This window comes from Hyperolius riggenbachi, chromosome 1 (genome assembly GCF_040937935.1).
Source record: "Hyperolius riggenbachi isolate aHypRig1 chromosome 1, aHypRig1.pri, whole genome shotgun sequence".
In the NCBI taxonomy this organism is placed as follows: domain Eukaryota; kingdom Metazoa; phylum Chordata; class Amphibia; order Anura; family Hyperoliidae; genus Hyperolius; species Hyperolius riggenbachi.
Genome location: NC_090646.1, coordinates 495,157,863 through 495,222,874, shown reverse-complemented (window position 1 = coordinate 495,222,874; position 65,012 = coordinate 495,157,863). Strand labels below are relative to the sequence as shown.

The 65,012-nt window shown below is 44.7% G+C and overlaps 2 protein-coding genes across 2 annotated transcripts; both read right to left on the bottom strand.

Moving 5' to 3' along the window:
• Nucleotides 1–2,587: 2,587 nt before the first annotated feature.
• LOC137555565 (catechol O-methyltransferase-like) lies at nucleotides 2,588–29,971 on the bottom strand. Its single transcript, XM_068271577.1, has 5 exons — nucleotides 29,887–29,971; nucleotides 17,314–17,485; nucleotides 5,584–5,777; nucleotides 4,283–4,414; nucleotides 2,588–2,857 (listed from the first exon to the last, which is right to left on the bottom strand). Exons 2-5 carry the CDS (start codon nucleotides 17,450–17,452, stop codon nucleotides 2,678–2,680), a joined length of 645 nt encoding a protein of 214 aa, XP_068127678.1. The 5' UTR covers nucleotides 17,453–17,485; nucleotides 29,887–29,971; the 3' UTR covers nucleotides 2,588–2,677.
• Nucleotides 29,972–45,687: 15,716 nt separating this feature from the next.
• On the bottom strand, nucleotides 45,688–64,533 carry LOC137523097 (catechol O-methyltransferase-like). Its single transcript, XM_068243316.1, has 5 exons — nucleotides 64,468–64,533; nucleotides 57,287–57,458; nucleotides 54,287–54,480; nucleotides 52,807–52,938; nucleotides 45,688–46,408 (listed from the first exon to the last, which is right to left on the bottom strand). Exons 2-5 carry the CDS (start codon nucleotides 57,423–57,425, stop codon nucleotides 46,229–46,231), a joined length of 645 nt encoding a protein of 214 aa, XP_068099417.1. The 5' UTR covers nucleotides 57,426–57,458; nucleotides 64,468–64,533; the 3' UTR covers nucleotides 45,688–46,228.
• Between the last annotated feature and the right edge of the window lie 479 nt (nucleotides 64,534–65,012).

Here is a 65,012-nt window from a genome sequence, read left to right as displayed (position 1 = left end):
TTGGGGACTATCTACCACATAGGTTTCAGTCTCAGCACGGGTATGTGAGTAGTGGCCCTGTTAATGATAGTGTCCCACTTAAAGTGGATCTGAGATGAAACGCTAACTATAACAAGTAACTTGTCTATATATGTTATCTAAAGTTTAGTTTACACAGCATATCTATCTGCAAACAGCTTCAACAGTTTATGATTATTTATTCCTGTGATACAATGAGGGTAGCCATGTTCTGTTTGTCACAGGCTGAGGGCAGGAGATGCTATCAGCTTGCCAGTGTGTAAATTCAGTCCCCTTCCCTCCTCCCCTCTGCCTCTGAAATCTCTGGCCAGTAAGACCTCCCCCTCCTCCTGCCTGGACTGAGCTCCCATAAGCCCTTGCTACTGTCTGAAAATGCCAAGGCACTGTGAAAAGCTGTGGGCGAGGCTTGTTTAGTTTATAGGGAAGTAGAGTATTAAAACAAAACAAAAAAAGTATTTGGCTTGATGAATGCCCTATAAACTACCGTATATACTCGCATACAAGCCGAATTTTTGACCCCCAAAAAGGGGGTCAAAAGTTGGGGGGTCGGCTTGTATGCGAGTCTTCCCTGGTGGTCTAGTGGTGGGTGGTCGGGTGGTCCGCGCCCCGCTCCCCCCCCTCCCCGCTCCCCCCCGCGGCCGCTGCTGCTATTACCTTGTTAGACAGCGGCCGCTTCCTAATCCGCGTTCCTCTTCTTTCTCAGAGTGTATCACAGCAGCGCGCCCGGCGCTGCTGCTGTGACGATGCAGGGGGCAGGAAAGAGCGGTTCCCTTGGTAACGGCGATACAGATCGCCACTATAGGGAGCCGCGCTCTTTCCTGCCCCCTGCATCGTCACAGCAGCAGCGCCGGGCGCGCTGCTGTGATACACTCTGAGAAAGAAGAGGAACGCGGATTAGGAAGCGGCCGCTGTCTAACAAGGTAATAGCAGCAGCGGGGGGGAGCACTACCCACCTATGCTGGGCACTATACTGGCTAAACTGGGCACTTTACTAGCCATACTTGGGTACCATACTAGCTAAACTGGGCACTATACTGGCTAAACTGGGCACTTTACTAGCCATACTTGGGTACTATACTAGCTAAACTGGGCACTAAACTGGGCACTATACTGGCTAAACTGGGCACTATACTGGCTAAACTGGGCACTTTACTAGCCATACTGGGGCACTATACTAGCTAAACTGGGCACTATACTAGCTAAATTGGGCACTATACTGGCTAAACTGGGCACTATACTGGCTAAACTGGGCACTATACTAGCTAAACTGGGCACTATACTGGCTAAACTGGGCACTATACTAACTAAACTGGGCACTTTACTAGCCATACTGGGACACTATACTAGCTAAACTGGGCACTATACTAGCTAAACTGAGGCACTACCTACCCATACTGGGCACTATACTGGCTATACTGGGCACTTTACTAGCTATACTGGGCACTATACTAGCTATACTGGACACTACCTACCTATACTGGGCACTATACTAGCTATATTGGGACACACTGGGGGGCTGCACCAATCCAGCATTTCCTACCCCCGGCTTATATGGGGGTCAATCATTTTTCCCTTTTTTTTTTTGAGGGAAAAGTTGGGGGGTCGGCTTATATGCGGGTCGGCTTATATGCGAGTATATACGGTATATGAAAGGAACACAATTATACAATGAGTAAAACTTTATCTCAGATACACTTTAACCCTTCACAATCCAATGTCGGACTATATCTGACATTGGCATTTTCCCCCATAGCACCAATGTCGGATATAGTTCTACATAGGAATAAATGGCTGCTACTAGACGGCGCTGTTGCTGATAAAATCTGGCACATCTCTATCTTCTTGTGATCAAAGTGTTAGACTATGTTCTCCAAAGCCGCTTAGCTGCATATCTGCAGATCGTGAAGGCACTATGTGAAAGTGGATTTGGCACGGAATCCCACTTAAATGGATCAAAGTGTTGAGCAAAGCCCGACACTTTGATCCTCTGTAACAGCACTGAGCATTGTGTAGTAACAAAATTATGCAGGTGCACATGCAAGGGGGTGGGGCTAAGGCAAGAGGGCTGGTTTTGGCCTCGCTTCCCACCACTGATGCCACTCCCCACCTTCTACCACTGTTCAACTGCACACAGCCTCCTTTTTCAGGATCACTCATGTCTCCTCCCCAGCAATCTGGAAAAAAAAATAGGTGCTGGGGGATCGTGGGTAATTCGGGAAAAGGGATTGGAAAGGGCTAATGTCGTGTAGTGCTGCTTGTAGAGAGAAGAAGCAGCGGCCATCTTAGTGGTGGCAGCTGTCATATAGTGCTGCTTGTAGAGCGAAGAAGCAGCGGCCATCTTAGTGGTGGCAGCTGTCATATAGTGCTGCTTGTATGTAGCGGATGCAGCAGCCATCATAGTGGTAGCAGCTAGAAATCGTCACTGCTGAACCAACAACATCATTTCAGAAGGCACCCATAAAGAAAAGAACAGGAGGGTTGAGCCTCAAAGAAAGCTTTGTTTGGGGATATATATTCAGTTTTCTCCTCACATGATTTATCCCTATATCTAGAGTCCTACTTGAAAGTATAAAGTGATAAAAGCACCTGGTTTATTTGCACATAAATACTATACCATAGTATGATTGTTACAATGCTTGTAAGAGAGTAGATATATTCATTATCCCTTGAACACAGCCTTTTCCATAGCATCTGGCTTATCCGAGTACTCTAAATGTGATGGATAGTCGGTACAGTCATAGTAACCGCTTGTTCTGACATAATTCAAGAAGTCTTGAGAAGAAGTGAAGGAAGTATTGTCCGCTAATAATACTGTTCCCTTCTTCAGTAGGCAGCATTCCTGTAAAAGATCAATGAGAAGTCTGTTAGTGTGTGCCTGAGACTTATTGCACAACATGTACTTAGCGCATTCCTATAATACTGGCCACACACTGACCCATTAGCCGGCAAATGTTTATTTCATCAACCAAATCTAGCAATCATGCATGTAGCTTACTGTACCTCGGGAGGGGGAAGCCTCTGGGTCCTAATGAGGCTTCCCCCGTCCTCTTCAGTCTCTGGGATCCAGCGCTGGCAGCCCCCGAACAGCGTGTGGCAATATTTACCAATCCTCGCTCCTGCGCAGGGGCAATACAAGCTTCCCCTCAGGCTCCGACAGAAATAGAAGAGCCTGATCTGGTCCGCTCGCAGGCGCAAGAGTGGACTCGATCAAGCTTGGCTATTACCGATATTTGTGTGAACTTTACAGCCACGTCTTGCTAGTGGCAGTATATTTTCAGCCAAAAATAAGTGTTTTGGCTTGTTTAGTGTTCTGGAGAGCAGGGCCAAATCCTACTGCCTTATTTGCATAGATTAAAGCACTATTTTTAAATAATCTTCCAATTTAAAAAAATAAAACTGTAAAAGAAAATTAGACATGCTGCAAAACTGGGATCCACTAGCAGGTCTTTTCAAAGAGTTTGTGATTTGAAAAGCTCTTGGGAATGTAATGGTATGTGTGTGATCTCACTTGAGGGAGGTGATCTTTTAAAAACTCAACCATAACATTACATTAGCAAGAGGTTTATAAATCACAAGGGCTTAGAACAGCACTGCTGGTGGGTCCCAGGCATCATACAGCCTTATGGAGCCTTACACACTGTCCTGTTGCCCAACAGGTAGCAGCCATTGCCCCCGGTATAGGTAGCCTGGAGCGGGTAGCAGCTAGGAGGGGGTAGCAGCTGGCAAAGCGGTGGGGAGGGGGGACCCCCCCCCCCCCCAGCTATTTTCCCAGCAATAAAAGTCAATAGCAAGCGGGCTGGGCAGCAATGACTCATCTTCTTTCTTCCGTTCCAGTGTTGCGTGTCACCGCACACACCACAACCTGCAATGCCACCCACTAGTCAGTGGGCGGCATTGCAGGAAGTGATGCGAGCGGTGAAACGCAATGCTGGGACGGAAGAAGGAAGGTGAGCCATTGCCTGGCCCGCTTGCTATTGACTTTTATTGCTTTGAAAATACACACTTACACACTGTCCTGTTGCCCTTTGTTTCAAAACTGAGCTGCTTAGTACAAGTGCTGATGCTGAAGATGTTTGAGGAGAGGTCCTGTCTGCCATATCCTGAAAAAAACTTGTATAAACGGCCCAGGGCTCACAGATCTGTATTTTAGTGAATAAGAGCAGCAGGACGGTGTATGAGTTGCAATATAATGGATTTTATACACCATTTACATTTTTAGAGCCACTTCACTCATGAACCATAATATTGAGTGATATTTGCTTACCTGAAGCAACTTAGTATCGGCCAGATATCTATCCCCAAAATGATCAATGAATACAAAGTCAAAGTGTTCTGCACCGTAGTCTGTTTTCAGCTTGGGTATTATGTCTTCTGTGGAACCCTGGAGAATCTTCACCTGGGGAGGGAAAAAAAAGTACACCACATGGCTCAGAAAGCCGCTATTGGTAACACTAACAAAAATAGCCTCAGAGTTTCCAGAAATACTGGTCAGCATTTTGACTGGTTTGTTATCATTAAATCTTCAGGTGTGAGTCCTACTAATGCTTTGCCTTCCTAGTTATTGCTGGTTGGTTCAAATGCCCCACTGTTCAAAGCATGCGCTGCAACTGCAAGGCAAATTTGTGAGGCTGCCAAACAGGTAGCAGCCATTGCCCCCGCTATAGGTAGCCTGGAGGGGGTAGCAGCTAGGAGGGGGGAGCAGCTGGCAAAGCGGTGGGGAGGGGGGATTCTCCTCCCCCCCCCCCCAGCTGTTTTCCCAGCATTAAAAGTCAATAGCAAGCGGGCTGGGCAGCAATGACTCACCTTCTTTCTTCCGTTCCAGTGTTGCGTGTCACCGCACACGCAACAACCTGCAATGCCACGCACTAGTCAGTGGGCGGCATTGCAGAAAGTGATGCAAGCGGTGAAACGCAATGCTGGGACGGAAGAAGGAAGGTGAGTCATTGCTGCCTTGCCCGCTTTCTATTGACTTTTAATGCTTGGAAAATAAGAGGAGGGGGAGCGTGGTCGGGGGAGCCCCAGGTGAGGCGGCTACCTGCCTCATGGGCGGCCCGGGCCTGGCTGCAATTGTTTGCATCCCCCTGTAAAAAGCGTTCTATATAATGCTTACCTCACAGACAGGAAACTACAGATCATCATGTCTAAGGCTTAGTTCACAAGGCAAGGCATCAGCCTATGAGAGACAATCGCTCTCTGAGCCTCCTCAGGGGACAACTGAGTGACACGGCTGTCCCCAGTACAGCACTGCAGTAGATCACAGCGCCAGTGGCGTACCTAGAGTATTTGACACCCGGGGCTAATTATTTGAAGAAACACCCCCCCCCCCCCCTTCCCCCACATACACACATGCTTCCTCTCAAAACACAGGCACAGGACTTGACGCCTTTCGGCGTTAGGCAGTCCTGGAGCTGTCACCATCCCGACGCCGATCAGTGTTTGGCAGTCGGGGAAGGAGTTAAACACTAGTTCCAGCATTAGGCTAGTTGAGCGAGTATCTATTCTTTTACATCTATTTGTTATTGTTACATAAACCTTATTAAAGTCCATGTTTTTTTTTTCCTTTACCTTATCCTGGACTCCAGCAAACTCAGTCATTTTCTTGGCCACATCAGCATGCGCTGGATTCATCTCTATGGTGAGCAGCTGAACTCCAGGCTTCAGTAGCCGGGCTATACGGATAGCAGAATAGCCGCAGTAAGTGCCCAGCTCCAGAGCTGTGGATGGGTTGGTCTCTCGTAACACATTATCCAGGATCAGTCCTACAATGGAGAATAATGCAGTAAAAACATGAAGGCTAAATTCCCAGCAGACAGGTAAACGTTCTGCTTTTTCTTGCACGATGCACATGTTCTCAATTTCAACGTACTGTGCTGCAATCCCAAAAATCATGAATGAATGCAGAAAATCACTTGCAGAGAATATAATTGCAGAGCAAAAGTGGAGGGACAAGTGTGCTCCCTGCCAAAATAAGGATAAAAAGGACACAGACAACAGTAACCACTGAAAGGAGATTTTAACTCCTTTTCACACTATCCACAATAAATGCAAATTCCTTCCTTAATAGATACTTTCCCCCCCCCCCCCCTTCCACACACACACACCCTGAAGGGGAAAAAAAACAATGAAACTGCAATGTGTATTGTTTTTTTCTTTTACCACATAATATAATGCAACATGACCACTTAACCACAATCCCCCTTTTCTTTCCCAAACAATTTTTTTAAAACAATTAAAGTTTTTTTTATTGTAACTCAGAGGAAGTCACACATTACAGCAACATACAGTGTAAGTCAAAAGAATGACCTTTTCCCCCCAAAAAAAGAACAGTAGCATATATACAACACAAAACAACAAGGACATCCAGAGCGCAGCTGGCCTATAGTACATGGCTTGAGTGAGCCACAAAGCTAAGGCCAGGACCAGAAAAAATAGAAACACCATAAAAAAATACTATATGATGTCTCAAGTAGGTAATAAAAGAGTAATGGCACAGAGGAAGTAAAATGGCGAAACACCCGCAAGAATCAAAGTTTTAAGGCTTGGTTCACACTGGCATTAATAACTATCCATTTAGCGGAACTAAATAGACCGGATCCTAATATTCTAAATAGAGTGTTGTGGTGCCATTGATTTCAGTGCAATTGCGTGTCAATCCGTACCGCTCATGCTGCTTGGTGAAGCACTGCAGAGTCTGTATCACCTCTGCATCGTCCAAACCACTTCTGTCGCATCGCGTCATACTGCGGGTACTGTGGCCAGTCTCATAGAGACTAATGGCCACTGTGATGTGGGGACGGTGGGGGAGAGTACTGCAAAGTGACGTGACGATAGTGTGCAAGGAGCCTTAAACAATTCCTGAATCACAACCAGAAACAAGTATGTAGATGTCAGATATCCGTCAGAAACCTCTAATCTGCATGGTATGGTACAATTTTTATTGTTTAAAAGGAAATAAATATGGCAGCCTCTATTTTCTTCTTACTTCAGGTTCCCTTTAAACCCCACCTGTCAAATGCCACCTTATCCTGCACCCCTGTCACACAATGCACAAACTGAATCTATGGGCCTGATTCACAAAGCGGTGCTAACAGTTAGCACGCTGGTGATAAGCCCTTTATCACGCCTAAACTCAGTTTAGGCATGATAAGTTTAGGTGTGATAAGTTTAGGCATGATAAGTTTAGGTGTGATAAGTTTAGGCATGATAAGTTTAAGCACCAACTGGGTTAGCACTGCAGTGCACAGCTGACCAAAAGTTTTGCGCTAGCAAAGTCTGGTGCACTTCCCATAGAGTTTAATGGCGCTGCTTTGCATGCGGGACTTTGCGCGCGATATAAACTAATCTAAACTTATCATGCCTAAACTTATCATGCCTAAACTTATCACGCCTAAACTGGCTTTTCACCAGCATGGTGCAATGGTTATCACGCCTAAAGTCTCTAACTAGGTTAGCACCGCTTTGTGAATCGAGCCCTATGTGCTGTTCATAGTCCTGCCAGTGAGGTGCGATCTCACAGAGAGTGTGGCATCCCATGCACTGCATTACCGCATAACACACACAACAGTGACAATTAAGCATATTATCATTGCCTATATGCTTCGCTGTATGCAACGCATGCATAACGTGGGGTGTGACCTTTGCGTTACATTGCCTGGAAGCAGGAAAAATGGGTGCATATGGCTAATGGACAAAAAGGGTGCCGTCATAGGCTGCAATGCAAAATATCGGCTATTGGGCACCCGACAGGAAATTTTGGCGCCCAGGAAAAAGTGGTTGCAGGGATCGTGTTAACAAAAGTTTTCGCTTACAGAATAAAGTTTATTACAAATCTCATTTACAAATTAGTTTTGACTTTTTTTTTTACTTATTTTTTTCATTTTTAAATTTTGCTTTCAGGACTAACAAGTACATATTCGTTTACACTTATTGTATAATTTTAAAATTCGTTTTCATACGTATAATGCCTTGCCTTGTTAAATATCGTTTTCAACCTTATTCTATTAGTAATACATTGATTTTGGTATGAACTTTGTTTTTTAGACTTATAATGCGTCGAATATAGTTTTCAGATTTATTATCTTACTAATATATCGCTTTTCATATTACCGTTATTTTAAGATTTTTAATGCATACGTGATTGTAAGGCTATTTATTCTAATATATATATATATATATATATATATATATATATATATATATATATATATATATATATATATACCCTTTTTCTATTTATAATATTAACGTGTACGTGATTGTAATATATTATATTACAAATATATAAATTATTCTATTCATGTTATTTATAGTGAAGCATTTTAAGGATTAAATATATTAGGGCTGGAACCCACAGGAGCGCTTTTGGCAGCGTTTTGGCAGCGCTGCGATACGCTAGCACTTTGCCAAAACGCTGGGCTAATGTTAATGGATGGGGCAATTTCCACAGGAGCGTTTGCGTTTCCTAGAAACGCAAACGCAGGACGTACAGCATTTTGGGAGCGTTAGCGCTTCAATGTAAAGTATTGAAATGCGGAAACGCTAGCGGAAACGCTCAGCAAAACCTAAACTGAGCGGTTTTGCTAGCGTTTTGCGGTTCAGCACACTGTAACAAAATGAAAAATACTTCACAGGACCAATCAGGATAAAAACGCAAAACGCAACGCAACCGCTGAGCAAAAAAATACAATGTTGCAAAATGCGCCCGAAAACGCACATGAATCCGCTTGCAAACTGCTCAGACAAAACGCTAGCGGTTGTGTTTCGCGTTTGCTGGTTTCAGTGGGTTCCAGGCCTTATTGTTTATTTGTGTGTAAGGGTGTTTGTGAAGTGGGGATGGTTAGGGTTAGGCACCACCAGGAGGATGGTTAGGGTTAGGCACCACCAGGGGGGTGGTCAGGGTTAGGCACTACTAGGGGGTTGTTAGAGTTAGGCACCACCAGGGGGGTCTAGGGGTTAGGGATAGGTACGGGGGGGGGGGGGTTCTGTGTGAGAGTAGGGTTAGGTATAGTTACAGTACAATATTTGTAATATATACAATTTATTAAATTATGTATAGTTACACAAAGGAGGGGGGTCTAGGAGTTAGGGATAGGGAGAAATCTGTGTAAGCCTACAGTTAGGTATAATTGCAGTAAAATACCTGTAAAATCTACCATTGTATTACTATGCTTAATACAAGTGTAAATATCGTTTTTTGTTAGATGCTATTTGACGTTTCATTTCCAATTTTGTTTTTTGTTATAGATGGTATTTTGCTGTTTCATTTCCGTTTATTCAATCTATTTAGCACTAGATGTTAGTTTATAAGCTATAAACGGAAAATATTGTTTTACATTACAACTTATAATTTTGGCTTTATCCCGCTCCCTTTTTTCCACGCACCCTTTTTTGATGCACGCCCATTGCCTAGCATTCCTGTTTTTACATAGGAACGCAAGGCAGCTTACGCTGTGAACCTAACCTAATACTTTTAGCCATAGACCTTGTTTCAGCCCAGAAACCCACTAGGAGGGATTTCTAAGTGCTAGTGATTTGAAAAATCTCTTGCTAATGCAATGCTATGGGGATTTTTATACAATCACATCTCTCAAGTGGGATCGTACAACCATAGCATTACATTAGCAAGAGTTTTCAAATAACTCAGAAAATCGCTCCTAGTGGGTTTCTGGCCTCAGGTGTGTGATATAGAAACTACTGATGGCAGAATGATCAGCAGGATAGCCAGGCAACTAGTATTGTTTATAAACAGGGGCGCAGCTAAGGTTTTGGTGGCACCAAGCAGTCCATAACTTGAGGCCCCCATCCATGAAAGAAGCGGCTCGTGCCGCGGCAGAAAAATGGGTAGCCCCAGCACATTTAGAAAATGGGTGTGGTCAAATAATGTGGGAGGAGCCAAATACTAGCAGTTTCTAGGCTAAATTGCACCATGGGTGCGGGCATGAAATTAACCCTCTCCCACGTGGAGACAGTTATAGGTGCCCCAAGTATTGGTAGCATGTTATAGTTGCCCCCAGTATAAGCTAGATCGGTAGGTGCCCGCAATAAAGGTTAGGTAGGTAGGTGCCGTCAGTATAGGCTAGATAGGTAGGTGCCCCCAGTATAGGTTAGATAAGTAGATGCCCGCAGTATAGGCTAGATAGGAAAGTGCCCACAGTGTAAGTTAGATAGGTAGGTGCCTGCAGTATAGGCTAGATAGGTAGGTGCCCCCAATATAGGTTAGATAGGTAGGTACCCCTCAGTATAGGTTAGATAGGTAGATGCCCCCAGTATAGGTTAGATAGGTATGTGTCTCTAGCAATGGGGGGGGGGGGGGGTAGAGCGGGCAGTTTGGAGTGAAGTTTCAACTCACCTGCCTCGATCCTGCATGCAGCCTTTATCTTCTTCCTGTCCCAGCGTCTGTCGCATCGGTAAGAGCACGTAACCGCATGTCATCACAGGGGGCGCTGTTACCATAATGACAGATGACGCACGCCGGGACAGGATGAAGATATAGGCTGCATGCAGGATCGAGGCAGGTGAGTTGAAGCTTTGCTCTGCCCGCTCCCCCACTGCTGCGCACACCCTCCTGCACCTTTGTGTGAGGCTCCAAGCAGAGGCGTGGCTCGCCTGTATGCTGGCGGCATTATACACATATTTATAAACAAAATAAATAAAGCGGCCTTCATATAACTCTTACTTCAGGTTCCATTCAAGGGGGCAGAGTAGTGTGGTACTTGAAAGATTAATAGCAGTTTTATACATTGTAGCCTCTGCCTGGCTGGCTATAGTTCTTGTTGCTGGACTGGGTCTGACTACCCACACTGGTCCTGGTTACCTAAATTGTTGCTGACCTGGAAAGCTATCCAACACTCCTGGCTCTTGTTGTCTTGTGGTCCCTGTCTCAACTCAAAGGCCTCTGAATGGGAAGCCGCAAAATAAGCCATCCTCATCTTTAAAGAGGAACTTCAGTGAAAATTATGTAATAAAAAAAGTGCTTTATTTTTACAATAATTATGTATAAGTGATTTAGTCAGTATTTGCCCATTGTAAAATCTTTTAAATACCTGATTTACATTCTGACATTTATTACATGGTGACATTTTTACTGTTGGCAAGTGATGTAGCTGCTGCATGCTTTTTTGGCAGTTGGAAACAGCTGTAAACAGCTAATTCCCACAATGCAACAAGGTTCAAAGACCGGAAACTGCCAGGAGCACGTACTCAGAATTTCTTTGTGGGAGGGGTTTCACCACAATATCAGCCATACAGCGCCCCTTGATGGTCTGTTTGTGAAAAGGAATAGATTTCTCATGTAAGCTATCGATTGGGATAAAGTTCATTTCTTGGTCGGAGTTTCTCTTTAAGTTCTCTGAAGCACTACTGTAGATATGTGATGTACATACCGTAATAGCTATTGAGTTGGCATTGGGGAACAACTGCACTCACTGGGATAGGCACCAGGAAGTTGCATGAAAGTACGATGACCTGGCACCAGTACAAACCACATGCATAGTAAAATGCAGCCATTTCCTATCTAGAACTTACTATCCAGATAGTGTGTATCATACTCAGAGCCGGGACAGGTTCCTCCAGAACCCAAGGATGAGACACCAAAGTGAGCCCCTTCATCCCTCCCACCCCAGCCGTCACACACTGACTGCTATTAGACTAAAGGTGCGTACACACGCACTACGTCCGCCAACGACAGGTCCGTCAGACCCTCCCACTGGGCGGACTTTTAGGCGACAGTAGCGCATGTGTACGCACTGTCGGCAGGCTGATAAGGCTGTTTCTGAACGATCCGCCGGGCGGATCGCTCAGAAACAGCCTTATCAGTCCGCCGACAGTATGAGGACGGACCAGTCGTTGGTGGTCTGACGGACCAGTCGTTGGTGGACGTAGTGTGTGTACGCACCTTAAGAGGTGCTCAAGAGCCCCCAAAACCTTAATCTCTAGTTATCTGGCTTGCAGTTACTGCCATGCATCCCCTTTTCTTATTTCTCTCTGCTTTAAACACAAAATAGGGATGATAGCTGAGTGAGTTGTGCGCCCTCTCCTACACTGCGCTCTGAAGCTGAAGCCTCTCTTGCCTCTGCCTCGGCCTGGCTCTGATTATACTCATATCTATTGTGTGTATGTACCATTCACCTAGAAATACAAAGTATTTTTTAGATTGCATTGAGCATGTTCTGCAAGATGCCAGGCAGTTATTTATTAAAGAGGACCCAAACCAAACATTTTTTTTAATTCAAAATATTTAGTCACACCACTCTGAAACATACAAAGATAAAAAAAAACACTCCTTCAAGCCTATGAGCATTTCCGTGCATGTTTTTCACCCTTCTCTTTTCATAACTAGGGTTATACAGGTGGCAGCCATTACTTCTGATCTTAGTAGTTGGTTTTAGATCATGGGTGTGTTTGCCATCAGCTACCCTCCCTCACAGGGGCGTCATCTATGTGTAATCTCACACAAGCTGACATCACCTCCCCTGTGACATCATCAGTAGCAGCCTGTGTTTTGTTTTTGTTTTTTAATCTCCACCAGTCTGCCGGATTTTGTCCTAGCAATATGAAAGGAAGGGAGGGGTTCCTCAATAAATGTAAAATATTTTATATTTGTCGTCATGCAGCTGAAAAAGGCTGCTATTTATTACTATAAGCTAGAAAATAGATTTTATTTCTGAAATCTTGTATTTTTAATGTGGGTCCACTTTAAAAGTTGCTGACCAGACTGTATGCCAAGATGATTGGGTAATATGTAATGCTTGACGATGATCAGCTCTAAGGAAAACACGGGAAACCATGAGGACTGAAAATGACTTCAAGGAAATAGTTCATCACTGCTTGTTGTGCACACAATGGCAGATGATTCATTTGCAAAACTTTACTGTGCTGAAGACAGATGCTGTTTGGATGACAGAAAGCAGTCCATCAGCCTTCTATCCCCACCATCACCAGTGTGAGTTGTGGAGGAGAAGCTGGAGGAGGAAGCCAGTCATTCCTGAGTGCAGAGATCTGATTACCTGAGCCTGCAAACTTCCTCCATCTGCTGCTACAAGATTAACTACTTGAGGCCAATACAGCCGCTACAGTTCAGCAGGATCTTATGAACTGCTTGTTCTTCTCACTCAGAGAGGAATCACACTTATGTTTGCAGGAACCCCAAATGATTCTCCGCAAGTGTTTTTTTCGCACGATTGTGCGTTTTAACACTTTTTTTTTTTTTAGTAGCCAGTGATTTCAATGAGAAAACACATAAGTTTTCCAGAAAAGTAGTGCAGGTTGTATATTTTTTTTGAATGCTGTGCAGAATCGCAGATGCCTCCTGAAAACACATTGGTCCCATAAACTATCATTACATGCATTTTCTCAGTGGGGCAAAGCGCTTAAGATTTATACAAGTGTTATCCTTCCCTTAGGCCTCTTTTCCACAGACAGTTGATAAGCAGTGAAATGCCCCTGCAACTCTAACAACTGCTTGCTACTGCCTGGCAACTGATTGTTGCTGCCTGGTAACTGCTCACTGCTGCCTGGCAACTGCTGAGCACACAGTTCAACTGTCCGTGGAAAAGAGTCCTTAGTGTGTAATAAAGCATTTTAATCCCTTCAACATCCCCCTTGTGACTTTATGAAATGGTTAAATGAAAGAGTATTGAGAAATGGATTCTTTCTCCAGGCAGAGCAGGTGATGAGAAGTCAACATGGCTTTCATAAACGCACTGGGAGCTATTTTTATAGGATACTCTGCACTTTCTATTTGTCACTCTGTAGAATTGTAGTGCTACCACCACTGTAAGTGCTGAAGCCAGGGTCAGATTTATGATAAGGCACAGTAGGCGCATGCCTACAGACGGATTACGTGGGGGGGCTCCCGTCCCTTCTCAAATGTTCCATTCTTCCAGCAGAGCTGGAGGGTGATGTCACTCATCACCCGGCTCAAGTCCGGCAGCTGCAGGCATGTAGTTAGGGGTGGAGATCCAAGGCTTAATCAGTGCCTCCTGTGAAAGTGAGTAGCATGGTGGGCAGTGTGGTTATTGCAACCTCCTTCCTCTGTCCCTGCACCGCACCAGCTGCAGTGCAGATCAGCTGTGCACTCTGGCCACACACACTGCCATTTGCCACCTGCTCTTCTCATCTTAGTGGGGGGTGGGCTCAGGGCCGGCGCTACCATAGAGGCAAAGGGGGCAATTGCCCCAGGGCCCCAGAGCTTGTAGGGGCCCCCAGTGGCTACAAGAGGAAAATAAATTTCAAATCGACCTTATAGTTTTTGAGAAAATTGATTTATTTAATCAATTGAAGTTTCAAAGGGAAAAAAATACACATTTAAAAACCTGCCGAATTTAATGGTCAATAGCAAATCCACCTTAAATGCTAAAAACCCTAAATTTGCAGGATAGGTTAAGGAGATCATTGGGAATAAGAGAAAAAAAAAAAATTTCAAAAAGACCTTATCGTTTTTGAGAAAATCGATTTTAAAGTTTTGAAGGCAAAAAGTATACTTTTAAACACGGTAAATGTCACTTTTAGTAGCAAACCTAACGGTAGTGTTATTTTACATGCATCAAAAGAAAGAGCAATAAATTTCCTGACGGGGTTTCCTGGGGGTCCATACGCAGCCGCATCGCTTTGGCCAGGGATCACTATACAGCCGCAATATGGCTGCATGAAGATCCCTGGCATTTTTTCCTATTTTCCCAATTTTTTTTATGTTTAGAGTGTGGGAATTTTTTTAAAGAAAATTATGTGGTGTCCTCCCTCCTGAAACTTTTTAACCCTTTGTCCCCCATGCAGGCTGGGGTAGCCAGAATGTGGAGCTCCGACCGATTGGGGCTTCACATCCTGACTATACCAGCTGCAAAAAAGGTCCCTTAATGCCGATTTTTGTTCCGGGTATCTGTTGAGGGGGCCCCCCAGGTTTATTTTGCCCTGGGGCCCCATTGTTGCTTAAACGGACCCTGGGTGGGCTTAAGGCAATGTAGCCCCATCCCGATTGTGTATAGCCTATTTTATAAGGTAACTAGGGATATATAGGTATATGTATTTTATTATTAAAGAAGAGGGGGCCTTATCCAATATTTTGCTGGGTATGCCTGCTCTTTGAATTACACCGCTGCTAGATTCATGTACATTTAGCTCTTTACGTGGTATAAGAAAATAAGGGTTGGGGTTGGGGGTGTGGCCTGTGCTGAGGGGCGGGGCTTTTCTGTGCTTAACCCTTCCAGTGCTGGGCATTGATTCTATACAGCAGGTGTATTGATTACCTCAGCAACAGCAATTTCCCTCACACATTGCACTGTCTGAGAAACCTTCTTAACTTATCCTATTTAAAAGCAGTTTACGAAGGAAACTGCACTATTTAGTGATTTCTTAAGATGTCTGAGACAGTTTTTCACAAATGTATAAAAACCTACCAATATTTTATCTCAGATACTCTTGATAAATGTCAATCTCTGTGCCTACAAGCCCCTGAAGTGTAAATCCGACCTTGGCTGAAGCCATGTGCTAGAGTAGATCTGGAGAGGAAGGATGGAGGATTATAAATTCATAGAGGCGAAAGAGCTGGAGAGAATGGGCTCTATTCACAATAACATGTGCGGTAACTCTTTTTTGGGTGAAAATTTACCTCCAGTGATAATTACCAATTTTTTGAGTATTCACTAGAAATTTACAGAGTGTGATAAATGTTTGATAAAAATGTGATAAAGCAGGTGATAAAACAGTCAGTAATATGTACGGAAATAAAGCTTTTTTTGACCACTGTAGGGTAGCCCATATGCTTGCCACCCATTACACAGAGACGACCCAGGAAAGCCTGTCATATTTAAAGTGGGACCTTAACTCTTGCGCAGGACAGAAGGCAAACATATAGAAATGCATCCTGTATGTATATAATTTAGCCTGTCTAATTCCCCCTCATCTGTGAATAATCACAACTGTAATTTGAGCTCTCAGCTGTGCTAGCTGGCTGCCTCAGCCAGGACGTTAATCCTCTGTCTGCTTCCATGAAAGCAGGAAGTGCATACACTGGAGATTTTTTTGTTGGATTTGTATCAGCTGTAACAAAGAACTGTTTTTCTTTAAAGGTTATTATGCTGTTGCTTATCTTTTAGAGGAATTTCCTCCACGGCATCTATAAAATCATCTAAAAGTCTGTACAAGGTCTCAAAGTGTGCCTTGAGGTTAGACACACTTGTCTTCTCTGCCTTCTATGTAAAATTGACATAAATTTGAGCAACAAAGCTCAAAAGGCTCCATCCTAAAGGCCAAAAGCAGAGAAGTGAAAACGATCACCTACCATTTGTACCATTTGTAGAGACGTGTTGGCGCCCACGCTGCACGTCTCTGGCATACAGCACTTTATTTGACCTGAGGAAGCGACTTTCGGTCGCGAAACGCGTTGTCCAGTCCATAGTGCTATTAATAAACTCGATTTATATGATCCGTATATGTACGAGCCTTCACTACAGGTAAGACGCACTACGCTTATCTGTGTTCAATTGATATCTTTATATATATTATGAGACTTAAAGGGCGCCTCCCACAGTGTTAATTACTTTTTAATACCCCACTACGTGGGTTTTTACTTACTGTAAGTTTATTATAGTAGTATCTTTTTCCGGGAGCGGCGACCGACAAGGCCGAGTGGAGACGGTACTTCTCCACACGTTCTGATGGTGGTTGCCTAGATAGCAACCCAGAATTGTGAGTATATTTTTTCTACAATAGATCATTTTACGCAACGATAATACATGATATCGGGCTCCCGGTGTCCCTGTGTTTTTTTATCTCTACTAGTCCTACCTACCATTTGTAGGTGATAAAAAAAACACCAACTATTTAATTGAGAAACTCAAATTGGAGATACATTTTGAGGTAATTACCACACCTTTACCGCACTTTTACCACATTTTTACCGCAAGAGGTAAATTAGGGAGAAAAAAATGTGAATTTCAAAATGGAGATATCTTGGTCGGTATTTATCACTACCTAAATTACCTCATGCGGTAACTCATTGTGAATAGAGCCAAATGTCAGAGCTGAAGGTCAGGTGAAGGAACAGGTGATACAGAAGGCTGTGTGCAGAGGAGGTAAGACTGAGGAGAAGCAGCGGGAAGAGGCTGGAATGGGAACAAAAGAATGGATGGAGATCAGGTAATAGAAGATGAATGAGTTGGAGCATAGCACAGAATAGAGAAGATATGGATAGAGAAACAAGTTGTCAAGGGGGTGCACTATCATGTACACTATCATATAGTGACACTAGAATCAATTCTGTCAATGGAAGAAAGAATGACGAAGATGACCAAGAATTACCTTTCTCGTCTCCTACATTCATGGCCCATTCCTTCTCTCTGCAGTATTTGTCAATGGTGTCCAGTACACTCTGAGGGTCTCCACGTATTGCATTCTGCTGCACGTGCTCCAGGATCCTCTGCTCTCTGCTTCCAGCCATCAGTGATGCAAAGCTTCAATCCAGCTGTAATGCCTAGAGACCGAGCACATGGATAAGACGTAATGCACACATAGAGATCGCTGAGTACATCCGTATTCCTTAGGGCTAGTGCACACCAAGAGCCATATACACTATAATCACCTCTGATATCCTTTTAGCCAAACACCCTTAACAAGCATGCAGATCAGTTGTTTCTAACTGAACTATGACTGGATTAGTTGCATGCTTGTTTCAGATGTGTGATTCAGACACTACAGCAGCTGACAGACTGCCAGGTAATGGGTGTTGTTTTAAATGACATAAATATGGCAGCCTCCATATGCCTCTTACTTCAGGTGTCCTTTTAATCACTTTGCTGTCTACATACAGCATATTCACATCACTTCAATAATGTTTTCAGGATTTCAGTATATCATTGAAATGCTTCATTGTTCTATTCTTTTTGCATTCATAGCCTGTGACCTACAGGACCACTTGGAAAAGTAAACTGTAATATTTGACACATATTCATACAAGGTGTGCGCCTTGATGGAGAATCATACCCTATTGAATTTTAGTGGGGGAAAAAACTGAAGCTGCCAGTTGATTTTGGTATAAAGCATCCAAATCAGTTAGGGCTTGTTCACACCTAGGGCGTTATCGCTATTTTTAAAGTGCTGGTGATTTGCAAAATCACCCTGAAAGCGCTTGTGCAATGATTCCCTATGAGAGAGTTCACATCTGAGCGGTTTGTTTCCAATCCGCTCAGCAAAGCGCTGCGTGGACCATTTTTAGGGCGATTTTGCTACAATGGAAGGCATAGGAAAAGGGCAAAACGCTCACAAAATCACTTTGTAAGGTGATTGTGTTCGCGCTTTGATAAATAAATACATTGTATTTATTCATTTCCGGGTCAAAGAGTTCACTTCCTGACTTGCGTCAGGAAGTGAAAAAACAAATCGCTCTGCAAAAGTGCTTTGAAAAGCGTTTTACACAAAATCGAAGCGCGCAGGTAAGCGCCGGGAGGAGAAAAAAGTGTGCAAAAATAGAAAATTGCTGGCATCAGCAATTTCGATTTTAGATGTAAACAAAGCCTCAGAGGGATTCAGATGTGTAATAACATCAGCATTAGTGTACGGGGCAGTTACCTGGCAGCAAAGGAAAAAAAGAGTATTTAAACAGGGCTTACAAGGTTGAGAAACATACTGTGTAAGCTAGAGTGCAGTAATGTCTAAGGCTCTGTTCACATTGGACAAAAAAACAGCAATGGAATGGACCCTAACGGAGGTGAACGTATACCATGTTGACCACTTCCGGACCGTAGTAATTTATATCTATGCCCTGTTTGTGGCTGCTTATTCCTGCCAGGGCATAGATTTCAATTACCATGCTTGCACAGACCTACTGCTACCGCCAATTGCGATGCCGCAGGCTCCTCGCTCTGCTGTCGCTATGACGGCAGAGCTCTGTGAATCGGACAGGAGCTCATTTCATTGGCTCTTGACCCCATGAGCCAATCTCAGTACCTCACATTGATCACAGCGCCAGGCAACGCATGGCAATTTTATCAGTTTTAATGCCAGTGGAGCACCGCCACTTACTCTATTAGTGCCACGCGTATTACTGGCCTTTTTGTGCTCCAACCCCTTGTTCTTTACCTGGACTACCATACTTTAGTGCAAGAAATTAGATGTTTCAGCAGAACATCCTGCTCTAGTTTTACAAGTTTATGTTAAGTTTAGCTAGACACAGATCGTGTTACTCATTATGTCCTGTGGACAGCTACCTTTATGCAGCCTAGTTGTCTATTCTTCTGTATAGTCAGTACGGTACTGACAGTACCTCTGATCTAACTGCAACAATACAGTATATTGGTTCATTTTTTAATCTAAATACCTTGAGATCCATTGGATGCACAACTTGATAATACTTCATACTTACCTACTTTAAAATGTTTTTAATAAATTGCTGCACTGGCACATACAGTGATGCAGTCAGCACATTAATGTACAGTAACTCGGCCCTTATCGCTTGGTTGGCAGGTAGGCTGGAATGCCTAATTAGACTAACTAAAGATTTGGCAGGTAGGCTGGAATGCCTAATTAGACTAACTAAAGATCAGAGTGAGACTTTTTTTGCACAAAATATAATAAGCACAGTGTAACAAGGGGTGAGAATGATGATTCAGGCCTTGGTCTAAATTAAAAAATTTTAGGGCCCCTGGTGTGCAAGCTCTTTAAAAATAGCTGGATATTGGCCCTTTCCCCAGCCACCTCCAGAGCAGTCTTGCCACTAACGGTCTGATTAGTAAGACAATGCAAACAAAGAAATTGCCCTTAACATCTTTCCTGGGCTGCATCAGGCTATGTGACCACATTTTTTAAACAGGAAGTTTATGCATGGTACCCTCATTTAACCTAAAAAAAAAGTCCCTCTTGCTTACAAAACTGTCAGATAGTGTATTTAGACCTGTCTTGGAACTCCAAAGTGAACAAATGTACATGCTGAAAGCTTATAAAATTCCTGTAATTTTTATTAGACAAAAGCTCATTGTTCTGTAACAAATACAAAACTATAATAATTATACTCTCACACACCTATATACGTTGGCAGCAGATGCCAAGAATGCTTCATAAAATACCATTGCACTACCAGTAATAGAACAAGGTGAACAGCTTCATCAGTTTATTTATTCATGTAGTTCAACCACTTCACATCTAAAGCTTCCCTGCCCCCCCCCCCCCCCCCCCCCCTTCCTTTTGGACCAGAGCAGTCTAGACATTGTAGCCCTATGTAATGTCTGTTCACACAGAGCTGAGATGAGGTGGCTGCGGTGTGACTCTCCTCACCTTCACTTGCACGGAAGCCATGATGTTGGATTTGGTGTAACAGACTAGTAGGGGAGGTGTGTTTGACATGACACAGATAGATGTGATATGCGACCTCCAGAATGAATGACTGGAATAGAAAACAAGGTGTTGCTTTACAGCTGTGTAAAGTAACTTCTGTCTTAGCCATTTAAAGTCACACAGTTGCAGACAATATTATATCACCACAGTGTATGTATCACAAATCTGGGCAATCCAGTCTGCTGATGGTGGTAAAAACTGCAAGTGATCCTGCAGGGGCATAATTACAAATCATGGGCCTCCCAGCAAGACTTTGATGGGCCCCCCAAATATTTCACACCCTTTTCCTTGCCTACCCTTGATGACCCTCGCAGCCTGGGGGCCCATCTTGCAAGCGTGGACAGCATAATCTTCACCTCCATAACAGTATAGCCACAAAAACATCCGATCTGAAGGATGGACTCCTTTATCAAAGAGAGTGCAGCAGTAATTGGGGCCAGGGACGGTTCTCTCACAAAGCAAGGTGAAACATTTGCATCAGGCGCAGAGATTACAGGGGCAGCATTTTTGTATTACAGCATGCAGTCAGACTAGGACAACCTTTCTCAACCAGGGTTCCTTGAGTACTCTGAAATATGATAGAGCACATCAAAATAGGGGATACTGTAAAAGAAGCACTAAATTGGGGGACAAAATAATAATGAGCACATTAATAATAAGCACCAGAATAAGGAGACAGTATAACGAGGGACATGTGCTAGTGAAATAAACAGCCACACCTACTTTTAAAGTCTATGCCTCCTGCAAAATACATGCCGAGGTTCCTTGAGATCTAAAAATTATTTGCAGGGTTCCTCCAAGTTAAAAAGGCCAAGAAAGGCTGGATTAGGAGGAGAAGCGAGACTTACAGCCAGCCAGTGTGCTATTGTGTTGAGCTGCAGCATGTCAATGTGAGAACATTAAATGAAGCAGAGCAAATTGTCAGCTGCTGCGCCATTCCAAATCAGGGGGGGGGGGGGGGGGGGGTCTGTATTCTCACAAGTAGCAAAAAGTCTAGAACCGGCCCTGGTCCACAGTAGTTAAGCCCCTGTGATCCTGCACTGCTTGCAAATGAAAGCATTTGTCCCTTTTTTTTTTACTTTTTATAAACTCCTTAGGGAGGGTGTGGAAAGTGTAACTGCACTACTCTAGGCTTGCAGTGCAGGCTACAAAGAGTCGATATGATCTGTCCACAGCACAGAGAAAGTGGGCGGATTAGATTTTCACAGTTACAATTACTTTGCATTGAGAAGGATATGGAGGCTTTCTCTTTTGAACAGTGCATATCGCTTGGCTGTCCTGCTGATCCTGTGCCTCTTAACTGACCAAAAATAAGTGTGCATGTCAGTGCTCCAACAAAAGTGAAACCACACCAGCTGTATGCAGATTAAAGGCATCCAATTAATTTGGGTGTCTGTTGCAGCAGTATTGTCGATAGTGATGGTACCAATTTTCTACTATCGGCTTCCTTAACCTATACCTCACACTAATCTTCCCCTACCTATTCCTAAAAATAACCTCCCTACCTATGCCTAACTCTAACGTCTCCCCTATCTATGCCTAGCATTATCCAACCCTACCTAGGCCTAACACTATCCCCCTCCCCACCTATGCCTAGCATTACCTCTGTGCCATAGCCGATCTCCAGGGGCCCAATATTTTACTACATCTCACTCTCGCCACTGTCTCCGGTGGTATGCAGAGTTCGTGGCCAAACCCTGACACCCAAAAAAACACTGAGTGCTGCATACTCACCCGGCTGCTATCTCTGCTGTTATGCAAAATTAACCTACATGATAGCAGAACTGTGTGCATTACTTACTGACCCCCCACTGCTTCCATTGCCGCTAGCCACTGTTCAGCTGTATAATAGCTGCACCCGGTGCCCAAATGGCTCAGTCAATGCCGCCTTAGCCACAAAGTACATTGTGGTCTGTGGTGGTGCTCAATATATTGAACAGGACGTGTGCCATAATTACCTGCTTCATCAGCTGCATGCTTGTTTCGGGCACTTGATTCAGACACTGCTTAAGCCAAAATCATCTGCAAGATAGCCAGGCAACTGGTATTGTTAAGAATAAATAAATATTCTGGCCTCCACATCCCTCTTACTACAGTTTCATTTTAAAGGAAACCTGAGATGAAATAAGTCACAGGATTTATACTTACCTGGGACTTCGTCCCTCACGGTCTCCCCAAGAAATCTTTAACTTTTCTTAAACACATCATCAGGGATGTCTGTATGGCTGATATAATGGTGAAATCCTTTCCATAGGACATTTCCTGTCTGTGAACCTTGTTGCATTGTGGGAAATAACGGCTGTTTCCAACTGCCAAGCATACAGTATCTCCCTTGACGAATGTTCATTTAGAGAGCGTTCATTTAGAGAGTTGTATGCACAGACCTCACCTGGCAGGACTAAAGATGTAGCCACCGGTGATAAATTTCAGAATGTAAATTGGGATGAGGAAAGATTTTACAGGGGGCAAGCTCGGAGTAAATCATTTATAAATTAATATTTTAAACAAATAAGCTATTTTATTCATTACTTTATTTTCAGTATAGTTTCTGTTTAAAGCCATTGGGAATCAATTTTTTTTTTAAATGACATGTATGGGTTTTAAATTAAAAATACATTTACCTCTTCTTAATTTCGCCACTCTGCCGCCCCTGGGTCGGTAAATATATCCCAAAATCCGTGACTTATAAATCTAAGATGGCTGCCGACCTTTGCTTCATCTTCCGGGTCGGCAGCCTCTTCCTTTTCAATATCTCACAGTCTCAAGCGCCGATATAATAGCGCGAGACAATGAGAATTTTGGGTGCGCGGCCGTGAGCACGGGTGCGCGCGCCCACGTGTATCCAACAGCGCGCACGCAGTACGTTGTGTATACAGGGAGCCATGCAGGAAGACCTGCCCGCAGCGCTGCACGCTCTTGTAATGAGAGCAAGGGGAGGAGATGGTGGAGGACTGACAGAGCAGGGAAAAGAAGCTCTGCCTCCTCCCTCCTGCTACAATATTCGACCAAACTGGTCAAAAAATAAAAACGGAGATTTTCGGGGCCAGCCTACAGAAAGACCAACGAAATGGGGACAGAATGATAGAGGAGAAATAGGTAAGTTGACCTCTATAGCAAAATACAAAAAAATTAAACGGTTCACATTGACTTTCAGGACTGGCTTGTCCCTTGTCTCAGCTTCTCCCTGACTACCTCATGTGGATGATAATGGCAAAGGGGAGCCATTTGGATGGCTCATAAACTACTGTTCAGTCTAACCAAACTGCATCTGACCTTCACATGGTATCTAGCAGCCCAAATCGTTGTTCAACTCAGATTTTTTTTAAAAAAAAAAACCCACCCCAGAGCCTGAACTAGGGCTTTATAAGTTAATTACAAATTGTAACGATTGGTGTCAGCACACAGAGAGAATCTGATTATTGATGATCTGCAGAATCATCAACAATACAGATGTATACTTGATTATGGATGATCTGCAGAATCACCAATAATACAAGTATGGCTAACCTCTGGACACCTAATGAAGTATAAGTGTTAAGTGTAACTGTAGGCTATCTCCCGTGAAGCGGGAGATACGGGCAGCTCGGCCAGGAACCACCTGAGGAGCAGGTGGCCCTGGGCTGTGCAGGGACTATCTCCTTGAGAGAGGAGATAGAGATAATCTGGCAGCCAGTGATTCCTTGGTAAACTGGAAATCAGACTGTACTGCAGCCAGGGGACTCCAATGGGATAGAGGCCACTGGCTGTGCTGCAGGAAGGACTCTCTGATGAGCAAGAGGTCCTTGCAGCTAACTGACACTTGGTGGAATAGTGTCACAGGTAGTACAGACAGACTGAACACTCGAGGGATGAGTGACAGCGAGAAGGGTCGGGCAGGCCAGGTCGGCAACACCCGAGCAAATGGTCATAACAGATATAAATCACAATCCTAGTCTGGGGTGTGAGGACCTTGGTCTCGACGCCCAGGAACTAGTCTAAAGAATAACACAGTATCCTATGCTTGGGTGTGAGGTCCTTGGTCTCAACACCCTGGAACTGGTCTAGAGTATAACACAGTAATGACACAGTAATCCTAAGCTTGGGTGTGAGGTCCTTGGGCACAACACCCCGGAACTGGTCTAAAGTATAACACAGTAATGACACAGTAATCCTAAGCTTGGGTGTAAGGTCCTTGGTCACAACACCCTGGAACTGGTCTAAAGTATAACACAGTAATGACAATAGCGTAATCTGACTAAGTGTGAATTCCCAGGTCCACCTGGTTCTAACACACTGTAGGATCTGACTGAGGTCTGAGTGCTCACACATAAGTATTCGCAACAGCAGACAACCAGCAACTGACAAGCAAGATCTATATATACTTGCAGTGCTGTGCAGCTCCGCCCGAGCCACTCAGCCAATCCAGAGTCCAGCTTGGATCAGCTGATCGGCCTGATAAGCTGATTTCCCTTCTGCTGGTATAAATGTCCTGTCGCCTGGCGCGCGCACGCGTAGCTCTCCATCTGTGTGCACTAGAAGGTCCAGACAAACCAGACACATGTTGCTGTGCGGAAACTGCCGGTCTGAACGCGGAGACAGCCGCCCCGCCGCCAGACCGCGCGGCGGCATCTCCGCTATGCATTATACAAATCTTGGGCATGATCATAAGACTCTGCTATGGTATAAATCAGGGCCTAGGCAGTTCTATGGGAATCAGTAAATTTGGGTGCCTGGGGCCAATTTAGGTGCTATTTAGGTGCCCCATAGGCGCTAATGCAAAATATCGAGTGCCAAAAAAAGAAATTTGGGCGCACGATAAATAGCGGGCACCGGGCCCGTCCAACCGAAATTTTTTGTTTTGAGAATTATTATTTTGAAAAATATTGTTTTGAAATTCATTTTGACCATTATAATTTTGTAAATTATTGTTTTAACTATTTTTCTTTTTTTTATCATTTTGAAATTCGTTTTGAGAATTATAATTTTGTAAATTATCATTTTGAAATTAATTATCTTAGAAATGTATCGCTTTTTGTATTAACGTTATTTATAGCTGAGAAAGGGGTTTTTGGGTTAGGGACCACCAAGGGGGTCTTTCTTAGGGCTAGGCACCACCAGGGGGGATCTTTGGATTAGGCATCGGCAGAGGGAAGGTTCTGTGTGAGAATAGGGTTAGGTTTATTTGTAGTAAAATATTAGTAATATTTACCAATGTTTTACCATGCTTATTACAACTATAAATATATTTTCATTTTAATTGTTATATTTTGAGATTTTGGCTTCAACTGGCGCCCTTGTTATTACCGTTATTTTAACATATTTATTATTCTATCTCAGATAAAGATGAAGAAATAATAAAAATATTGTTATAGACGATATCTTCAAATGTTGGCTATATCTGTAACGATCGGTGTAGCAACACTGACGTCTGATTATGTGTGATCTGCAGAATCACCAATAATACAGACGCTATACCTGATTATGTGGTGATCTGCAGTATCACCAATAATACACGTATAGCTGGCAAGATACAAGGTATGTGTAGTGCTTGGTGCAACAATAGACTGGGCCTTACCAGAGGAGCTGGTAGGCACTATAAGAACTCCGCAACAATAAGGTTAGCAAGACCTCACCAGATGAGCTGGTGGGTACTTATAGAACACAGTAACAATAAGTTTAGCAAGACCTCACCAGAGGAGCTGGTGGGTCCTTATAGAACATGGTAACTGATTAGTTTAGCCAGGGGTCGAGTGGGGCGTGGATGCGGGGAGGGGGGACGGTGTCCACTTACTACTTCCCTAGGGTGGACGCCCCCCCCCCCCCCTGGCATTTGTGGAGGGGAGCAGCGGAGTGGAAGGAGAGCTGTGAGCAGCGGTGGGGGAGGGCGGACATCTCCCCCCCCCCTCCCTCACCTTGGGGCTCTCCTTCCCTCGCTCTCCCCTCCAGAAGTAAAGTGCGGGTAGCCGGCAGCGGGCGGGACTTACCTCTCCTCGTTCCGGCGCCGGATCTGCGTGCCGCTGCTCTGGTCTGGTCCAGACCAGACTTGCTGCACGCAGATCCGGTGTTCCGACGAGGAGGAGAGGTAAGTCCCGCCCGCTGCCAGCTACCCGCACATTACTTCTGGAGGGGAGAGCGAGGGAAGGAGAGCCCCAAGGTGAGGGAGGGGGGGGGGGAGATGTCCACCCTACCCCACCACTGCTCACAGCTCTCCTTCCATTCCGATGCTCCCCTAATGCTGGGGGGACATGATTACATATTCTGGGGACATATACCCCCTGACTACATATACTGGGCACATATACCCCCTGGCTACATATACTGGGGACATATACCCCTGGCTACATATACTGGGCACATATACCCCCTGACTACATATACTGGGGACATATACCCCTGCCTACATAAACTGGGGACATATACCAACTGGCTACATATACTAGGGCACATATACCCCTAGCAACATATACTGGGGACACATACATCCCTGGCTACATATACTGGGGCACATATACCCCTGGCTACATATACTGGGGCACATATACCCCTGGCTACATGTACTGGGGACACATACATCCCTGGCTACATATACTGGGGCACATATACCCCTGGCTACATATACTGGGGCACATATACCCCTGGCTACATATACTGGGGCACATATACCCCTGGCTACATATACTGGGTACACATACATCCCTGGCTACATATACTGGGGCACATATACCCCTACCTACATATACTGGGGCACATATACCCCTGGCTGGCTGGCTACATATACTGGGGACACATACATCCCTGGCTACATATACTGGGGCACATATACCCCTGGCTACATATACTGGGGCACATATACCCCTGGCTACATATACTGGGGACACATACATCCCTGGCTACATATACTGGGGACACTTACCCCTGGCTACATATACTGGGCACATATACCCCTGGCTACATATACTGGGCACATATACCCCCTGCCTACATATACTGGGCACATATACACCTGCCTACATATACTGGGGCACATATACCCCTGGCTACATATACTGGGGCACATATACCCCTGGCTACATATACTGGGGACACATAAATCCCTGGCTATGTATACTGGGGACACATACCCCTGGCTACATATACTGGGCACATATACCCCTGGCTACATATACTGGGACGTATACCCCTGACTACATATACTGGCACATATACCCCTGGCTACATATACTGGGGACATATACCTCTGGCTACATATACTAGGCACATATACCTCTGGCTACATATACTGGGACTACTATACTCATGGCTACTTATACTGGGGACACCTACAGACCTGGCCACTATGCTGGTGGTACCTATTTCAGGGGAACTGCTGTCAGATTATCTGCATTTTTGTGGAACCGCTGTTATGTATTTTGGGGAACAGCTGCCAGATTATGTGTATGTTAGGGGAACGTCTGCTGCCAGATTACGCGTATTTTGGGGAACAGCTGCCAGATTATGTATGTTTGGGGGACCACTGCTGCCAGATTATATGTATGTTGGGTGTTACGTGTATTTTGGGTGATCCGCTGCCAGGTTTCGCGTATTTTGGGGAACTGCTTCCAAATTATGTGTATGTTGGGGAAACTGCTGCTGCCACATTGTCTATTTTGGGGGAATCACTGCCATATTATCTGTATTTTGAAGGAACTTCTACCAGATTATGTGTCTTTTTGGTGAAATGCTGTCAGATTGCATCTATTTTGAGGGGATACACTACGGCAGAGCTCAAACTTCCCTGGCAGACCTTTTACATCACTGCTAAGGTCATGTATATTTGGCCCCACCCGTGACCACGCCCACATTATGCTTGACCACGCCCATTTTTGTCACGCCGCGCTTCGCACGGCGCAGTATTTTTCGAGGCGAGTCCACTCACTTCTTTTCCCAGGACTAGACCCCTGAGTTTAGCTGAGCCTCACCAGCGGAGCTGGTGGGCACTAATAGAATACAGTAACTGATTAGTTTAGCTGAGCCTCACCAGAGAAGCTGATGGACATTAATAGAATACAGTAACTGATAGTTTAGCTGAGCCTCACCAGAGGAGCTGGTGGGCACTATTGAGAATGCCTCACCAGTGGCGAAGGCCCACTGGTAAATCAGAGCGTCAGACAGGCTAGGTTCGGCAACTAAGAGGCAGATACAGTACAGAGTCAGAAGGCAAAAGAGTAGTAGGTAATCGGGCACAAATTCGGCAACTAGATCAGATGGGCAGAAGTACAAAGACGAGTAGCAATAGCAGAGTCAGAGGTTAGCCAGAATCATACACAGAATATCAATAACATAAAGTAAACAATCTCCTAGTCTTGTGTGAAATCCCTGGTTTCCTCCCAGGTCAAAGCACACCAGATACTAGTCTAAGGTCTGAGTGCTAGCACATAAGTAATCGCAACCGCAGACAAGTTGCGAGTGAGCAGCGATGGCTTAAGAAGCAGAGGACACCTCCCACCACGCCCACTCCAATCAGCCAATCCTGAGCGGCGAACGTCCGCTCTGACGTCAGCCGACCAGCAGGTCAGCTGACGCGCCTCCTCCCAGCATAAAGATCCCGCCTACGCGTGCGGCCGCGCGATACAGAAACCTTATGTGCAAATGACAATTCCGTCCTCGGCGTACTAGACGCCGAGGGAATGGAAAAAGACTCTGAATAAGGAACCGAAGCGGCTGCGGAGACACCTTGCGTGCCCGCAGCCGCATATGTTACAATATCCCTTTTTTCCTGGCGCCCTTATTTGATGTATGGGCTGTGTGGGTGGTAACCACCTGATTTCAGTACAAGTCCCATGGTGCTAATCTGTTCAGTGCGAGGTCTGGGACAAGCTTTAAAAACATCTAACGGTATTAACAACAAAACTTAATTAGTGAGCGAAGCCACCAGAGATGTCCTTCATTGGGCTCCCACAGGACTTTTTCTCGGCCACCCAGGGAGGAAACTACTGTTTGTTGTTCTGTGGAAATCTCTGAGTGTAATGTGCACTAAGTATAACAAACACAAAATACTTACTGCAAAATAATGCATAAATCTCTGGGAACCTTGATACGAGTAAAAACCTAATTTATAATTGTAGCTCAATGATATTATTATTGTATTAATTCACTCAAGTATAAAACTAGCAAGTGTGTGCCTGTTGGGCGTGACACCTTTTCAAGAAAGTAGCATTTTGCAAGCGTGCATGACTGTGCACATTTCCTAGAGACACATGAGGCGGGTTTCTGGTACAGGTGTGTTTGCTGAACAGCCAGAAAAGTCAGTGATATCAAAGCTTAGCTACAGTTACATTATACTGCCCTCATTTACTCCACCTCTTCATCTCGTGGTCATTGTTCTAAATTATATTTCAGTGCATTAATGCATTTCTATATGAGAATTGGAGAAAGGCTGCCTTTAATTAAAAGTCTGTTATTACTTTTACGCTGTTATGTCTCTTGACTTGCTGCTGTTTGTCCTGTCTGAGCTGTTACAGGGCTGCATGATCAAGATGTGTTTCAAATAAAACAGTTATAAAATGATTTATAAAAAGATATACTTACTGTGCAGATGTCTGCAGACTCCGCAGATCTCAGTCAGGAAGTGAAGCTAATACTGTTTCAAATCACGTGTTGTTTCTGTTTCTTTTTCTTTCTTTTTTTTTATTATTTTGTTTGTATTGGCCAATCCTTTGCAAGGGCTGGTTAAGCAATCCGGCTCATTGTTGGTTTAATGTATTTCTGGCAGAGACAACAGGCGTGTGTGCTCTCCGGACCTCTCTGACTTGGCAGAGCAGCATTTAGAAGCAAATAGATGTAGAGCACAATATGTTACAGCCATTCTGTTTTATATTAAATATCAACAGGCCTCAATTTGTATTTTTTTAGACATCTAAATTGAACAAAGGCAACTATGTAAATGTGTTTTAGAGAAATCCAAAAAATGATGCACTTTGATAAAAGGGATGTTGTTGAATTAAGTTTTTAGGAGTTAAAATGGCTTTGGTGGTATGATGGTGAGCCAGCAGAACCCTTCAAAAATATGAAAGCTATAACATAGTGGCTCAGAATAAATGTACCAGCATTTTATATGCATTATGGTAATCTGGACTGTATGTGCAATGAATAGCCTAAATTGGATATCTGTCCTAAGCCTTGTACATGCACCTTATAAAGGATGAATAGTGCTCGCTATATACTAAATGGGAAAAGATTGACATGAAAGTCCTCAATAAAATTGAATGAATGTCCAAGTGCTGCAGACAATCCCTTGGTTATTGCCAATACACTCCCCCCCCCCCCCCAGCAGGGTCCTACTCACCAGATCCAAAGGTCTCAAACACCTATATACGCCTTTGGGGTGTATGTTCAACCCTTCCACCCCCATCACAAGTAAAATGAGTGGTACTTACAGGGGGCTTCCTCCAGCTCCAAGCTCCCAGGATGTCCCTCACCGCAGCTCTCCCCGCAGCCATTCGCCGCAGGTCGACTTGGAGGTCGCTCTGTACTGCGCCTGCGTGAGTGGCGCTGTCAATCGCCGCCACGTGGGCCGGAGCGGACTGTGCAGGTGCAGTAGTTCTGCGCTTGCGCAATCCACTCCGGTCCACGTGGCGGTGATTGACAGCACCGCTCGCGCAGTACAGAGCGACCTCCAGGTCGCTCTGATGTCATCGCCGGGGACCGGGTTGGAGCTGCGGCGAACGGCTGTGGGGAGAGCTGCGGCGAGGGACATCCTGGGAGCTTGGAGCTGGAGGAAGCCCCCGGTAAGTACTACTCATTTTACTTTACGTTGCCTGATGACTCCTTTAAAGAGAACCCAAGGCGGAATTTTTTAATCTTAAGAGGACACAGAGGCATGTACTGTGCACAATGACATGCCTCTGTGTCCTTCTACTGCCACTGCTAGTCCCCCTGGGCTCTGCTGTCCCCCCTGAAAAATACAGACTGGCTAGCTACAATCTGCTTGTCGCTAGCCTGCTATTTACATGTAGCTTGTCAATCATCTTCCTCTGCATTGCTTCCTCCATTACAGGCTGCTTCAGCTGCTCCACACCTCTGCTAGCTTCCTTCAATTGGAAGCTAAGCCCCGACCCAGGAATCCTTGGCGATCTACTACAGCGATGTACTGGTGACAGCCCTGTCACTTGACTGTCCCCTAGATCTCCTCACTATGTGATTCCCTCTCATAGGCTGATGACTATGAGAGGGGATCACCCTGATTGGTTCTCGGGGGGAGGGAGGGAAAAAAACTCACATATTTATTTAAAATTAAATAACACATAAATTAATTACAAAAAAACAGCCTGCAGCAGCGATTAAATACCATCAACATTTTTGTGTGCTAAGTTGTATGGCTCTGCATCGAGCTGTTACAGTTGCAGAGTACTGAATTGTAAAAAATAGCCTGGTCACTAGGGGGGTGTAAGCCTGTGGGCCTTAAGTGGCTAACAAGCTGACACATCATTACATTCCAGTGTATTAGGGACAACAAAGAAATGATTTGCATATTCAGCAGTGATGCATTGTGGGACACCTCAGGCCTCACGCCAAGCTGAATAATTGTGAATACTTTCTGTTATAAGAAGGCTAACTTTTGTTTTACAGTGGTAAGTAATGGCAGAGATGTGTTAAGGGGGAACTGAAGATAGGATTAAAACAAACTGTTTCACTTACCTGGGGCTTCTGCAAGCCCCCAGCAGCCGTCCTGTCCCGCGCCGGTCCTCCTCAAGCCTCCGTTCACCCACTGCCAGCTACTTTTGGTTTTGCCTCTGGGCCACTGCGCCTGCGCTGCTCTGGCCATGCGTATACTTTCTTCACGTTCCAGTCCGCAATAGTGCAATTGCAGATGGGAACGCATAGAAAGGCAGGGCTGCTCTGGCCTCGACTTACAAGTCAACGAAAGGAATGGAGCAGCGGTGGGAGAACGAAGGCTCGTGGAGGATGGGCGCGGGACAGGACGGCTGCTGGGGGCTTGCAGAAGCCCCAGGTAAGTGAAACAGTTTGTTGTAATCCTATCTGCATTAAGTGCTCTCAGCCTGCTTTTGCTTGTGGCAACATCAGCAGTTCAACCCGTGCTCCATGGCAATCAAGAAACTGCCATCCAAAATCTCCTCTTAAGCAGTTCACACCATAAGGAAGACCTGCAGCCCTCATACCAATGATATGCAGACAATACCAGTGACAAGTGGATCATATTAATCACAGGTAAGGAATACTAGTGACAGGTACAAAGTGATGGGGTACGCAGGTGCCAGGTATGCATAGTTGTCACGTATCAGTGTCTGTAACTCTCTGTATTAATTTGCAGTGGGTGCCAAATAACTCTGGATGCTAAGTTGCATATAGTGTCTAGTAGGTGAGGGCACAGAGCTGCAGTGGGTGCCATGTGACAGGGGGAGCTTAGTAATATTGGTTGCCAATTTACAGTGGGTGCTAAATAGCATTGAGTGCCAAACTGCAGTGGGTGCTAACAGTGGGTGCCATGTAGCAGTGTGTTGCAGTGTAAACAAGTGTGTTAGGTATGTGTGAATTGTTCTCTTAGTTCCTAGTTTGCTATTTATGTTTAATATGTTTATGATTTGTATTATTATATATATGAGTATTACTGTAACTACTGGTTTGATGTATCCCCATGGTTTAGCTTCCCTCATGCTTTGTTCATATATACAAATCATAAAAGTGTGTTGTAAAGTTAAGCTGTATCCGTTATGTGTGGTGAAAGGGTTAACCATGACAGCATTTTCTGTTTCCTGGAATTAAGTGCTCTATTCAAATCCAAATTCCTATTTATAGCCTTAAATCCAAATTGAAGAGCTTGTTAGTCTTGTTTAGTCTGTCATTTATGAAAACCTAGCTTTTTCCCCAGTGGCATATTCCACCTGTCAAGTATGTACTGATCTGAGATATATCTACCGTATGTAATTTGAATCCTATGGGGAAAGCTTTTATATGGTGCACTGACCTGACACAGATTGAGCTGCAAAGTACTATCTGGGTCTGGCAGCAGGACATGGTAAGTTGTAGATTAACACTGCCCCTGAATAAGACTCAGCAAAACATTTTTGGTGTAAGTTAGCAATGGATCCTTCTGGTTCTGCATGGATACTGCCCAGTTACTCATAGGTCAGGAACGTTTAATGTATGCAAATGTTTTATCTCATGGAAATTTGCAACCCATAGTTGGAAACGTGTTTGGCTAGATATATCTCCATTTTATGTGCCCACCACATTCAAGGCAACCATTCTGAAATCAGAGTCATCATCACAAATTTGGGGCCCCTCACACATCATCAGGCCTGGGCCCCTCCAAGCCCAACCACCGGCTGCTGTGCCCGCCCACTAGCTACCCCACCCCGTTCTTGCCAGTAAGTGCTTTCATAGCATAGGATTAAGGATACCTTAGTGAAAAATAAAATGAAAAACGGGAAGCAGGCATGTTTAGTGGGCCAAGTTCTCCTCCATCCCCCTCTGTTAGTCAGTAGGGACCCCCCAAACTTATTTCCAGGTTGGGGTGGTCGCGGCTTACTGCACAGGCGCTACTCGGTGAAGTGTATCCTTGTACACGTTCATGTGGTCGGGTGGAAGCGCTCTGCGCAGGCGCAATACATAGTTGTGAGAGGACATGTTGGCTTGATAAAGAGAGGAGGTTCCTCTCGTCTTAGCTTGCCCTGTCTGCTTTAATGACATTGATGCCTTAATTAAAGAACTTGAATACTACTGAAGACAGTGCTGGGTCTCTTCTCTTCGCATTTCCATTGCTGTTCCTGGAAGGAGAGGGACAACGAACAAAGCACTTGGATGGTTGGGTGCTGCCTACTACTGTTTCTTTCCAAGCTGAAAACCCTTGCAATAGAATTGCTCTCTTATATTAGAGATACCTTGCATATATTGGAAAAAATTAAACAATTGTATGGTCCCTGACTATAGTTTACCGGTCTCACTTGATGCACCGTACCTGTTCCCCTAATTTCCACATGGAACACGTCCAAAGTAGGTTAGCACACCAGTTAAATCAAGTAGTTGCTTTATTCCTAGGTCAGTCCACAATGTTAGCTACTTGTTTTGGAGCCCCGAGAAGTCCCCTTTCTCAAAGCACAAGGTTGTCATTTTCACATGGAAGTATTGGCCTTCTATTTGGAGCAATATTACGGAGGTGAGGAAAAAGTACATAATAACTTCACTTTGGACCAGATGAAACTGGTTTTGCAAAGAAACGGTAAAAAAGGTACAGCCATTATGCTGGAGTGTTTCCCGACTTATGCATTCCTACACTATGGGAGTTGGAGGAGATGTATGGCTTGGTAGAGTTTGGAGAATGCATTACCCTCTGGCTGTGCTTCATAAATGATATTCTCATGGTCTGGAGGGAGGGCAAACATAGTCTGGATATCTTTGTCAAGGCATTAAATTATAATAATATATAATATATAAATAATTTTATAATTTCTTTACTTTTTTTTGTTTTGTTTCAGCTGAATTGTATTGAGAAGTAGAAAAAGAGAACCATTCATTCACAACAATACAAAAATTCCTACTTTGGTAGAAGATACAAATTAATAGAGATTCTAGGTCCCCGTGTCAATGATCGCAACATGAATGAAATGCCTGAGGTCATTTGTAAACACTGTAATTTACACTTACATGCATTAGTTCCTGTTCGTGTACTAAAAGCATGCACAGGAAGCTAATGACTGAGGACATCTTGTGGGCAAATAGTAAAATTACAGCTACATCCATTTATTTTAATAAAGAGACCTTCACATAATTTTAAAATTAACCCCTTACCTCCCACACTTCCATAAATACCCAAATAAAACTTTTTCATAAAAAAAAACCCAATAAATAATATAAAAAAACATAACCTTATAACAATACCTTATGGACTGAACTTTTTTTAATATGTATGTCAAGAGGGTATATTACTGTTATTTTTTAAATTATGGGCTTGTAAATAGTAATGGATGCAAAACTGAAAAAATGCACCTTTATTTCCAAATAAAATATTGGTGCCATACATGGTGATAGGGACATAATTTAAACAGTGTAATATCTAGGACAAATCGGCAAATAAAGTGAATGGGTTTTAATTATGGTAGCATGTATTAATTTAAAACTATAATGGCCGAAAAATATATATTTTTTAATATTCTCTTTAAAATGCATTAAGAAAAAAATAATTCTTAGCAAAAGGTACCAACCAAAGAAAGCCTAATTGGTGGCGGATCATTTTGTTGTGATGAATAGTAGTAAAGTTATTGGCGAATCAATGGGAGGAGTGCTGAAATGTGAAAATTGCTCGTATGCATAAGGTGAAAATGCATAAGGCTGAAGTGGTTAAACACGTCCAGAGATGGAGCTGTCCTGATCTACTGAGGTAAGGAGTTCCATAATGTAGTAGGCATAATGTAGGAGCGGCATGACAGAAGGCTCTGTGACCAAAAGTTTTCAGGTGGAGTCTGGGTTTGACTAGATTTTAAGAACCTGTAGATCTGAGATTGCAGGGATTGCTATGCAGCTGCAACATTTCTTTCTTGTATCCAGGGCCCAGATTATGTAGTGATTTAAATGTCAGTAGACCGATCTTGAATAGGATCCTCCAATTTATAGGTAGCCAGTGAAGGGAGTGCAGGACCAGTTTTATGTGGCAGTGACGAGGTTGGTTAGTTAACAGTCTGGAAGCAGTATTCTGTATCAAGAGTACAAGTCCTTGTTTGAAAGGCTTCAGTAGAGAGCATTATGCTGGGAATACACGGTTCGTTTTTGCCTTCGTTTAAACCTTCGATTCGTTCGGTAAACGAATCGAGTGTTGAAAACGTATGTGAAAATAGTCATAATCTCATTATAGTTTCGATTAATAGACCCCAAAAACGAACGACTAGTGATCGAACATGTTTGATATTATCTCTCTTTATCCATCTAATCGAGCCATTGGTAGGCTTGATGGCTGTTCAGATCGATTATATATTCGTTTATGCTAGTCCGTCCCTGTAAAAAGGGATTTTCGTTTCGTTTCTTTGCAGCCTTCGATCATTGGAAAAACGAAACCATCAGAATCGGAAAAAAAAACGAAACCGTGGGTGGTGATATTAACCGTATGACTGATTATTTCGGGATCGAAAAGGACAAAAGGCACAATCGAAACGAAGGTTTAAACGAAGGCAAAAACGAACCGTGTATTCCCAGCATTACTATAGTCCAGTTGAAATACAATGAAGCCATTAACTAATATTGGCAGATCTTCTGGGGGGGATGAGGTACTTGATTTTTGCAATGTTCTTCAGGTGAAAATAGGATGATTTCACCACAGCAAAGATGTCAGTTCTGAAGTTTAAATCCCCATCAATTAGAACTAGGCTACGCACATGATCAGAGCTGAGTAGATCTGTGCCTCCAATCCCCAGTGGTCAAGACTGCAAGTGAAGTTGTTTTGTTGTCATGCGCTGCCCTCCGTTCACAAGGACTTCGGTTTTGTCTGCATTTAGTCTCAGCCAGTTGTCACTCATCCATTGCTGTAGTTCAGCTGTGCAGGTGTTTATAGCTGGAGTTGGGCCTGTCACACCAGGCTTGAAGGAAATACATAGTTGGGTGTCATCAGCATAGCAGTGGTATGTCAGGCTGTGTTTTTGGATTACTTTTCCAAGAGGTAACATGTAAATTGTAAATAGAAGGGGATAAATGATAGAGCCCTGGGGCACCCCATACTTAAGTGGTGCAGAGGTGGATAGGAAGGGCCCCATAGACACTTTTTGGGTTCTGCCACTCATGAAGGATTGGAACCTTTGGATAACTATGCCATCAATACCGCAGTATTCCTGTAGCCTGCTTATCAAGATGTCATGGTCAACCAAATCGAAAGGCTGTAGAAAGGTCTAGCAGTATCAGGATGGAGCACTCTCCTCTGTCTCTTGCCATGAGCAGGTGGTTACAGATTTGAACGAGAGCCATTTCATTGCTGTGATGTTTCCTGAAGCCAGACTGGAATGGGCAATAAATGTTGTTTTGTAAGATTTCGACTTCTAGCTGGTGGTATAGGGCTTTTTCAATTACCTTCCCCAGAAAGGGAAGGTTAGAGACAGGTCTGTAGCTGGTCATTGCATCTGGGTCCAGGAAAGGTTTTTTTGAGGAGAGGCCTGATTGCTTCCTTCAGTAAAGCAGGAAATATCCCAGATTGTAAGGAACAGTTTACTATTTTGAGTAATACCGATATATAAAGAAGTCGGGAATTTCAACATGAACTGTGTTTGGCCAGGATTGAGGTCACAGGTAGTTTGGTGGAGGTGGAGGAGGATGCTTGATGTGACTTCTTGATCAATTTCCTTGAAGTTTGACCAAGGTGTTACATTATCTCTGCTGATGTTTTTTGGTGCTATATGAGGCTCAAATGCTGTAAGTTGGATGACGGACCAGAAAGCAGAGACTTTACCTGAGAAGAAATTGGCAAATTGCTCACAGAGGTTCTTTGAAAACTGAATATTCTTTTTTTTGGCATGCTGGGTTGCAGAGATTTTCCACTGTGTGATACAGTTGGGCTGGTTTGTTAATTGTATTTGCAATCTTATGTGATAGAAAGGATTACTTTTTCTTGGTTATTACCTTTTGATTGTTCTTCAAGTGGATGATTAAGGCATGTTTGTCTTTCAGGGACTGAGATTTGCGCCACAATCTTTCAAGTTTTTGTTTTTTTGGGCTCTTTTATAGAGTTGTGAAACCACTGTGCATGATGGTGTGGAGTAAGATGTCTGGTGTATAGAGAAGCAATGGTCTCAAAGGTGGATGACACACATTTGTGTATTTATGGCCACTTTTAATTGGGGGCACTTTGAGACAATAAAAAAGGACTTCTGCTTTCAGTTTCTATATTTTCTGCTAGTAGAGAGAGATCAAAGCATTCCAAGAATTTACAGCACAATCTTAAAGGAGTTAACTCTATTGAAGCTGCTAATGCGTTAAGAGCCCGTGTTCATTGCATTACGCCTGCCTTATAATGCACACATTATGCATGCACATGGTGCAAATGTACCTTCGCTCACTTTTTAAAATGGCCAACTGTCGAGTTGTCCTGCTGATCTTTAGGCTCCAGCAGTTTGAGTCACACACCTGGCAGCAGGTACAATTAGCTGCACAGAGCAAGAGTTTTGTTACTCAATTTCAAACCTTTAACTAATGGAGTGTCCAGCATCATGCTCAGACACTCCTATCTAGTAGTTTCTGTTGCACACATAACAAGGTAATCAAGATAAAATCCTGTTTGCCATTACAGTAATCTTTGCAATGTACAGAGTTGAATGGAAAGCAATGAGTTTTCTCAACAAATGAGTGATTTCCCTTCCAATAAAGAAGATTAACACAACAATATATTTTTAATTTACAGTAAAAACAAGTCCATAGTTTTCAACTTTTGTTGAACAAAATGATGTATATTGAAGTTAGCATTCGTTTATTGAGATTTCTAAGTTGCTGCGAGCCAAAGCCAACTGTCGGCTGTACCTATCCTGCTTTCCTGCAGATTCGATCATCTGCTTGGCTACAGCAGCATGAATGAATGGATTTATTTTGTACAGTAAACAGTAAAAACTTTAGGCTCCAACCGACAAGCTACTCATATGACACAATAACCACTGTACATACCCAGCTCCAAGAAAAAGGATGAAATGCAAATTTTAATAGTAATCAAGACAATAAGTAAATATAAATGGTGTCTAGAATCACATTGGTGGATAAAATTCATGTGTCTTGGGCCATGTGTGCCAAGCGTGCTTCCCACTGCAGTACAGCTTGCTTTCTCTCTCCTGCGCTTGCAGTAAATGGGTTAATAGGGCTTCCTCCTTCTTCGGGTTCCGATATCAGAGCTGGCAGATCTACCAGGTGATTAGTAAAGGTAATAAACATTTTTCAAAATGCATGATATTTTGAGTTTCATATTTAGCCTCTCTGCATCCCCTCCTCAATTTATCATCTTTTTTTCTGATCCAGAACCAGCGGTTTCACGCAATCACAAAACCTTATCTTCTGCCATTCCGCTGAGAGTCTGCCATTACCATTACTACTCTGGCTTACTAAAATCAAACCATTGAAGTGAAACTCTCAGGTAGCTGAATGGTTTTCATGAGTTCTTCCAGAATTACTAAGACTCTCTGCTTAGATTTAGAGACCCGGACAAGTCCTCTCAGCAACCAAGCTTATATACTTTAACTCTCTTATGTCCTAACAATCCCACAATCCAGAAAAAAGGGAAAGCGCTGCACAATGTCCTTTGTGAAGTATAAAATTCAAATCTTTATTGCCTCTGGTAAAACCAGCACAGACAGGAGGCTGGCATGTTTTGGGCCGAAAATGGCTATGATTAAGGGCCATTTTCGGCCAAAAACATGTCAGCCATCCGACTGTGCTGGTTTCACCTGATGCAATAAAGATTTGAATTTTACATTTCACAGTGGAAATCGTGGGGCGTTCTCCCTTTTTCCTGTTTACTGTTTGGGTCTGAGTCGTCTGGCTCCTGCACTGTCCTGGTGGATGGAGGTGAGAGGAGGACATGAAATAAGAGGGGGGGTCCAGAGTATTTTAAAAAGTAATAAAAAAAACTTTTTTTAACCTATTAGTTCATTATAGTATACGCATGTTAACGTTATAAAAAACCTTTTTAAGCTGATAGAGGGCAGAAGGCAACGGGTACACCAAGACTGTTGTTCCTAAATGTGGACTGCAATGACATAATGACACGTCAATCCCAAGATCAGTGGGAAAGGTGTGGTATCTCCACAAGTGTGATGGATAAATATAATACAAAGTTGTCATTTGGGACGCTCACAAGACAATTATATGCACATATCAGTATCAAAGTGAAGGAAACTTCAGCATTATTGATTACTAGAACCCAGGGGAGATAAATGATGGATAAAAGTCCACCAAAAGGCCCTTATGCAAAACCTCAACAATCACCACCGTGAAGGGGGTAAGAAAAAGCAAATATGTGCAAACAGTTCCAACAAGGAAAGGCCGTTCAAGTGAGCCGTAGTGGTAAATTGATCCCAAGATCCTGCTGCAATTTATGCATGAAGATTTAAACAGTATCCTCATTCCTCCAGGCTTGCAAAACCATGCCCCACCATATACAGTACAATGCAGTTTAAACAAGGATATATATTTAATCCTCCAGGCTTGCAGGTCATGCATCATCAAGTTAATATAAGAGCATGCACAAACAGTCCAGTTCATAAGATGATTGCAAGTGCAACATCACTCGTAGATGCAATTGCATATCATATTATGTACAACTATATCCTATAGAGTTCAATAGAATGTTACAGCAAAATTCAAGGTTGCATAAAGGATTGCATAGAGGAGCTCATAACCTCCACATAAAGTTCAGAATGTAACATGAATTGCTCAATACTGCACTGCCAGATAAGGGTCCTTCACTATCAAAGTTTACCACCCTGGCGGTATTGACGAGCTCAGCTCGTCCAGGAAAAACTTGCTGAAAGCGGTATTGACGAGCTCAGCTCGTCAATACCGCCAGGGAGATTTCTTGTTTCTCTTCCCCGCCGGCTGCACTTTTCCCTCATCAGAGGGATTCCCCAGGATGGCTGGATGCCTGTCAGCACGCTGTGGGTAGCGATCTGTGCTACCCACAGCATACAGAACTAGCATCCAGCCACCCTGGGAATCCCTGTGCAGCCGGCGGGGCAGAGAATGTGTGGGGCTGTGCAGGGATTCCCCTTCTTTGCCGGCGGGTGGCTGGTGCGGGGATCCTCTCTGTGCGGGGGGCCGGGGGGGATCCCCGTACTGTGCATGCGGGTGACCCTTTTGTGTGTGCGGGGGGGGGGGGCGGGTATCCCCTTCTATGGGGCTGGTCTTGGCCGGTCGGGGACACCCCCTTCTGTGGTGGGGGGAAGGTGGGTGTCCCCATCTATGTGGGCTGTGGGTGGCCTCTCCCTCCTCTTTCCCCATCCCTCCCTCTCTGTCCCCCGTGCCCCCCCCCCCCCCCCCCGAATCCTGTGTCTCCCCCCTGTAAGAAGCCCTGATCTACTCACCTGAGGGCTTTCTCCTGCGCCGGCCGCGATGGACACCCTCCTCCTCCATCGCTGAAGTCCCGGTCTGTGTAATTACAGTACGCGGCTTGGTGACGTCACCAAGCTGCGTACTGTAATTACAGAGAACACGAGACTTCGCGATGGAAGAGGAGGGTGTCCATCGCGGCCGCCGCAGGAGAAAGCCCTCAGGTGAGTAGATCAGGGCTTCCTACAGGGGGGAGACACGGGATCGGGGGGGGGGGGGGGACACGGGGGACAGAGAGGGAGGGATGGGGGAAGAGGAGGGAGAGGCCACCCACAGCCCACATAGATGGGGACACCCACCTTCCCCCCACCACAGAAGGGGGTGTCCCAGACTGGCCAAGACCAGCCCCATAGAAGGGGATACCCGCCCCCCCGCACACACAAAAGGGTCACCCGCATGCACAGTACGGGGATCCCCCCCCCCCCCGGCCCCCCGCACAGAGAGGATCCCCGCACCAGCCACCCGCCGGCAAAGAAGGGGAATCCCTGCATAGCCCCACACATTCTCTGCCCCGCCGGCTGCACAAGGATTCCCAGGATGGCTGGATGCTAGTTCTGTATGCTGTGGGTAGTGGAGGGGACACAGGATCAGGGGTGAGGGGGGGCACGGAGGGCAGAGAGGGAGGGATGGGGGAAGAGGAGGGAGAGGCCACCCACAGCCCGCATAGATGGGGACACCCACCTCCCCCCCACCACAGAAGGGGGTGTCCCCGACCAACCACGACTAGCCCCCATAGAAGGATGATACCTGCCCCCCCAATGCACACACAGAAGGGCCACCCACACGCACAGTATGGGGATCCCCCCCCCCACAGAGGGGATCCCCGCCGGCCACTACCAGCCAGCACAGAAGGGGAGCCCCCCCCCCACAGAAGGGACACCCGGCCACAGTTAGGGGGCATCGGGGGCAATGGGGTTGGGGGGGCAGAGGCACCCGCAAACCTAGCTCCCTATACATATGACTCCCTAGACCTGGCTGCACATCTGTCTCCTATACACCTGGCTGCACATCTGTCTCCTATACACCAGCAAACATCTTGCTCCCTATATACCTGGCAAAACATCTGGCTAACTATTCCTGGCTAATACATCTGACTAACTACTCCTGGCTAATACATCTGACTAACTATACCTGGCTGCACATCTGGCTAACTATACCTGGCTGCACATCTGGCTAATACATCTGGCTATACATCTGGGTATTATACTCACCATTGGCATGCTGATCCCTCGCCGCGTACCTCTGATAGCTTCTCCAGTGCCTTCTTCCATGTCCCTTGGCGGATTTTGCTTCTCCCTTGGCGATCACATGTCCCCCTCGATCGGCGTTGATGGCACCAATGTCACACAGCATCATCAAAATCTCGCAGCAAACACTTTTTTTTTTTATTGAATTCAATACAATAACCTGTATTGAATTCAATATAAAAAAAAGAGATTGCAAAAAAAAAAATTGGTTGAAAATTATTGGAAATTAATTGAACCACTTTTTGCACGGAAATCCTGGGGAAATAGAACGCCAGGGTGGCTACGGTATTCTTGCATAGACATGCCCATAATGAGAAACTTCCAGTGTACTCAGTACCCCCCCTTCCCCGGCATTCAGCCCGTTTTCTCTACCAGTTTCACCGATAAAACACCAGCATCAACAGGACAGGGACTCCAGCTCATCTTGAGACACCAGCTAAAAATGGTGTTTCCCTTGACCGGATGCCACCTGAGCCATGCCCCACACACGGCCACATGTCCGCTGGCAGCCAACCAGAGACAGGCAAGGGCAGAGAGAGAGGCATGGACATTTGTTATGATAACCCATATATGTTTAAAGCATCTGGGAACCATCATGGCAATAAAGTAGTCAGTGCCAAAAAGTTGCATGCTGGGGGTTCTATACTATATTCCTTCTCTTCTCTTTATTTCCCTGCCTAGCTGCTTATCTGAAACACGATCCCCTGCTTACTTGTGTTTACAAGCAAGGCAGAGGTGACTCAGCGATTGGAGGAGAAAATAAAAAAGTAAAGGGCAGAAATGACATCAGCTTTTAGCCTAAACTGTGGGCAAAAGACATGGCCCCCACCAAGAACAAAAATCTCTTCATTTACTAGATAACATTCACTGAAATCAAAACGTGGACAGTACAATACATGTGTTATGTAAGTAGATCAAATATTTATCTACTTATATATGTGTTTTTTTCCCCCCCTGGCATAGTATGGCTGATCCTACTGCTTTAAATACATACTCCAAGCCTCACTTCTTCTTTATCAGTCTTCTCTCAACAAACTGAACATACTTACTCATCTCTAATTATGTCACACTACCTGCACCTTTTCCTATTTCCTCTCACCTTAGTACTTATGTTTCCTTTTTCATCATACCTGCCCTGAGCTCTTCAACCTTTCACACTCCACAGGTACTTTCCCATCCAGGACACAACCAATTAACTTGTACATGCCCTGATTATTTCAAGTCTAGACTACTGTAATAGAAAATATTGCATATATTAGCTACAACTGATGAGCTGCCCCCTCCTTAGAGCAGCACATGATTCTGAGGGGAAGTAAAAATTGACATGACACCACCTCTTCACTTCAAACGGTCCCGATTGGGGTCGGAACTTCCCATGGTAGTGGGTGGAGCTTCCTGTGGTTGGTGGGCATGGCTTCCCATGGCCAAAGGGGCCTCTTTATTGATATTTAAAAATTAGGGGTGTCTGGGCACCCAGAGCCCACCACTCAGCTGTCTTATATATATGTGTGTATATATAACTGTATATCATCTTAACACAGAGGTGTTGAAATTTATTCGCAAAGAGTCACTAGGAGTTGCAAGACCCTTAGACCTTAGGCCAGGGCCGGATTTACCATAAGGCACTGTAGGCACGTGCCTACAGCCCCCTGATAATGGAAAGGCGGCTCACTCCTCTTCCTGAGCGCCTCCCTCCTACCTTACACATGCAGAGTCCTGATGAAAGTGCAAATGAGAGGTTACTCACCCAGCCAGCGGGCCCCTCTAGCTACCTAATACTTGGGGGCACCTCTAGCTACATAATAATAAAGGTACTTCTGGCTACCTAATACTAAGGGGCACCCGTAGCTACCTATGATGGGCAAGGGAAGTAAGGGAGAAGTGACTCCTGAGCCAGCCAGCACACTTGCAGTGCGGTTCGCTGAGGGCTTGTAGGCTCATGGAGGGTGAGGTCTAGGGTGCCGTGACATCTGTGCCTATAGGCTCCCATGACGTAAATCGGGGCCTGCCGTAGGCAGTGGCGTAGCTAACAAGCCGTGAGCCCCAGTGCAAGTTTAGCATTGGGACCCCCAAAAGCATGCTATAGATAACAGTTGATACAACACACCAAAACCAATCAAGGCCAACCACAGTGTCAGGTGCAAGAAGGAGATGGGAAACTGTGTGTTAATGATCACTACTGTTCAAATCAACTATAGAAACAAATATTATCAGCACAGGACCAATAAAAAGCTAATACTGTGTTTGAGGGGTGGACCCCTTGGGCCCCTCTAGCCCAAGGGTCCCGATGCAGTTGCTACCTCTGCACTCCCTATTGCTAAGCCATTGACCTTAGGCAGTAATATTGTTTTTTTCCCTCCAAAAAACAAAAACTGTAGATTCTCTCCTTAGTGAATTTTTAAGGTTAAAGGGGAACTGAAGTAAGAGGTATACGGAGGCTGTCATATTTATTTCCTTTTAATCAATACCAGTTGCCTGGCAGCCCTGCTGATCCTCTGCTTCTAATACTATTAGCCATAGCCCCTGAACAAGCATGCAGCAGATCAGGTGTTTCAGACTTTAAAGTCAGATCTGACAAGACTAGCTGCATGCTTGTTTCTGGTGTTATTCAGATACTACTGCAGAGAAATAGACCAGCAGGGCTACCAAGCAACATGCATTGATTAAAAGGAAATAAATATGGCAGCCTCTGTATACCTCTTACTTCATTTCCCCTTTAAACAATATTGATTACTGGCTGAGTAGATTGCAATAACAAGCTGTCCAGACAGTTCAGATCTTTGTAGCAGACATGGAATCAGAATCTCCATTCCTATTGGGAAGATTTCAACTGTATTCAAAGCTTGGAACTGTAATCTACATGAAATGTATTATTCCTTATATTTCCCTGCTTCTACCAGTGACTAACACAATACAACACTTTTATATATATTTATTTAGACTCTCAATCTGTAAATGCAGACTCCCTCACTCACAGTGTTTGCAATGTTCAGAATTGTAGTGCAAAAAAGATTTGAATGGATCCCTCACCATTGATTGCAACAATTAATAAACACTGTGGTACATCAAGTATATTTATTCAAGATTTAGCACCCCAAAAAAAAAAAAGAAAAAGAATATAACCAATGATCACAAAATAGTTCCTGGACGCTTTAAACAACTCTTATGCTAGCCATACACTACTCGATGTAGCCAAAAGAAAGATCCCTTTGAGATCAGGATCTAATCGGAGAGAGATCAATCTGATCAAATCAGACACTGCAAATAGATTTTCAATAGATTTCAGCTTAAAATGTATTCAAAACCTATCAAACAACAGCATTGCACTCTTTAATACAGTGGAATGCTATAGGCCATCGATCTGCTGCTGCTCCCCATCCACCGCTGATCGATATCTTCCGCTCGGTACACCTGACCAATTCAAATTATTTTGGCTGAAAATCGATTTAGTAATGAATTGGATCAGCATGTGTGTTAAGGCATCGATTTATAGCAAATTCAATCAAATGATCAAATCTTCCAGAAATAGACGAAACATTTGTTAAGTGTATGGGCACCATTAAGTTCACATTCTCTTAGAGGTGTTATAGACTTCAGTCCATCTACCCTTTAAACATGGCCTTCTCCAGGGCATCCACTTCATTCATGTACCCCAATTTTGAGAGATAATTTGTGCACTCATAGCGTCCGCAGGTTCGAACATATTCCAAGAATTCCGGATTACCTGGAACAACGATATTATCAGCGAGGATGACAGAGCCCTTTTTTAGTAAGTTACACTCCTGTAGACATAAAAAAGGCTAATTAGACCAAAGTAAGTAGGTTATTGACTAGATCTTCTATAACACAGAAGTGACTGGAATAAACAGTTTTTAAATGATACATGTATTTGTTTACACAATGAATCATGTGAATTAACATGCTTTGGATGGACCTGATTGGAGTTGTTTTTAGCACTGATTGCTGATATATTTTTGTTTGAATTTAAAAGTGAGATGGTAACTATTTTTTTGACCTTGGTCCTCTGAGTAAGTGGAGCTGGATACCACAAAATGTGACGGGCAATGTTGGAGATATGTTACGCCCAGAATCTGAAGTTGGCCGATTCGGGCTCTGGCCAGCCAATTTGTGAAGTGGCCGACTTATGTAGTCACTAGCCAGCACACAAATAATGATTTATTTTTTGGACTTTGGCAGGCTAGAATACAAAATGTCAGAACTTGGCTGGCCAAGTCCCAAAGAAATGCTATCCTGTAGCGGGCACTGCATTCCTTCTCTCTCTCCACTCCTTCACTCTGTCTCCCCCACCCCTTCTGCTCTCTGTGTCAGCTCAGTTTTCACTTTGTCCTGTTTCCTTTCAATGTCATCACCTCTATGCTCTGTTCCTCCCCATTGTCCTCACTTGCAGCCTCTTTGGGACTACATCTCAGCAGTGATCTCCACAATCTGGCTTTGCTTGCTGCCACTCTTCAGCACTTGACCCGGTTGGATCCAGCCATTTTGCGTTCTGGCTAGCCAAAGTCTAAAAATGTAAGCTATATTCGTGTGTTCGCCACAGTAGCCGGCCACTTCACAAAATGCCTAGCCAGAACCGGAAGTGGCCTGACTTCAAGCAAGTTCTCCTAAATAAAATAGATCGTTAGGAAGGTTTGTGTACTTAAATAATTAAGCAGGCATAGCCTCCAAAAAATGCATAATAAAGCAGACATATCCTAAAAACAAAACCACAATTACCACAGGTGTAATGCATACAAAACATAACGGAGGGACAGTGGCGTAGCAATAGGGGGTGCAGAGGTTGCGACTGCATCAGGGCCCTTGGGCCAGAGGGGCCCCAAGGGGCCACTCTCAACCGCAGTATTAGCTCTTTATTTGGTCCTTTACTGGTAAGAATCACTTCTACAGATGCTTTGAATAGTAGTGATTTTTAACAAACTGTTACCCATCCTCTTCTTGCAGCTCTGTCACTGTGGTTGTCCTTGGCAGGTTTTGGTGCGCCGTATCACTTGTTATGTATAGAGTGCTTGGGGGCCCAGTGTAAAACTTGCACTGGGGCCCAGAGCTCCTTAGCTACGCCACTGCTGAGGGATGCTGCTGGCTGAAATGGGGGGGGGGGGGCAGATTGGTGGGTAGCATGACTGATGGCCAGTGGTGTCAGGTTTAGGGGTTTCAGAACTGATGGCTGAAGTGGGATGCCAGCACTGCTGCTGTGCTAGAGCGGCTCAGTGTGGGCTGATGTAAAAGGAAGAGGGCAGATGAGTGGCTGTAGTGGCACTTTGGACTATATGCAGCTGTCCATTGCTGAACTCTTGGCCGCTGTTCGCTGGTGTGTGCAGCATCCTACTCTCCTGAACAACATCTCCAGTTTTCAACTAGATAATTACTAAGTCCTAGTGTGAAGGTGGGGAATAGAAGGACTCATGTGTCAGAGATGGATGCTACACAGACCAGGCGAACTGTGGCCAAGAGTTCTTCCATGGAATCCTGGATGTGTATGTAAATCTGCATAATCCCCTGAAAGTGTCCTGTGAGGGGAAGAGAGAGGTCCTGGAACCCCAGCAGTGGTTGCAGGGCACAGAATCAAAACCATTTTCCATAATGGCACCACTGTGGCTGACAGGATAGAGCCAGGCCTGATTTTAGCCAGCCCTGTTGAATATACCCTTCACCAAATGTATTGATGAATGAAGCAGACTCCGGCACTCCAATGCAGAGGTAGTTTATTAAAGCACGGTATACAAAAGCAACGAGTTACAAGCTGCCTGTGTCAACAGCTGTTTCGCGTGTAGTCACGCCTCCTCAGGACACCAAGGCTTCACCAAATGTATATTGCACCTTACCACAAACTTTATATGAGAATGTTATACCAAAAACAGACAATTTTATTAACAGAGGCACCTGAGAGATGTGGGCATCTCCATAGGTGCCTATATTAAAATAAGTAAGTACAGTTCACCGGCATTTGGCCAAACTCCGGTGTGAAATAGCGGTGAGTGGGAGTGCTTAGTGTTAGGAATAAGTGGGGTGGTGAGTGTTAGGCATAGATAGGGGACGTTTCATGTGAGAATTAGGGTACAGAGGGCCATTGTAGAATATCCATAACTTTGGAACATTATTGAATCCTCCAAGAGGTGTTTAACTCAGTGGTGTGGCCAAGCAATGTAGCTGCCTGAGCTCTCTATAGATAGCTGCGACCTTTGCGGGTGGCTAGTGGGGAAATCGCCCTGAGCGTGTCCGGCATGCTGCAGATTCTCTGATCTCTCAGCATAACCAGTACACAATGGATGGTTTTAGTACAGCTTTGGTGTGGCACGTCTATGTAGCCGCATCGCACCTCGTGTGGTGGAAACGGGCCCTTAGATCTTGGACAGGAGGGGGCTGCATCTGCAGTAAAATCATATAAGGCAGCGCTGTCCAACTGGCGGCCCCCGGGCCGCATCCGGCCCGCCAGGCCTCCTGTTGCGGCCCGCTCCTCTCCCCGGGATGCAGGCATGGCGTGCGCTATGGGCGCCATGCCTGCTCCCTCTTGTGTGGCCTCTCCTGTGTCCCCGCTGCCACTGCCTCACAGCTCACTAGCTCAGACCTCACAGATCGCGGCGACTGAAACAAGCAGAGTGCGCGCATAACACCCGCACGGAGTACGTCACATGCGGAAGTGAAATCAGAACACCCGCGCGCTCTGCTTTTCAGTCGCCGCGATCTGTGAGGTCTGAGCTAGTGAGCTGTGAGGCAGCGGCAGCGGGGCACAGGAGAGAGGTAACGGGCGAGGCAATGGGGGAACACCTGTCACTCTCACTGGGGAGCACCTGTCACTCTCACTTGGGGGGCACCTGTCACTCTCACTGGGGGGCACCTATCACTCTCACTGGGGGAACATCTGTCACTCTCACTGGGGGGCACCTGTCACTCTCACTGGGGGAACACCTGTCACTCTCACTGGGGGAACACCTGTCACTCTCACTGGGGGGCACCTGTCACTCTCACTGGGGGAACACCTGTCACTCTCACTGGGGGGCACCTGTCACTCTCACTGTGGGAACACCTGTCACTCTCACTGGGGGAACACCTGTCACTCTCACTGGGGGAACACCTGTCACTCTCACTGGGGGGCACCCGTCACTCTCACTGGGGGAACACCTGTCACTCTCACTGGGGGGCACCTGTCACTCTCACTGTGGGAACACCTGTCACTCTCACTGGGGGGCACCTGTCACTCTCACTGGGGGAACACCTGTCACTCTCACTGGGGGGCACCTGTCACTCTCACTGGGGGACACCTGTCACTCTCACTGGGGGGCACCTGTCACTCTCACTGGGGGGCACCTGTCACTCTCACTGGGGGGCACCTGTCACTCTCACTGGGGGAACACCTGTCACTCTCACTGGGGGGTACCTGTCACTCTCACTGGGGGGCACCTGTCACTCTCACTGGGGGGTACCTGTCACTCTCACTGGGGGGCACCTGTCACTCTCACTGGGGGGCACCTGTTACTCTCACTGGGGGGCACCTGTCACTCTCACTGGGGGAAAACCTGTCACTCTCACTGGGGGGCACCTGTCACTCTCACTGGGGGGCACCTGTCACTCTCTTACTGGGGGGCACCTGTCACTCTCTTACTGGGGGGAACCTGTCACTCTCTTACTGGGGGGAACCTGTCACTCTCTTACTGGGGGGCACCTGTCACTATCTAACTTGGGGGCACCTGCCACTATCTAACTGGGGGGGCACCTGTCACTCTAATTTGGGGGGCACCTGTCACTCTAACTTGGGGGGCACCTGTCACTATCTAACTGGGGGGGGCACCTGTCACTCTAATTTGGGGGGCACCTGTCACTCTAACTTGGGGGGCACCTGTCACTATCTAACTGGGGGGGCACCTGTCACTCTATCTTGGGGGGCACCTGTCACTCTCTAACTTGGGGGGCACCTGTCACTCTCTAACTTGGGGGCACCTGTCACTCTCTTACTGGGGGGCACCTGTCACTCTCTTACTGGGGGGCACCTGTCACTCTCTTACTGGGGGGCACCTGTCACTCTCTAACTGGGGGGACACCTGTCACTTACTGGGGGGGGGCACCTGTCACTATCTTCTGCCTATTTATGTGAAATGCTCTCTATTTATGTGCCTCATGACTGCTGAATTTGTTGTGTTGGGGGCCTCATGATTGCTGAATTTGTCTTGTTGGGGGCCTCATGATTTGTGGGGGGGCATCACGATTGCTGAATTTGTCTTGTTGGGGGCCTCAAGATTGCTGATTTTGTCTTGTTGGGGGCCTCAAGATTGCTGATTTTGTCTTGTTGGGGGCCTCATGATTGCTGAATTTGTCTTGTTGGGGGCCTCATGATTGCTGAATTTGTCTTGTTGGGGGCCTCATGATTGCTGAATTTGTCTTGTTGGGGGTCACATGATTGCAAACTGCGAGACTATGGAAAAGCTGAATCATCATCATGAGACAATAGCATTAAACCTTGGATTTTCCATAATGTTCATGTATGAGTTGAAAAGTTTGTATGTAGTTTAAATTGCTGTTGCCACTTAGCGATAGATAAGTGACTTTTGGGTTGCAGTTTGGGCACTCGGCCTCCAAAAGGTTCGCCACCACTGTCCTAATCTAATGTCCCACATTGCTAAGTTCATGTAAATTTGTCTCCACCCGTGGCCACATCTACATTCTGGTCCATGGCCACAGCCATTTTTCGGCGCGGTGCGCCGCTCTACTTGCAGCGGGACCCCCATGGTTTTTGGCGCACCGTGTACGCCACGCAACTTCACCAAAATCTTAAATTGCATTTTGTGGAAAGTGCTGCCAATCTAATTGTCCTTTAATTGCATTTTTTTCTGGGGGGGGTGGGGGTTGCGGCTTTAGCAAGAGCCTTCGGCCCTCCGCCATGGGGTCTGAAAAAAAAATGGCCCTCCATGCCCGTGAAGTTGGACAGCACTGATATAAGGTGTTTAACAAACATTGTAAAAAAGTCATCAGACTTGCAGAACTGGAAGCCTAAAAAGAAGTGGCTAGTGATATAAAGTTAAATCCCAAAAAGTTTTACAAATGTATAAATGAAAAAATGAAGAAGGCTGAGAATATTGAGAATATAGGGCTCTTAAAAAAAATCAGTCAGGGAACTTAATTATAGAAGACCAAGCTTAAGCTGAAATTTTATTGCATGCTTTCCATCTCTCTTTACCAAGATGATGCCCTTGTTCCATAATATCACTCTGTGTTGTTTCCACTCTATCTCATTCACCGTGAATTGCCTAACAGTGCTGCTCAAATCTGGATCCAGGAGATACCCGGATAGTTGCTATCCGGATATCTCCCAGTAAACCTGTGCGGGGTGCGCCAATCTTACCTGTCTGACGTCTTCTTCGTCCGCCACGCGCTTCATGTGATTACAAACACTTCCTCCTTCAACCCGGAAGGAGGAAGTGTTTGTAATCACGTGACCGCCGCTTGGACCGCATCATGGGAGGCGCCAAGGGACGGACTGCAGAAGACGTCAGACAGGTAAGGTTGACCCCCCCGCCCACCCCGCACAGGTAACTGGGAGATATCCGGATAGAACTATCCGGATGTCTCCTGGATCCAGATTTGAGCAGCCCTGTTGCCTAACTAAGGAAGGTGTGATGGCACACTCATCTAAAATCAAGATATATAGGGCACCTGGCCCAGATGTGTGTAAACTGTTTGAAGATATTCTAAGGAGGTATTCTACTGTTTGAAGGTATTCTAAGAGATGCTATTCAAGACTTTACAGGTACGTTTCTGGGTGATCCAGAGGCTTCTCTCGTCTTCCTCCACTGGGTCGTATCAGCACTGCTTCCCCTGAAAGACGTCAACAAGCCCCTGTCGATGGCTCGCCCATGTGCAGTAGCACAGACCCGATCGAGCTCAGCTTTTTCTGCCGAAGCTTGAGTGGGTCCGTACTTTGTTCATGCACAAGCCATTCAAACGGGTCCATGCTACTACACAGGCATAGTCAGGCCGTGTGCCCAGGAGCTTCGGGGGTCTCAGTGCTGGAAAAGCCTCACAGAGGAAGCCTCTGGGTCTACCTCTCCTGAGGTGAGTATGTTATTTTTGCATTTAAAAACCCACAGGTTTACTTTACTGTAAACCACAATGAGGAAAACAATGTATACTTTTCTTTAGAAAATATGAGAATGTACTGGATTCACATTACCTCCAGAAGTTTTGTATCCGGTGCATACTTGTCCTTCCAATGATCTATAAATATAAAATCCAGAGTGTCCACTTTATATTTCTTCTTCAGTTGAGGAATGATATCATGTGTGTCGCCTTCTAATATTTGTACCTGAAAAGCAGTTGAAAGGATTACTAGCAAAGTAATATAAGCTTATTGTCTACTGCTTGATATGGATGAGAGGATTGTCAGTTTATTTGCTAAAATTAATACAAAATGAGAAAAATTTTGTGAAAACCCAGTTACTGAAAAAATTATTTGAAGCAAATGGTGGGAAAAAAAAGGTAAATTAGAGTGAGGGGGGGGTTCTCAATTGGTCCATGGAGATTTTTTTTTTCTTTTTAAAATTCATATAACTGTGGGCAATTGAAATTGCACGCGGACTGCAATATTAGGCTGTAAGCTGGACAATGTTTTTGTCGCATGCAGGAAATGCAGTAAAAGTGAACCAGCACATTGATTAACAAATCTGGTGCGATTCTGTATGCGGAGTAACCACGTGTGATTACCACATGTGAGAACCCTGCCTGACTGAATGATTTTTAAGCTGGATTCACAGGAGTGTGTTGCATAACTCATGCATTATAATGTGAACTGCAATGGAGACTGGATATAGACGTTAATTCAAAGCCTGCATGCAGCGAGTTCGAATAATGTGATGATTTACAATGCAGAGATGTGAACAGGCCCATAGAATTGTATGGACAGTGATTTGACATGCAAAATTATTCTGCAAAACTATTGATGCATTATCAACTAGCCCTTAGGCCAGTTTTACACTGGGGATCGGCGGGAGCGGTGCCTAGGGCCGCACCGCTAAAACAGGCCTTTGGGGATTACTACGTTAGTACGCGGTAATCCCCGTCTGGCAGCTGGCCAAGCAGGAAGTGACGCTCAATATACTCTACTGTGCATACGCGACGCATAAAACTTGTGGTGGGTTTACACACATTTGCATTGCCATAGACTTAGATGATTTCCAGTCCGCTGTACATCCCAGGAGAACTGCACGGTAACGTAAAGTTTTTCTAGTGTCGGGGATGCGGCGAAAACATCACTTCCATCGCAACGCTCCGTACTGCATCGGTATGAAAGTCCCCATAGACTTTCATTTACCTGTGGTGGGGTGCGGAAAAAACACAGCACCGCTCTAGTGTGAAAGGGATGAAAAGGGCTTAAAATTGTCATGGGAAAAGGGAACCAGATGAATTCACGTTCAGCTTATTTATGGAGGAAGGTGGGATTTTGGGAATAGTTTATATGCTGAACAGCGTACTCTCTCTATAGTGACAAAGGGATGAAATTAAAGCTTTCTGGTAATTTTAGATTATTATAAGGGCACATGTAATAACAGTGAAGAGTACAGCACTGCAATATAATATATCATCATTTTTTACAGAAAAGTTGAGAACCACTTAAATGAAGCACACAATCTAAAAGACTTAAGTAAAATAAATACCTTTTCTTTAAGTCCAGCAAACTCGATAATCTGTTTAGCTACAGCAGCATGTGCGGGGTTAAACTCTATAGTAAAGAAACTTGCTTTCGGCTTTAAGAGGCGTGCTATCCGGACAGCTGAGTAACCACAGTATGTGCCCAATTCCAGCACTACATTCGGATTGGTCTCCTTGACTATACTATCCAGGATTAAGCCTATATAGGAAAAAATAAACATGGAATAATATAAACAAGCTGAAGCTGTGTTATATTTAAAGCAGTTTGACTCAAGAGAATATAATGAATTTTATTGTTTTACTACAATTAATTTTATTTGATTAAAGTGTGACCCACACTTGTCCATTCAGAAAAGCATCAGTTTTCTGCTATTTGCGTTTTTCATTGGCGTTTTTATCGTTTTTTTCTTAGATTTCCATTTGTATTTATCATAAATATTACTATTAATAAAGTGGAAAAATTCATTTTCAAATTATTATTTTTTATTTTCCAAAACACATGGAAAACTCATGCCTTTTTTATTTAATTCAGAAAATGTCCAACAATCATAAATTAATAATGCAATGGAACCATTTCGGGCCTCCACTAGAGACCATTTCGGGCCTCCACAAGCCCTTTCTCAAGCACAAAATATATACAGTCAATACAATTGGAATGGGAAAAAAATCACTGTTCCTAGATGGAAGAGATGGCCATCCAGAAAGTGTCCAAAAAGCTGTGTCAGTCCCAAAGCGAGCAGACACTGCACCTCAGCTGCATGGGTGACATTTGTACTTGACAAAGGGCTAATGGAACATTATATTTGCACATCTATTGTTGGAGCATTATACCTTCACTATTGTTGGAACATTATATCTGCACATCAAGTTGCTTGGTTGATCAATCCAGTCTTAGTATTAGATTTCTGTCCATTAGTGGTCCCACTCCCAATCAATCATTTCAGATCGTTCAAATGAATAATCGATCGTAAGATGTTAATTTGAAAGCACAGGATGTTAACAATATGTCTGCTTCCATGAAAGCTGGAAGTAGAAAACTGCAGATTTATTGTTGGATTTGTATCAGCTGTAACATAGAAAGGTATTTTGGACCATTCCTCTTTACAAAACATCTCTAGTTCATTCAGGTTTGATGGCTTCCGAGCATGGACAGCTCTCTTTAACTCACAGCATAGATTTTCAATTATATTCAGGTCTGGGGACTGAGATTGCCATTTCAGAACGTTGTACTTGTTCCTCTGCATGAATGCCTTAGTGGATTTTGAGCAGTGTTTAGGGTCGATGTCTTGTTGAAAGATCCAGCCCCGGCGCAGCTTCAGCTTTTTCACTGATTCCTGGACATTGGTCTCCAGAATCTAATGATACTAAGTGTAATCCATGCGTACCTCAACTTTGACAAGATTCCCAGTCCCTGTACTGGTCACACAGCCCCTCAGCATGATGGAACCACCACCATGTATTACTGTAGGTAGCAGGTGTTTTTCTTGGAATGCTGTGTTCTTTTTCCTCTATGCATTACGCCCCTTGTTATGCCCAAATACTCCAAATACTCTGTGCTTTAGCATACCTCAAGCGGCTCTGTTTGTGCTGTGGGCTTCCTCTGCATCACTCTCGCATACAGCATCTCCTTGTGTAAAGTGCACCGAATGGTTGAACGATGCAAAGTGACTCTATCTGCAGCAAGATGATGTTGTAGGTCTTTGGTACTGGTCTGTGGGTTGACTTTGACTGTTCTTACCATTTGTTGCTTCTGTCTATTCGAGATTTTTCTTGTTCTGCCACTTTGAGCCTTAACTTGAACTGAGCCTGTGGTCTTCCATTTGCTCAATATGTTCCTAACTGTGGAAACAGACAGCTGAAATCTCTGAGACAGCGTTCTGTATCCTTCCCCTAAACCATCATGGTGAACAATCTTTGTCTTCAGGTCATTGGAGAGTTGTTTTGAGACCCCCATTATGCTACTCTTTAGAGAAAATTACAAGAGGAGGGAGACTTACAATTGACCCCTTTAAATACTCTTTCTCATAATTGGATTAACCTGTGTATGAAGGTCAGGGTCACTGAGCTTACCAAGCCAAATTGAGTTCCAATAAGTAGTTCTACAGGTTTTCGAATCAATAAAATTACACCTGCCTAATTTTATTTAAACAATTATTACACACTTTCTGTAAATCCAATAAACTCCATTTCACTTCTCAAATATCACTGTGTATGTCTCCTATATGAAGTATTTAACTGACATTTTTTATCGTAACAGACAACAATTTATACAGGAAAATCAGGACGATTAACAAGGTTGCCCAAACTTTCGCATCCCACTGTATCTTTTAGAACAGAGAGGTTCTAAGTTAAGATCCAGGGGCGTAACAATAGGGGAAGCAGCCCCTGCACCCATGGGGGAGGGGGGGCGCTCAGGGCTGTTTTGGGGGCGGGAGGGGTCGCAGCATGAGGGGAGAGATTTGCACATCGGCGGGTAGGGGGGACATTCCCCCCTCCCCTCGGGCTCCCCCCTCTGCGCTCCCCTCCTGCATCTATTACTGGCAGCAGCGGCAGCTGCTCTACACACCTCCATTCATCGCCAGAGGTTTCCGATCTGTAAGGGCTTAACGCTACTTCCTGTTAAAACAGGAAGTTATGTGAAGCCCTTACAGATCGGAACCTCCGTCGGTAAATGGAGGAATGTAGAACTGCCGCTGCCCGTTGCCAGTTATAGATGCAGGAGGGGAGCGCAGAGGGGAGAGCCCGAGATGAGAGAGGTCCCCCCCCTGCCGATGTGCAAAGCTCTCCCCTCATGCTGCACCCCCTCCTGCCTTCCAAAAATGGCCCTGAGTGGGCCCCGGGGGGTTTGGCACTCAAATTTTGCAGTGGGGCCCGTTGTCTTCTAGTTACGCCCCTGTTCAGGTCTGCTTTAAAAAAAAGGAAAAAGTAAGACTAAAATTAGGTATGGTAGCTATTGGACCTCCTGTAACCGTATTAGAACAAAGATTCATCAGTTGCATTATTACCTTTATCATCTCCTACATTCATGGCCCATTCCTTCTCCCTGCAGTATTTATCTATATGATCCAGCACACTCTGAGGGTCTCCTCGTATTGCATTCTGCTGCACATGCTCCAGTATCCTCTGCTCTCTGCTTCCAGTCATCAGTGCTGCAAAGCTTCAGTTCAGCTGTAATGCCTAGAGACAGAACACAGAGATCATTGAGTACATTGCTAGTTCATATCACATAGTGTTGCACCTGTGTGGCTGCAAAAGTACAACCAAGACATATCTTGGAATAAATGTATATTACGGAAAAACTATAGTATACTTTCAGTAAGTGCATATTATGAAATGCTGATACTAATCTTAATCACTTTGCATCCTACTTACAGCATATTTACACACAACGTGATATATGTGAAAGAAGCCCAAATTAATGGGATCGCAAACGCATCTAGGGCAATCGTGATGCCATGCAGTGCTGTGCGTTACAATGGCCACGGACGTTGCATGCAGAGTGAAAATGGAAACAAGGCCAATGGTACATTTTAGTACGTAGTAGGTATGTCTCCATATCCTATGTAATAAAACCCTAACTGTCCCTGCTTCATCCTCCTGTCCCTGTCCCGTGTGTTTTGGCTACTGTGCATGTGTAGCCATTGGGACAGGAGAAGGACGGGGCCAGGGGGTGTGGGTGGAGGGCAGCGGGCGGTTGCGTGCTGTTGCCCACATGCACGCGGCGGGATGTGCGCTTGGCGGTGGTGGTGAGAAAGACCTAGAGCCCGTTTTTAAATGGGCTTAGGTCTACTAGTATATTATAAAGTAAACCTAAACCGTCCAAAAGAGGATCAGGGGACCAGAGGATCGTTGAGGACCGGCACAGGACAGCTGGTGGAAGCCCCAGGTAAGTGAAACTCTTTTTCTTAACGGTTTAGGTTCACTTTCAGTGTTAGTTTTTCGTCATAGCGGTTCATTAAGGTGACCTTAAATGCTTTCATTTCAAACCAAATTCAACCAATCAGTAAAATTGATTACTAAAATGATAACTTTTATTTCAAATCCTACCTCTAAGATCAATGCAATTTTGAATGGAATTGTATGCTACTCCGCATCAATAAAATTTTGCTACCCTAGTAAACAACCTCAGTGTAGTTAGATAAATTAGAAATAGTGCGCTCCTCCCTCCTTATCAATCTGGTAAATTTCTTATTCCCAACCTCTACACCTTATGTATTTCTGGGGCGCTACAATGAATTGAGGGGTGTATACCCTCTTTTAGACAAAATTATATTAAAGATTATGTGCGCTCAACAGATCTCTTTCAGGGTGCTAGATGCCCCACACAGGGTCCCAGTATTCCAGAGTTAGGACCTATACCCCATAAACAAGAATCCCAGGTATTTCAGCATCCCCTACACCAAAATCCTAGTTCTCACAAACAGACAGAACACCAGCATCACAAATAATTCAAGTCCTTGTGCATAAGTCCTAATAACAGAGCTTGTATCCGGCCAGATCAGAAAGGAATCTTCAGTAACAGCATTCCCAAAAGGAAAAAACCAATATGCTCACCAGATTTCAGTGCCAATTACAACAGTTGGCATACAGTGCATGTGGCCCAGCCAGTATACCTTCTCCAGCCTCCTGTAATCTTCAGTGGTGTCCCATGCGTACATGTAAAAAGATAAGCTTGTATAGTGCAGTATGCTAGTTATCTTTGAATAACACCCAGTGTTCACCGCACTCACTATCACCGCTTGTGACCCACCGCCTTATGCTCCTCCGCATGCACTTTATGCACACCAGCCTCTTACCAGCAAATGTGGCTGACCACACAGGACCAGCAATCACGCTTTCTTAGGCCAGTGTTCTCCAGACACTTCTCCTCCACTCTGCCAGCACCTTAAACTCAAACAGAACGCTTCTATGGTGCAACACCGTTTATTTCAATAAAACACGCTTTAAAATCACACTTACAGGATCCAAAGTAAAAATGCGCATATCACATAAAACCGACTCGAGTTCCAACGTCTCCTTCCGTGATGAGGCTCCGCCCTACTAGTTTCGTCAGGTATGACTCATCACCTCAGTGTAGTACAGATCTGATCAAAATTTTCCAAAGTATCTCATCACATTTTCAATCGACCACATCCAAGTTATTCTGAAGCTATTGGTTAATCTTAATTACAACAGAAGATTTCAGGCAGATTTAAGCTAAGTTCACACTGTGTGTTATTACTATTACTATTCACTGAACCGTGTTAAAAAGAACCTAAGCCAACATTATTTTGTAAAAAAAAAATACCATCACCGCCGCTCCCTGCTGCTCCTGAAGGCTTAAATGGCTTAGTTTCACTTTCAGGCATCAGGGGTCATGTCCCTGCATACAGAGCTCTGTATGGGCGGGTGATAGGCGGCAAAGGGGTAGGATACAACACTGAAGGGCCATTAAGAGGAGGGGGGCGTTTCTAAAGCCCAAAGTGCGCAATTTGCAGGAGTGCCTCTCCTACAAGGAACACCCCTTCCTCTCGAGATTGCCGACAAGCTACACGTCGGCAATATCAGACGGTCGCAGCATGGAGCGGGTGGGGTGGCTGAACATCGCGGAGGGGACAAAGAGGCACGGCATAGAGCAGGGAACATGCCTCTGTATCTCATATGTCCCCCTTGAATTCACCTCGGGTACAGTTTAAGCAGAATAACATGCGTATAGTCTTACTGTAGGATGAGCAGCACAATACATTATATGCCATGCATTACACACTTTACTTATGGTGAGTAAGACTTCTCTTCATGCTATGGAAAATAATATGCAACATGCACATTATCGCACATGTTATCCAGAGATGCTTTACAAAGCAGCGCTCATACAACTGTTTTGGCACCAACATAAAGGCGGCAGTGCATATAGTGTGAACACAGCTTAGTCAATTGTTTGAATCTGCTGAAAGCCAATCATTTATGGGCCTGTTTTACATGGGAAGCTGAACTGCACACTTGTGGGGAAGTTCAGTCTTTCCATCTGCCAGCCACCCAGCACCAACTGCAAATTAGTGGCCTGAACTACCACCTTCATCTTCAGACAAAAGTAAGTACTGTCTCTTTTTTGTTGTTGTGGTTTTTTTTTTAGATCAGAAGCTCCTTGACCCAACAGGATTTCGCTGGTAAACTTATTTAGGGTAACAGACACAACTGATCAGCTGAAAATTCCAGTAATGCAAAAAATAAGCAAAAAAAAGTACAAAAACCAACAAAACAAACAAAAAAAAAGAGAGAAAGTTAAACCCAACAATTCATCAAGGTAAGCGTTCCAATAGGAGGAAGGCAAAGAGAGTGTGAAGAGAGAAGGAAAGAAGGCAAACCTACATTTAAAGGGAAAAAAAAGAAGCAAACGAGCAGAGAGAAAAAAGGAGAAACAAAGGAGGAAAAATACAAGTATTTTAGGTCATTTCGACCTAGGAATCAATCACATGTCCATCCATGTTTTTTAAGAAAACTAAGAATTTGCCCCGTTTGAATCTAAATTAAGTTCAGTTAGTTTTTGCGGATTAGCACATATTTAGAGCTTCTAGAAAGCAAAAATAATGATTGAATTACCTCTTCTTATTTAGCGAAACTTTGCTGATCCAGTTTTTCAGGATGTTACTCCTAACTCCCATAAGGATCAGGTCGACCATAGGAGGGATTATATTTTATTGTAGGGATTGCAACTCTCATCTCCCTCTGGACTGATGGCCAAGACAACCAGACTGGGAGTATGAGGGGGGAAAAAACGGTATGTGGGCACAGCATCAAGTGGCCCCTTTGTTCCTGACCCCTCCCCTAGATAGTATTGTATTCCAGAGCTGGATCCCCCAGGTCTCCCCCGAGGTGAATAGTGGTCCCCAGGGGCTCCTAGAAAGTACTCGCAGTGGGGCAAACACACCTGTCTGTCCAGTATGCTCCTTGTTCAGTCTCTGTCCTTCTGTTTTCATCCTAATGGGTGACTCTACTTTATGACCTGGCAGCATGTACGTAACTTGCTGCTGGGTTACAGAGAAGAGGCGCGAGTGATGGAAGGACACTTAGGGGGGTGGGCCTGTCAGCTGACACTGAGGGGCCCTGGGCAATCGCCCAGTTCGCCTCTATGGAAGTGCTAGCCCAGAGGCAAGTATCATTAAAAATATCATGCCACTAAACACCATGTAATTAAAAAACATTGTGCATCTTCATCAGGTTCTGCTTCGGTATAGGTCAGGCCCTAAGTAGTTGTATGGTTAGCAGCTACCTAATTCGAGGACAAGTCCCATGATCCTCAGCTGCCCAGTGGTGAGGCCTGAGGCACGCTCTAAAAAATTAAACAGTAAACAGACAACTAACAATAAAACATGATCAGTGAGCAAACCCACCAGAGATGTCCTTCATTGGGCCCCCACAGGACCCAGACCACACTAATATTAGTACCATCCTATTGGCCACCTGGAGGGAACTAGGTACCGATGAGTCATAACTTTACATGCAGATTTAACAGAATGTAGATTACTTACACATCTAGATATCTTGTTACAACATGCAACCCATTTGTCCCAGTCCTTTCCCTATCCTCCGTGTCCCATATTGCTCCTCCACTTGCTCAAGATCAGCTGAGGGTACATCATACTTTCTCATACTTTGGACCATTCCCATAATGATCTGCTACTCAAAAAATCCTGGATTCTAATGAGGTTTGTTTGAGACCGCCAGGAGGATGAGGCTGGGTTCTTGAATCCTGGGGAAAAGAGTGGGTTGTTTGTATAGAGGTCAAGGGGAGAATGACACAAGAGTGTCTGACTAAATCCCTCAGCCCCTATATTGTGAGATCCTGTAGGACAGGAGTGCCCAAACTTTTTCGGTTCGCGAGCTACTTTAAAAATTGCAGAGCCCAGGAGATCTACTCCCCCCCCCCCCCCCCCAACACCCACACAGGCCCATATGCAATTCATTTTTTCACCTGACTTATCTCCTGGGAGATGATTTTCATCAGCTCTTTAAACTAAATTTTCAGCATTTTACATTTGAAAAAGTACCCAAAAGTTGATGAAAAAGTACTGTCAATTTTATTTTGAGCATTTTCTTGCTTGCTGGTGACTTAAAATGCATCTTATGACAAGTTGTGAAAATATCACCTAGGAGAAAAGTCAGGAGAAATAGTGAATTGCATATGGCCCCTAGTGTCTCGACTCTCCGTGTGGGGGGGGGGGGACTCTGTAATGTCTCATCACAGGCAGCCTAGAGGGGAGGAGACGCTGTCTCGCAGCCTGGAGGGGAGCAGTTGCTGTATACTCGTTTGCTCCTCTTTCCATTTCAGCCACGCCTCCCCTTCAGCTGCGCCTCCCCTCTCCTCACTAATACTGCTATGGCAGCAAAATCTGACAGCTGTGGCTGCACGGCTTCAGAATGTGACAAGGCGTGGCTGGCCGCGATCTACTCTGCAGGTGGTCGCGATCTACCAGTAGATAGCCATCGACCTGTTGGGCAGCCCTGCTGTAGGAAGTGGGGCAAACAGACTTACTATTAATAAAAAAGCTTATATATGTAGCCTGTATATGTTGAATGGGGAGTCCTCTCTTTTGTATGATGATTGATGAACATTGTTTTTATCCTTTGCAAAATAGCAAAACAAACATTTCTAATAACGTACCCTTGGTAGAGCCTAAATCCTCAGGCCCGGTTCACATTAGCGGTTGTTTGCCAAACGGACCGGATGACCTGACCGGATCCGGACCGGATCCGGATCGGAACCGTACGGTTCTGATCCGGATCCGATCCGGATCCGGTCAGGTTGCATCAGGTGGTAATCAGGATGCGATCCGGATCCGTTTGGCAAAGTCACGTAAAAAAAAAAAAAAATGTTGGGGTCTGGGAGGTCAGCAGAAGGGGGACCTGTGGAATCAGGCCCTCTGCTGTTTAGCACTCACCTCCACCTGCGACATGCTGCCAACATCTCCGGATCCGGATCCAGCTGTGCTGCTCCACTCCAAAATGCTTGCCCACGTGTCCCCAGCCAATATCGCCGCAACAATCCGCATAGGAAGTGGGGTAGAACATCCGGATTTCTCAGCCAGTGTGTTGTGCGGCCTCCGGTTCCCATTGGTTTGTATTGGCCGGATGGTGCAGTCCGGCTCCGCCCCGGATACGGCTGCCGGAGGGGCCGGATGAAAAAATAGCGCATGTTGGAACGGAGGCCGGAGTCCGGATCCGGCCCGGATCCGGTCCGGCTCCGGTTCTGCAGAACGGACCCATGTGAACGGACGCATAGGCTTTAATTGCTATGCCGTGCGTCCGTTCCGTCCGTTCTGCAGGCGGTGCGGCTCCGGCACGGCGATTCCGGAGGGCCACCGCAAGTGTGAACCGGGCCTCAACAGGAGAAAAAAATATTTAAGACTTCACTGATCTCCACATTCACAATTATATTTTCATAATGATTTTTTTTCTATAGTTCTATGGACCAGTTTAAGCAAACATACAGTAATACACATATTGCAAAATAATGCATATAGTGCTATTCTCTTGAGAACCTTGATACTTACTTCTGAAATCCTCTTTCATAATTGTAGCTCAGTGATATTACTGCATTGATTCACTCAAATATGAACTAGCAAGTCTGTGCCTGCTGGCATAACATGTTTTCGCAAGAGTAACATATTTGCAAGTGTGACTGTGACATACGAGCGCTTGTTTCAGGTTCAGCTGTGTTTGCTGAATAGCCAGGAAAGTCGCTGAAATACAGATATATTATACAGTACGAGCTCAGATAATAATGTTAACATTTGTATGCATTTTCTCCTGTCGGACTCAAGACACTTGAGAGATGCAGCCACAATGGAGGGTTTGTGAGTCTTGCCCAAGGACTCCTTGCTGAATAGGTAACTGGCTGCAGCCAGGATTTGAATCCTAGTCTCCAGGTTTAAACATGGGGTCTTTAACCAGAATGCTGTCCATCCCCCCAGATACAGTTAGATTATATTGCTCTCATTTACTCCACCTCTTCGCCTCTGATCATAATTCTGTATATCTTTTAGTGCTCTAATACATTTTTGTTTGATAAGAAAAGCTTTTTTTATAAGTCAGTTATTGCTTTGAAACGGTTATGTCTCTTCACATGCTGCTGTTCTTGTACCTGAGCTGTTACACAGCTGCATGTTAATGATGTGTTTCAAATGAAAAAGTAAAAAGATTTACTCACTGTGCAGATGTGTGTGAACTCTTCGGGTCTCAGTCAGTAAGTAAATCTAATATCAAATCACTGGGGTTTTTTTTCTGTTCCTTTTTCTTTCTTTCTTTTTTTTTTTTTTTTCTTGTTTTGAATTGGCCAATGCTTTTCAAGAGCGGATTAAGTAACCCAACTCATTATATATTCCTGGCAGAGACTACAGATATGTGCGCCCCCAGGGACTCTCTACATGGGGAGCAGGATTTAGAAGCAAATAGGTGTGAAGCACAATATGTTACAGTCATTCTATTTTAAGGTTTCCATTAATGATACAATCCACTGCACGATTGATCGTTTTCATCACCATGATTGTAAATGATTGGTCTTGCCTATTAATGGCCAAACATCCAATAACCAATTTGATTAGAATGAAGGGATCGATCCAAAAAAACAGATGGATCCCATCAATCTGATTTGTTTGGTTAGCAGGTTTTCAACCATTAATGGAAATAACCAATTGTTCCTTTGTGCACAACATGCCTCTGTTTTTATTTTTTATTAGACATTTATTTTGAACA

Excerpts from the sequence above, each read along its gene's own strand:
- LOC137555565 (XM_068271577.1), bottom strand. The coding sequence starts at position 17,452 with ATGGCTGGAAGCAGAGAGCAGAGGATCCTGGAGCACGTGCAGCAGAAT. Across the intron at positions 5,778-17,313 it reads GAATGTAGGAGACGAGAAAG|GACTGATCCTGGATAATGTG; the intron begins GTAATTCTTGGT and ends TCTCCATTGTAG. Across the intron at positions 2,858-4,282 it reads CCGATACTAAGTTGCTTCAG|GAATGCTGCCTACTGAAGAA; the intron begins GTAAGCAAATAT and ends GATCTTTTACAG.
- LOC137523097 (XM_068243316.1), bottom strand. The coding sequence starts at position 57,425 with ATGACTGGAAGCAGAGAGCAGAGGATACTGGAGCATGTGCAGCAGAAT. Across the intron at positions 54,481-57,286 it reads GAATGTAGGAGATGATAAAG|GCTTAATCCTGGATAGTATA; the intron begins GTAATAATGCAA and ends TTTCCTATATAG. Across the intron at positions 46,409-52,806 it reads CGGATACAAAACTTCTGGAG|GAGTGTAACTTACTAAAAAA; the intron begins GTAATGTGAATC and ends TTATGTCTACAG.